Consider the following 72,089-nt stretch of genomic DNA (forward strand, 5'->3'; position numbering starts at 1 on the left):
CAATTTGAACATTTCAAACTGACCCAAAAACTGATTCTCGACTTTATCCAAGCTACCTAGGGGACCTTATGGACTTGTGACTCGAAGCTCCAATAGTATGTGAATAGCTGACTAAACTCTTTAGCCACGAGATCCACCATCCGTTAACTGCCAGGAATTCCACTAAAGACCAACAGCTGAACTCTTCTTACCACAGATATATTTATATGTCTATCGGATATAACCAATCATGAGTACGACCCTTCACAGAGCTTGTAAATACAATTGGGCCAATTTACCGTTTTGCCCCGATAGTTACATCTCACTCCTTAAGTACCACTGATTCCTCTAATGAACAATACAACATAGTCCAACTATGTGTGAACACCTCTCGGGCCAAGAGAAAGTGTGTGGCGCCACATTGTTCAAGCCCTGAAATCAGCCCTTAAGAGAGCTATCTATCTACTTGTCCTTACTTCGGGGAAGGAGTGAATTCCATCTTGTGTAGCTAAATTCCCAGCTCCCAAATCAGACGAAACCTCAAAATGGTAGGTTTGAATCGGTGACCTGGCCACTCGCAGTCATACTAATCAAAGGACTGCCCTCAATGGCAGGAGTTCCCAACTCACTCAGGATTGAGGTCATGTTATATATGGTCATCCTACTGAAGTGAAGTCTCTGACATGATTGGTGTTATATAACGAGACGTTAACACTTCGTGGTCAGGTCATATACAAACTCTTTGTATAGGACACCCTCGCTCGCATGTCCCCTAGACGAATGATCAGGATCATACCATCTGGGACAAGTCACAACACTTATGACCATTCCACAAAGCGGGCCGCATCCGTAGCGTTACCAGGATAAAGTTTCCCTCCTATATCTATATACTACAGACCATTTTGGTTATCACTCAAGACATGGTCCACTTGTATGTCACCACATACATGTTTAAGTTACATATAGATAACCAGGGATTTTATGTTTATTCGTTTGTGGTAAAGCAAATAAAACATACAACTGAGCAAAATCAAGATGTGAAGTAAATATCATATATTATACAACACAAGCGTTCGTACAATCTGTTTACAAACTACAGGACACGAGACTTTAGGGCATCAACTCCAACAATCTCCCACTTGTCCTAAAGCGAAGTGGGGTGCACATGAAACTAGTACAAAACAATAAACTGGGGCATAAAAGCCCAGTACAAGAAAATCTCCCACTTGCCCTAGTCCAGCCGTGGGCGATCCTGTAGATCCATGCTCCATAGATGACTCTCAAACACTATAGCCATGAGAGCCTTCGTAAACGGGTCAGCAACATTGTGCTCTGAAGCGATCTTCGTGACTATCACGTGTCTTCGATGCACTATCTCGCGGATCAGATGATACTTCCGCTCTATGTGTTTGTCGCGCATGTGACTCCTCGGTTCCTTGGAGTTTGCCACTGCCCCACTATTATCACAATAGGGGGTGATGAGCCTAGACATATCGAGAACAACTTCCAGTTCTGTCAAGAACTTCCTGAGCCAGACGGCTTCCTTAGCAGCTTCACAAGTCGTTATGTACTCCACCTCCATGGTGGAATCGGCGATGCACCCCTGCTTAGTGCTTCACCACACTACAGTTCCTCCGTTAAAAGTAAAAACTGACCCTAATGTTGACTTGCGGAAATCCTTATCTGTCTGAAAGTCAAAATCCGTGTATCTAGCAAGGATCAAATCCCTAAATTCATACACGAGCATGTAGTCCCTCGTTCTCTGAAGATACTTGAGGATGTTCTTCACTGCGGTCCAGTGACCCTGGTCTGGGTTAGACTGATATCTACTGTCTATGCCCACAATGTAGAAGATGTCTGACGAGTACAAAGCATCGCATACATCAAACTGCCAACGACAGACGCATATGGGACCCGTCTCATCTCCTCAACCTTTTGAGGCGTCTTAGAACATATGTCCTTAGACAAAGTGACCCATGCCTAAACGGCAGTAGGCCCCTCTTGGAGTCCTGCATCGAATACTTTAGCAACATCTTATCAATGTACAATGCCTGAGACAGTGCTAGCACTTTGTTCTTACGATCCCGAAACATCTGTATACCTAGAACAAACTGAGCCTCTCCCAAATCTTTCATTTGAAATTGGGTCGCTAGCCAGTTCTTAACTGTAGTCAGTAGACCTACATCATTCCCAAGGAGTAGTATATCGTCTACGTACAACATTAAGAAGACTACTAAAGCGTTGATGATCTTCTTGTAGACACAAGGTTCATCAACGTTTTGGTCAAAGCCATATGACTTGATCGCAGTATAAAACCGTATGTTTCAAGATCTAGACGCCTGTTTCAGCCCATAAATGGACCGATTCAGCTTGCAAACCTTTTGCTCTTGACCTTGGGCTATGAATCCCTCGGGTTGCACCATATAAATGGTCTCCTCAAGATTGTCATTCAGAAAGGCCGTCTTGATGTCCATTTGCCAGATCTCATAATTATAATAAGCTGCAATGGACAGGAGGATGCAGATCGACTTTAACATGGCAACAGGCGAGAAAGTATCCTCATAGTCGACTCCCTCTACCTAGGTATAACCCTTTGCCACAAGTCGAGCCTTGAAGGTCTGTACCTTCCTATTAGCACCCCATTTGCGCTTGTAGATCCATTTACAATCTATAGGCCTTACCTCATCAGGCTGATCTACAAGATCCCATACTGAGTTGAGGTACATCGACTCCATCTCGAGATCCACGGCCTTGACCCATTCATTCTGGTTAACATCCTCCATTTCCTTCTGATAAGACAACGGATCCTCAACGTCGCCATCTGCTACCATAGCAAGGATTTTCATGAAACCCAGATAGTGAACGGGTGGGTTCGTAACCCTCCCACTGCGTTGAGGTTCCTTCAACTCTTGAGGTGGAACCAACCTACTAGATGAACTCCCATCAATAACTCTTGCTAATATAATAGGCTCTTCAACAACTCTTGTTGAAGTTTCAGTAGTTTCATTGGAAAGCTCATGCAACACGACTTTACTTTGTGGACTGTACTCCCTTATATGATCCTGTTCTAGGAAAGTAGCGTCCGTGGAAACAAACACCCTATTTTTCGATGGATCATAAAAATAACACCTCGTGTATCTTTGGGTAGCCTACAAAGAGGCATAACCTCGACCGGGGTTCTAACTTCTTGGGATTTTCCTCATGCACGTGTGCACGGTAACCTCAAATGCGGAAGTGACATAAACTAGCTTTACACCCTTTCCACAACTCTAATATAATGTATCTCATACATTTAGTCAATTATATCATATATAATAACCACTTCAATTATATCATATATAATCGAACTTCCTCTTGTCTATTTGAACATTTCAAACTGACCCAAAAATCGATTCTCGACTTTATCTAAGCTACCTAGGGGACCTTATGGACCTATGGCTCGAAGCTTCAATGGTATATGAATAGCTGACTAAACTCTTTAGCCACGAGATCCACCATCCGTTAACTGTCAGGCATTCCACTAAAGACCAACAGCTGAACTCTTCTTACCACAGATATATTTTTGTGTCCATCGGATATAACAATTCATGAGTACGATGACCCTTCACAGATGCTCGTAAGTATAACTGGATCAATTTACCATTTTGCCCCTGTAGTTACATCTCACTTCTTAAGTACCATTGATTCCTCTAATGAATAATACAACATAGTCCAACTATGTGTGAACACCTCTCGGCCCAAGAGAAGGTGTGTGGCGCCATATCATTCAAGCCCTGGAATCAGCCCTTAAGGGAGTTATGTATCTACTTGCCCCTACTTCGGGGAAGGAGTGAATTCCATCTTGTGTAGCTCCCAAATCAGACAAATCCCCAAAATGGTAGGTTTGAATCGGCGACCTGGCCACTCGCACCCATACAAATCAAAGGATCGCTCTCAATGGCAGAGTTCTCAACTCACTCAGGATTGAGGTCATGTTACCTATGGTCATCCTAGTGAAGTGAAGTCTCTGTCATGAACGGTGTTATATAACAAGACATTAACACTTCGTGGTCAGGTCTTATACAAACTCTTTGTATAGGACGCCCCCGCTCGCATGTCCCCTACACGAATGATCAAGATCAGACCATCTGGGATAAGTCACAACACTTGTGGCCATGCCACAAAGCGGATCGCATCCGTAACGTTACCAGGATAATGTTTCCCTCCTATATCCATATACTGCAGACCATTTTGATTATCACTTAAGACATGATTCACTTGTATGTCACCACATACATGCTTAAGTTACATACAGATAACCGGGGATTTTATGTTTATTGGTTTGTGGTAAAGCAAATAAAACATACAATTGAGCAAAATCAAGATGTGAAGTAAATATCATATATTATACAACACAAGCATTCGTACAATCTGTTTATAAACTACAGGATACGAGACTTTAGGGCATCAACCCCAACAAGTACTACGTTGTAATTGCTTAACTCTTTAATATTAATGGATTATCTTTCCGAGGCACACTACCCGCAGATGTAGGTAGTTTATCTTCGAACTGGGTTACCAACTCCTGTATTCATTTACTTGTTTTCTTGTTGTTAGTATTTTGTTGTTACAGTGTTTGTCAGTGTTTTCTATTTAATATCTGAAATTCGAGTGACAAGTCAACCTATCGCTTTTCATACAACAATTGGATGATAGAAGGAGGATGTTACAACCAAATGGGTGGCTTGATTAGGGAGGTAGGGGAAGAGAAAGGGAGAAGTAGAGAAAAGAAACAGAGATCACAAAGAGGAGTAAGAAGGGAGGAGGTGAGAGAAAGCTAGAGAAAAATATAATAAAATTTGTTTGGCCATGTCGGAAAACGGCAGGTTTTAACATGAGACTAACCCCAAACTATAAGGACTAAAATTGAACAATTCTCGAAGTACGGTGACAACGTAGTATTTTAAAAGTTTATTGAGTTTGAATAAAAACTAAAATAAATATATATTATACTCAAATAAAAAAAACATGGGATTTCTTACAATTTTAAATAGTTTGGAAACTTTATTATTCTCATCCTTCCAAACACAATTTTTGTTGATTTATTGATCAATCCTATCACTCAATAATATTATATTAAAGAAAGAAAGAAAGAAATCCTCTCTTTTCTTTTTTAATAAAATGGCATTGACATGTGCTCCAATCCAAGAGGTTGGAGGTTCAGTCCAGCAATTGATGTTTTACAAACGAAAGATACACAGCGGTTGTCATTGTGATCTTGCAGAGTTGGCTAAGAAGAAAAAATCATGTCCTTGGCCCCCCATTGGGGATTGCATTGTTTTTTGAATGGATGCTTTCAATATCACCTCAATCATTTCATCCTCCTTCTTAGAGTTGAAATATGCACTAACAAAATGTTCAATTTCGCTTGATAGCATTTCACTGTCCATAATGCACAGAATATGTTTGATACAATACATTTTCTTAAATTAAATTTTGAATACATAACTTTTAGAATACTAAAGAATGATTTTTGGACTAAATCCACTATCCAACAAATGTTCTTATGAAAATTGAACCAACATTTCATTAATTAACCCGAAAATGAAATAATTGGTCCAAAATGAAAAAAAAAATTCTTAAGAGCATTAAGGAATGGGTTATACTGAAAATCATATTCCAAAAATACTCAAAACTCATTTGAGATGACACATCTCCTCTCTTCATCCATTTTGGATTTTCCCACAAGTAGCTTTGTAGGTTGCTAAAAGTCTATTGTGAACATAGAAAAATACCTTTCAATGGTGGCGGTGTGAACCAACGACGATAGCGATAGCAGTGTGAAGCAGCAGCAGTGGCGTGATTCTCGGCACAGGGGTGTGGGTTTTTCGTGTCTGTAGAAGAAAGAAAGAAAAGATTTTCTTTGGGGTAAAATGAAGTGAAGTAGGATTTTAAATGATCATATCCCGATGGTAGTTTAAAAAACCGTCGGGAGAGACTTAAAAAAAATTACCAATGTATTTTAAAATCTCGACGTCTCTCCTCAATCGTCGGGATAATGACTTTTCTCCTTACGCCTACAACATAACGTCGAGAGAGGCCTAACATTTTTTCTTCCCACCTCTTTTATGCCGACGGTTCTAGGAACAGCGTTGGGAATACCTCTTTTTCCCGATGCTATTTGAACTATCGTCGAGATATCTTATTTTTCCCGACGCCAAAAAGATTGTCGGAAAATATGGATTTTCCCAACGCTTTTTTTGACGAAGTAAAACATTCGTCAAGAAAAACCAAATTTCTTGTAGTGCATTATTGTACTAAAAAAATTCTCACTTATTAGCCATATTGATAAGTATGTGTGATCCCCACACTAAAACATTTACTACATTGAAACTAGAAATTGAACTTCATATGAAAGAAAAAGAAGTAAAAATGATTTTAAACTTAGTTAATTTGACGGACACTATTTGTTATTTTATTTTTGAAAATTATGCTTTTTGATTAATAATAATTTCCAGGAAAATATACATTCAATATTTTTTATATATACAACGTGTGATCAAATCTCGGATATACACAGAAAATCAATTAATAATTATACTATACAGAGTCTAAACTCCAAAAATAATAAAGTAAAAAATATGGCCATAAAACTCTTGCAAAGCAACTATTACTAAAGGGTTACGAAGCACAGATACTTCATGTGAGGTAAAGAATCAATATCAGACACATATCGGATATTGATACTTTCAAATACTTCCCAGACACGTATCTGACGCGATTTGACATATCTATACTTTCATATACTTTTTAGATATGTATCTGACACGTGATTTGACGTATATATTTCTATGCATATTTAAAAAAAAAAAAAAAAAAAAAAAGACAAGTAACTCATCTAATCTTTTCCAATCTAAAATTAAGCAACCTATTTAAAAAGCTCACTATTCGAGTCCAAAACTAAGAGAAAAATAAATAAATAGGGTCAAACCCTAGACTAGAATCATCTAATCTCCATCTTCACATTTGAATCCCCATAAAGTTCACCAAAATATAAATCGTTTGGATATCTTCAACAATAAATTCTTTGTTTATCTTCATACTTCTCTCTCTAATCTTCTTCTTGCAATATGAGTCACTTTTCTATTGCATTTTATTAACTATTGTACTTCAACATCTTAGATGTTTCCTTTTTTGTATTATATTTCAGTATATGTATTCTATTTTATGCTATTGTTATTAACTTGTATGCTAAATTTATCTATGTTTTAGATTTTTTTTTAAATAAAAAAATATATCTTCAACGTACCAGTATCCTCATTTTTTAGAAATATATATATATATATATATATTAAAAAATATATAAAAAAAGACTCATCCTTAAACGTATCTGTATCTTAGTTTTTTAGAAATTGACGAATCGTCATATCCAATCGTATCTGTATCGTATAGTTGTATCTGTGTCTGTGTTTCATAACTAAAGGGCTAAGCAGTTTAACACACGACCCAAAGCTTGTTTATATGTTAAAATGAGCCTAAAAAAATTCTCTAGAAAACACATTCACATAGTATACAAAAAAAATCACCATGTCTATAAATAATAGTTAATGAGGGGCGGGGAAGGGGAAATGGTAGGGAAGAGGAGAGCGAAGGAAAAAATAGATTTCTAGTTATAATTTTTTTTATATATTTTTTAATTTTAATTATTTTTTCCTTTTTCCCTTTTAGCTTGTGAAACCTTGACAAGAAAATTCATGAAGTAAAGGAAAACACACAAACCAAGTTTTTAGGTTTCATTTTCAATGGTACAAATTAAATTGTTAGCTTACCTAATCTGAAATCTTCATCCATAAGCCTCTCTGAAAACTACCTCTAAGTTTCAAGTAAAACGATGTATTAATTTGCCACCCTATTTCAATTCCATTGTATTCCAACTTCTCCTCTCCCTCTATGGGCCTATTTGGGGGTAAGTGGTGGGCCTTCTCAGGTGGGCTTACAAGCCCACCAACCCCTTATTTGAAGGAAAATTTGGCTATAATAAAAATAAATAAATCATGCTAAAGTCTTTGTGATATTTGAAATCACGAATAACATTTATTTAGAGAATGAGAGAATAATTTTCCCATTCATTTATGCTCCGAGTACATGATCAGCCTCCCGTAAGTTGATTTTATATCTATATCTATAATACTATATTAAAAGGACAATGAGGGAAAAATTTCATCTTTTCTTTTTGTCTTTAAATATATAACTTAAAAATACAATATCGTAAGATACGAATTCTCTTAGAACATCACTTCATATAGACACATTCATCTACAAAATTGCATCACTTCATACATATACACATTCGTTCACATTATAACTACAAATTTTCAAGTAATAAATACAAATTTTTCTACTTTTCTTTAGCCTCATCTCTTCATTTTTAGAATTTAATGGAAAATAATTTTGGGTTGTTCTCCATTTCAAGGTGGTCTCCATCCTCCTATTATCGGTTACTTTTTTCAGCAGGTTTCCTATTCACACCAACATCCAAGGCTCTTGTAGTGAAGTCTTTTTTGGATCAAGATGATTTTCTTTCTTTCTTTCTTTTTTTTTTTTTTTGAAAGAACGAGAATAAGGGAAGAAGTTAGTAAAAAAGAATAAAAAATGGAGAGATATAAATTGTTATGGTGGCCAATTATTAACCATCAAAAATGAAATTGCACGATCCAGTCAAAGGATAGAAAATAAGAAGAAAAATAACAGAAAGTTGTTATGGTGCCTTGAAATTTTATTGGCTATTTGAATCATGGATACGATTGTTTATATATATAAATTGTTAGAATAAATATATTTTACTAAATATATGGGTTGTGTTTATATGAAATATATGTTATTTAGTTAGGTAGTTTTCCAAGTATTCCCTAATTTTTTTCTTATTTCTTTGTCCTCAATATTTTTTTTTCTCTTCGTTTTCTGGTTTAGCCATATCAAGAGCAGCATTTGTCTTTTAGCACCACCACACCTTTCTTTCATGGTCGTATCGTCGTCAATCTAGTCCAATTACCACAGCGATATAAAATTAATTAATGTGAAGGAAAGGGAGATATCATTTCAAACTTTTGGTAAATATTATATATATAAATTTTATTTAACATTTTTCATTCTTTCGTTTAATTTTACATTCATTTTTATCTGAAAATTTTTAATGATTTCAATTTTTTTTCTTATATCCCTCCATTTTGAAAATTTGGAAAAATACTACCTCTTTATAACAACACACATTTCCAATAAATTAAACATCTCTTCTGCAATAATCAATTTCTATATATATACATTTTTCTCTTTTTATAGAAATTTTGATGTTTGTGGTGCAAACCACAAATGTTTATGATGGTTGCTCCTTAAATTTGTTCTCTTTACGACTCATGATAAGTAAATCGAATCATAGTGAATGCATGAAAAAAATAGAGAAAATAAGAAAGAGAGATATAATCTTATGTTTTTTTTTAAAAAAAAAAAAAAAAAAAAAAAAAAAAAAAAAAAAATCTCAGTGATGATTCAACTACTATATTCATTCCTTATCATTTTTCATTCTATACTTTAAATTTTCTTCTATAGATTAAATTTATCGTTATACGGTCAACTAATAAAGATATATTTGTGAACTTTTTTATATTTTTTTAAATTAATGAAATAGAACATTCTAAAAATTTTATTTCTAGGTATTGCCTTAAGATCTATGATTAATATTTTAAAATATATATATATATATTATTGACATTTTAAATCAAATAGAAAGAAAAAATTTTACGTGCAGTTTATAAAAAGTTTAAAGTACCAAAGAAACTCATTTTAGGAATAAGAAGGAAATTCATTTTAATAAATAATGAGAAAAAATCAAGTTCATCCAGACAAAAAAATATATATATATATATAAATGTTAAAATTAAAATTACAAGATTTTTTAGAGCAAAAAAGTTCATTTAGTGTTTTAATTGAAAATTCGTAAATGCAGTACGTATTTCGATACAATATAATATCAAACCTGTGATAAAAAGAAATATTTAATAATGAAAGATTGTGTTCTTTTAAAAAAATTATCACAGTGAATTATGAATTTTCTTCTCTTTAGAGAAGACAAATAAAATTATAATTGGATCTATATATTTAATTGTGAAAATTAAATATTAAATTTACATAATGGTAAAAGTTAAACCCTTACTGATAAATTGTTAAAATCGGTTATTTGTCAAATTTATTACTTCATAATTATAAAGGTTAAACTCTTGTTAAAGATAAATTGTTAGAATGGATTGTCTGTCAAATGTGTTAATTCATTAGTTAGTTATTATGCATTTCTGTTTTAAAAAAGGTTTTCAAAATTTTTTTTTCAAAAGTATTAAAATATAAAAAAAAACAATTAGACAAGTTTGGGTGTAAGGATTTTAATCATTCATATAATATGAAAATTACATTCAAAAATCTAAAGTTAAATATTATATTAATTCAAGTTTAAAGTCTAAGATAAATGTATTTTTATCCTATATATTTCTAACTTTTTATTTTGATTTATTCTTAAATTTACTCTAATAATAAGATTTGTGTTATTTTTTTAAGAGGAAAATAAATCTTTTTGAATCACACAATCATGCTTGCAAAATCAATTATCATCCAAATTTATGTTTCAAGTGTTCCAAATATCCTAAAAAACGTGTAATTTATTTTATATTGTTGTGAATTGAAATAAGATATATAGTTTTGGCCATTAATTATTTTATTATTTTTAATTCTTAAGTTAGATATTTACTATTTAAAATTAATAAAATCTATATTTGTTTATTATTGAAAATTCATCAATAGAAGTGATGTTCTAAAGATTTTTAGTCATGTGCATCACACATGTTTTATAGAGTTAATATATTTATATAAGCAATCACATCAAATTTGGTTTACCCTCTCTGGATTAAAATAATTTTAAAAAATAAAGATATAAAATCAAATTGACAAGAATAATTTAAATATAGGTATAAAATTAACAAATGACAGAGATTGTGAATATAATCATCATATTGTTGTGAAATTGAAGAGTACAACGGAAACATAGATTTGAGAAAAATATAATATAATAATAATAAAATATAATTTAAAATAAAAAAGAAAACAAAATCATAAAATAACTTAAAATATAAAATTGGATAATGGAAAATTTAATAGAATTTGAAATGGAATTCTCACCAATGTATGTGTCTTTTTAAGATCCACCAAATGCCACTATTTATAGGCAAAGTGGCAAGTATGATGTGGACTTACATGGACACCAAGCCTGAATAATTACAAGGCACGTGAACAATATGAAAGGTAATACATGGCTTTTAGGACACTAAGTAATAGGCATCTATTTATTATTATAATATTCATAAGACTCCCCCTTAGATGCCTATATATATATATATATATATAATATGTCTCGTTAAAACCTATTAGGAAAAACCCTAGTGAAGAAAAAATAGTACATATTTCATATAATACATACTCCTAAAAGAATATAATATATTTACTTCCCTCATGAAAACATCACTTAAGATCTCTAAGTCGCCGCATTCCAATATTGTGCACCAATTTTTCAAAAGTTATGGTTGGTAATACCTTTGTAAATAAGTCTGTCAAGCTATTTTTCGAACAAATTTGTTATAAAGTAATGTCGCTATTTTCTTCAAGATCATGAGTATAGAAAAGTTTCAATGAAATATTCTTTGTTCTATCTCCTTTAATATATCCTCCTTTGGTTTGGACTATGCAAACTGTGTTGTCTTCGTATAATATTGTTGAAAGATTTTTACTAGAAGACAAGTCACATGTTTCACGAATGTACTGAGTCATTAACCTTAGCTATACACATTCTCGACTAGCCTCGTGAATTGCAAGAATTTCAGCATGATTTGAGGAAGTGGTGGTTATAGTCTGTTTCACCAAATGCCATGATATAGCAGTTCTTCCACATGTGAACAGATAACCTGTTTGAGATCTAGCTTTGTGTGGATCATCAGATAAATATCCAGAATCTGCATAACCAACTAGATCAAAATTTGATTTATTTGAATAAAATAAACACATATCAATTGTTCCTTGGAGATAACGGAGTATATGCTTAATTTCATTCCAATGACTTTTTGTAGGAGAATAAGTAGCTAATAAATTTATTGAAAATGCAATATATGGTCTTGTATTATTAGCAAGATCCATAAATGCACAAATTGGACTAAGATATAGTATTTCAGAACCAAGAAGTTCTTCATTATCTTCTCGAGGTCAAAATATATCTTTTTTTATATCCAATAATGGACTTTCATTGGAATATTTAATGGATGTGCTTTGTCTATATAAAATCTTTTCAAAATTTTTCCTATATAAGTTGACTAATGAATAAATATTCCATTTGCTAAATGCTCAATTTATAAATCAAGGCAAAATTTTGTTTTTCCGAGATCTTTCATTTCAAATCTTTCTTAAGATATTCTATTGCCTTTGAAAGCTCTTCAGGAGTTCCAATTATATTCAAGTAATCAACAGTTATAATAGCAAATCCTGATTGTGATTCTTTATAAAACACACGGACATATTGGATTATTTTGATATCTTTCTTTCAATAAATATCCACCCAGGCGATTGTACCCCATCCTTCCTGATTGTTTCAATCCATATAATGATCTTTGTAATTTTATTGAATACTATTTCCGGGAATTTGATGTATATGTTTCACGTACCTTAAATCCTTTTGGGATTATCATATAGATATCATTATCAAAAGATCCATATAAATATATTGTGACTGCATCCATAAGATGCATATCCAGACTTTTATACACAGTCAAGTCAATTAAATATCTTAATGTAATTGCATCCAGCACCGGAAAATACATCTCCTCAAAATCAATACCAAGTCTTTGTGAAAAATCTTGTGTAACTAGTCTTGCTTTATATCTTGTGACCTCATTATTTTCATTTCTTTTCCTCACAAATACCCATTTGTATCCCACGGTTTAACACCTTCTGGTGTTCGAACTACTGGTCAAAAAATTTGAGGATTTGAAAGTGAGTTTAATTCTGCCTCAATTGCTTCTTTCCACTGAAGCCAATATTTTCTATGTCGACATTCTTCAATAGATTTTGATCAATATCATCATTTTTAAATAAAATATCAAGAGCAACATTATACACAAAAATGTTATCAATAATTACGTTACTTCAATTCTATCTTTTTTCTGTCATAACATAGTTTATTGAAATCTCATTATTATCTTTAGGTATTTCACCTTCCTCACTAGTCATGTCAAGGATTTCTTTATGGGTATTTACATTCTCAGCCAAGTCTTCTTGACTATTAATTATTTTTCTTTTCCGAGGATTTTTATCTTTGGAACCCACTGGTCTACCACGCTTCTGGCGTGTTCTAGACTCATTAATGACAACTTGTTGCGGTGGGATATCAATTTTTATGGAACATTTGCAGCTGGTATATGTGATATAGTTACTTTTTTTGCATCTATAAATGCATCTAGTAATTGATTTGCTATATTTTGCAAATGACTTATTTTCTGAACTTCAAGTTCACATTGATTGATCTGTACGGGGATCTAAATGAGACAATAACGATGCATTCCATGTAATTTCTTTTTCTAACTTCTTAATTCATTCCCCTAATGTTGGAAAATTTGTCTCATTAAAATGACAATCAACAAATCATGCAGTAAATACATCACCCATCAGGGCCTCAAGATATTTAATAATTGATAGGGAATCATATCCAACATATATTCCTAACCTCTTTTGAGGACCCATCTTAGTGTGTTGTGGTAGAGCAACTGAACATATACTGCACATCAAAAAATTCTCATATGAAAAGTATTTGGCCCATGACCATAAGCTAATTGTAATAACGAGTACTTTTGATAAGCTACTGGTCTAATGCGTACAAGTGACGCTACATGCAAAATAGCATGTCCCCATATAGATGAAGCTTAGCTCTCATAAGTAATGGTCTTGCAATTAATTGCAAACATTTTATAAATGATTCTGTTAAACCATTTTGTGTATGAACATGAGCTACAGGATATTCAACACTTATCTCAATTGACATACAATAATTATCAAAAGCTTGAGATGTAAATTCACCAGCATTATCAAGACGAATGGTTTTAATTGTATAATCAGGAAATTGTGCTTTTAACTTAATTATTTGAGCAAATAATCTTGCAAATGCAAGATTTCGATTTGATAATAAGCATACGTGTGACCATCTGCTTGATGCATCTATTAATACCATAAAATATCTAAATGGTCCACTTTGTGGGTTAATGGGTCCACATATATTACCATAAATTCGTTCTAAAAATGTAGATGATTCAGTCCCCACTTTAGCTGGTGATGGTCTAATTATCAATTTTCCTTGAGAGCAAGCATCACATGATAATTCATTAGACTGAAGAATCTTCTAGTTCTTCAATGGGTTTCCATTTGAATTCTCAATAATTCTCCTCATCATTATAGATCCTAAATGACTCAACGGTCATGCCAAATTGTAAATATGTCTAGATTCATGAACTTCAGGTTCATTGTTGCATATGTTTCAATTACTCGTATATGAGACAGTGGATAAAGCAAGCAACTCTTCTGATATACGTTTTTCATTTGAGACAGTGGATAAGATATATAGATATTCCACATTATTTCTACAATTAGTCTCAATATGATAACCATTGCAATGTATATCTTTAAAACTTAGAAGATTTCTCTTTGATTGACTAGAGAACAATGCATAGTCAATTGTAAATTTTATTTCTCTAGGTAAAATAATATTTGTTTTTCCAAAACCTTCGATCAGGTTTGCAGAACTTGATATTGTATTTACTTTTGTTTTCAGAATTGTCAATTTAGAAAAGTATTTTTTTTATTTGTAAGTATTGTATGTGTAGTTGTACTGTCCACTAAACATAGATTTTCTTTACTCATTTTTGAATCACCCAACATATGAAAATGATCCATGTTACTTCATTAAAAGAAAATAATTACAATAAGAAAACAACACTTAAAATATAAAAAAGTTACTAAAAAAAGACATGAAGATAGGTAAAAGAAAATAGCAACACTAAGTCTAGATATTCTCAAAATCAAAAGAAACACTTGATGTTCCAGCAACTGCGCCAATCTTCTCTTCATGAGATAAGAAGTTCGCCACATCCAAATTTGTCATATAGGATGAGTCAATATATCATTATCCTGGTATGAAAAATTTGCTTCTTCATTTTTTTTCTTTTTCCTTCAAGGAGGCTTGATAGAGGTCAACTAAGTGTTTTGACGTACGACAGATACGTGACCAATGCCCAGTCATTCCGCATTTGAAGCATTTATTTTCTTCACTTTTTGAACTCTTATCTTGTGGAGCTTTTCCTTTGTGATCATCATTTTATATAGTTCTTTTGAAACTTGAATGATTAAAATGACCACCATGAAAATAATAAATATTTCTTCCTTTGCCACGGTCATGACCTCGACCGTGGCCATGATTATTATTAAAATTCGCAGCATTCACTTCAGGGAATGGTGTCGTTTCGGTTGGTCGAGATTCATGATTTTTCATCAATAACTCGTTATTTTGTTCAGTCACGAGAAGACATGAAATTAATTCAGAATACTTTTTAAAACCTTTCTCTCGATATTACTGCTGTAGGAGCATATTTGAGACATGAAATGTAGAAAATGTCTTCTTTAACATATCGGCATCAGTAATTTTTTCTCCACATAACAACAATTTTGAACTGATTTTAAATAATGTGGAGCTATAATCACTTACTGATTTGAAATCTTGTAGCCTTAAGTACATCCACTCATAACGAGCTTTAGGAAGAATAACTGTTTTTTTATGATCATACCTCTCTTTTAAATTTTTCCACAAGATATGAGGATCTTTTATTGTAAGATACTCCATTTTCAATCCCTCGTGGAGATGATGACGAAGGAAAAGCATAACTTTTACTTTGTCCTAACTGGATATCGTATTTTCCTCTTTAATAGTCTCCCCAAGATTCATAGCATCCAGTGGATTTCGACATTAAATATCCATGACAAACAATTATTGTTGTTAATATCAAGGATGACAAATTCTAATTTTGTGAGATTTGTCATGGCAACACTATCATAAAATATTGTACTTATGTTAGAAATTTAATAGATATTGAATATACAAAATAACATTAAATTTATTAATTATAACGAAAAGGGAAAATCGGCATACCTTTAGGACCTACCTTTAATGGAAAAAACGACAAGAACACGGATATGGAAAAAATATAATAGAATAATAATAGAATATAATTTAAAATAAAAAATCATAAAATAACTAAAAACATAAAATTGGATAATAGAAAATTTAGTAGAATTTGAAATGGATTTCTCACCAATGTATGTGTATTTTTAAGATCCACCAAATGTCATTATTTATAGGCAAAGTGGAAGTAAGATGTGGACTCCAAGCCTGAATAATTTACAAGGCATATGGATAACATAAAGGGTGACACATGACTTTTGGGACACTAAGCAATGACATCTATTTATTATTATAATATCCATAATAAATGCAACATTTTTGGCACTATACTTGGTTGGACTGTAATGATAGAACTTTCGGTGGTACCTCAAAAACTTAGGGGTGTTCAAAAAATCTATTACTCGAAAAAGCCGATCAACCCAACCTAACTTTTGCGGTTTGGATTGGGTTATCAACTCATTTGGGTTGGGTTGGGTTTAAATAAATAAAAATTTTATGAGTTGGATTGGTTCATGGGTTTATCTAATATAATCCAAACCAACCCGAATTTATTATTAACTTTAAAATATTTTTTTTTGTTACTTATAACACAATTATTTATAGCAAAAGATTGGGCCGAGTTTAGTTTAATTGTGAAAATCAATTAAATTAAAAGAACAAAGAGTAATTACTAGATTACAAAGTATCCATTTCCTCAAATTCAAATTTGATCTCCTTCCATACTTCACAATCAGTAGCTAGTTCAGGACTCCATTTACTAGCTTCACAGATAATTTCATTACCCTCACGAGTAAGATCACGTCCTCATTACGAGCTTGTACACATGCTTCTAGAGCTACTCGGTTAGCTACGGCTTAGTTCAAACTTGTTTATTGTTGAATTGGGACCGAGACAAAAAAATCTCTTCTATAGAAGAAGCACACGCTTCCTTTGTTGAAGTAACTACAAATGGTCTGGTTCGAAATTTCCTACGAATAGACTTAGTGAAATCCGATACTTCGTATATCAGAAAAAGGAAATATCCATCAGGTTCAGGATTGATCTTTAATAATAAGTCAGATCGCACCAATATCAATCCATTTTTTTCTATTTATTCCAAGACAAGGGTTCCACGATCTCCTAGTCAAAATCAAGGAACTATTCTTACGTCGTTGAATAGAAATAAAGAACGCCAATCTTTGATAATTTTGTCAGCATCGAATTGTTTGTAAATGGATATATCAACTATGTAAAAGATTATAATGTCATAAAAGAATCAAGTAAAAAGGATCTTCTAATTGAAATTAGGAATTCGTTAGGACCTTTAAGGGCGGCCCCTCAAATTGTGAATTTTTATTCATTTTATGACTTATAACTCATAATCCGATCTCTCTAACTAAATATTTGCAACTTGACAATTTAAAACAAACTTTTCAAGTACTTAAATATTATTTAATGGATGAAAACGGGGGATTTCAAATTTCGATCCATGCAGTAACATCGTTTTCAATACATTTAATTTGAATTAGTATTTTCTGCATCATAATTATCACCATAATTATTGTGAAGAAACACCTACAAGAATTAGCCTTGGACAATTTTTTTTTTTTTTTTTTTGAAAATGTATGTATAGCCAAAAATAGACCTTGTATTAATCTTAGTCTTGATCTGAAAGAGTAGAGTAGATTGAAACTATATATTTCGAAGATGTTGAAGTTGCATAGATTATTTGAATTATACCTACTATGATCAACCAGGGTGAAAAGATAGAATGGGCGTGGGGTAATAATTCCATATTGATCCGAACCAATCCATATGCTCCCATTTTTAATAAGATTCCAGCTAGAAGCATACAAGTACTGTAATGTGCCTCTCCGTGGGTATCTGGTAACCATGTATGTAAGGATATAATCGGTGATTTGATAGCAAAAGAAATAAGAAATCCGATATAGAATAGTATTTCCAGTGCTATAGGATACAATTGATTAGAACAAAAAAATGGAACCTCCCGCAGTATACAAAATAAACTTTGTAGTTGAATACAAGTTTCAGTACAATAAACAGTATTGTTTATCATTCAAATTTCACAAGGGGGATTACTTGCGCAAGGATGTTCGTTTGTACGTGTATCATATAGAATACATATCACAAGCCTTGTGATAAGAAATCAAATTTCCGCTCAAATACGCTTGTGAAAGAGTCGAATGAATGAGAAACATAACGAATTGTAAATTGCTAATGAAAGGATAAATAACGAATTGTGAATTGCTAATGAAAGGATAAATAATTAAATTAAAGAGGCCAACGGGCCTTTTTAGGGTTTTGGGGATAGAGGGACTTGAACCCTCACGATTTTTAAAGTCGACAGATTTTCCTCTTACTATAAATTTCATTTTTGTTGGTATTGACATGTAGAATGGGACTCTATCTTTATTCTATTCGCATCTAATTAATCAGTTCTTCAAAAGATCTATCAGACTATGTATGATGGAGTAAATGATTTGATCAATGAATATTCGATTCTTTTTTCAACTTGGAGATATTGGAATTGATTCATAACAATTCGTTCATTTTGATATATCATTTTTTATATTGATCTGGAACCTTAGCTATTGTTCTCAAGAAATGACCCGGTCTGGCCCATTCCTCGAAAGAAGTTTTTATGGGATCCCTATCTACCAAAATTTTGACCCTATCCATTAGACAATGGACGCTTTTCATTCCAATGATCCAAGAGGGTTCAAGTGCCTGAATAGCATATCTACCGAAGCAAATAAGATTGCCTCGATAAGATATTCCTTTCATTCTTCCTCTATGGTGTTTACGAAATTTGGTTCTTTTGGGTTATTGTTGATGGTTATTTCTTCCTATCAATAATAAAGAAAACAAGAGTAAAGTCACATTACATACAAATCAAAGGAAAAAAATAGGTAAATAGAAAATTCAAGAGGGACTCTTTACCTTCATATGACTTATCTTAATTTGTATGCTCCTCACATACGTTAATAAAGTATCTCAAAAAATGTTAGAATATAATAATTTGGATTATGAGGAATAGTTTTGTTAATATATCTAAAAAAGTTAATTATAAATTTTATCGATTTATCTTTAATTATAGAATGAATGCTTGAAGGTTGATTTTTTTTTTTAATTTTAATTATATGAAGTTTCTACAACTACATTAACAACTCTCTTAAGCTTATTCATGTTATGTTACAAAAGCTTGCGTCTCCTCTTAGTATTTTTTTTTTTTTTCAATTTCTCAATTATCTTCACCTAAAGAAAAATAATCAAGCACATGTATGAATTGTACATGTATGAATTGTATAATAGTGTTGTTTGAAAAAAAATCACGTCACTTTTTAAATAAATTATTCGCTATAAGTATGAATTATCATAAAAAATCTATTATAATTTTTAATAAAAAATTTCTAAGATCTAGGTCACCTTAACTTGGTTTTTTTCAAATCAAACATAATTAATTTTGAAATTATTATGATTAGACAATCTAAAAGGAAGAAGCACATCTAAAATGGAGAATAAGTTTGTGTCAAATTTAAGTTTCAAATTTTTATGTGAGTATCCCATAATTTGATACGTTTAAAATACGTTGGATTTATTATTTTGAAATATTTTTTTTGGTGACGAGGAGAGTTAAAAGATATTTAGAAATAAAGATAAAATCTTGAATTGATGATTAAGGGCAAAATGGAAAATTTTCATAATTGCAAGGATATAAAATGGTCTTTTCATCCTTTAATGAAAATGATTTTGGTAAATTAAATGAAAATGATGGAAACAATTGAATAAGAATATATATGTATATTAAAAATAATAAATGAATAAAAGGGAATTATGGGAAGTTGAAGAAAAAGATATGATATAATAATAGTAAGAAGAAGAAGAAGAAGAAGTTGTTCTATTAATAATAATAACACAAATAATAGAGAATGAAGAAGGGAGTAAGGGAACTTGTGGGATAAGATTTTGAGGTCGGTGAGGCCAACTAAATCTCTTGGACTTCTTCTGACATCTTGATCAAGTCAGCCGAAGGTAATCAGTGACCTTATTAACGTAGTTTTGGGATGATTTTAGGTCCTATTGTGTAGTTAGATTAGATTAAGTTAATGCATACTAGTTCTTATGAGTGCTTTTAGATGCAATTGAAACATCTTTTAGCAACAGTATTCTGTCTTGACAAATTAATCAATACCTTTGATTTACATATGATATTTGATGAATTGGGTTCGAGAGTATGAAGTAAGATGTGTACAATACATGGGATTAGAGGCACATTATAATTTTGTGAATCATAAGATCAGCTTGCTATGAAAGAGAGAGCAAGAGATTGGGTGTCTCCCTTTCGAACCCTGTCCCAAGAGGATTGTTGTTGAGAATGCGACCAAAGTCCCACATTGATCAGATAAGAGGAGGTTCATGGGTATATAAGAGTAAAGCCATGAGGGTTTATACTCAAAGTGGACAATATCATATCATTGTGGAGATAGTTTGAGGGTCGTTGACCCTATCAATTGTAATTAAAATACATCCCCAATTAATTTGGTTAAAAATGGAAGTTACAGCAACCTTTATGAAAAGCTGTTCTAGGGGAAGATAGAATGTAGAAGAAGGAGACGTGTTAAGAGGTGAAGGAGAGAGAATGTAGAAACTTTTGTTTTCGGAAACAAAAAAAAAAATGTAAAAGGAAATAAATTATGAGATGAGGGAGAAATCATACAGAATTTGGTGAAAAAAATTAAAAAATAATAAAAAGGGTACAAAGTTAATAACAGAAACTTTTAGATTGATTATTGAATAGTCAAGGTTGAATTTCAGGTTTGACCAAAGTTTGGGTATAAAAAATAATCTAAATTGTAAGTGTGAACGATAGTATTTCTGTGTGTGTGGCTATTGTACTAAATATTTTTATTAATTAAATATTATGGAGTTCCTTGAAATTTATTAGTATGATTGATTTAGAAAACTATTACGAGATTTAGGTGTGAGTGGATATTTTCAATATTCATATTGATTTGATTGAGAAATGTATATGTATAAGTATGATTTGACGAATATTTGGATGTTCTTAAGAAATGTTTTGTCTTGAAAGACATGAGAATTATGTTATGAACTGATTTGCAAAGGACGAGATTTAATTTATGGTACTTTAAAGCAAATAAAAATCATGATGTTTTATGATAAAGTGAGATTTATGGTAATTTGAAATGAAAAGTGGTTTTCAAACCATTGGATCTAGTATTAATAGTGACTTCACTATACGCTTTGTGAATGTGTTTTCATAGTGCCACCTAGATTTTCAGGAGATTTTTGACCAAAACTAAATCCAGAATCTTGAGTTTGCATGAGGTATATGATTTAGGTCTTTAGAACCCATCGTAGTATACATATAGGCTTTGGTCATGTGTTGGGTCTTTAGCCCCTTGGGGACATGTCTACGTGCACATGTGACAAGGTTTATATATGTTGAGTGTATCGAGTTGATCTACAACAGAAAGACTCGGGTACAGGTTTGGTGAAGTTTTATACAAGTCCATGGTTACAAGTGCAAGAGAATGTTTTCTAATTTTATTTATGTAATAGTTTTCAAGTTTCTAAATTACTCATGATTCACATCTGTTTACAAAACTCAAATTTCTATTCAGTATGATTATATAGTTTTCCCAAGTTATTTTCCTGTGAACTCTCACTACTAACTGGACATTTTTAGCTCAACCTTTTCAAAATGTTTTCCCCCACCAGGTTGCTCTTGAGTTTCAACAAGGATTAGCGGATTAGAAGTTGTCACCCGACTTATCAGTTTGTTGTTACAAGACGTGTAGCCAAGCATGGAGTTTTAATAAGATCATGGTTGTGTAAGTGTGTAAGTAATATTTAATTCAAGTAAGTTCTAAGTTCAAGGAAAGTGTGACAGTAGGCTCCATTCTTCGTTTGGGGTCTACTATCTCGTCTTGGGTTCAAGTTGAGTAATCTGGGAAGGGTGTGACAAAAAAAATAGGTGAATTCTAGACGTTAACCTGGACAATCAAATATAGTAGGTCCAAATTGTCACATTACAATAATTTCGAGGCTTGATCAAATTGGCGATTCATGGATAAAAAAAAATATATACAATACATGGAGCTCAAATTCAAATCTGCAATTTGATCATGAACTGAAATTCTTTTGACAGAGAAAATTAGACATATATATTGGACTGCGTATATATATATATATATCCATGTAAAATAAATCCTCAGGTGTTGTGTAATACAATATATACATATAAAATATATCTAAGCCATTTTGTTACATAATCTAAATCCAAGGAGAAGGTGGAGTATCATGAAGCAAAGAGTGTTCAAGGAAGAGGTGGTCTGGCCAAGCGGAAGTTGATGATCGCACAAAGCTTGAATTACTACATGCATCTCCACAATTAGTGTTGGAAGAAGGCAGTTGCCATGGAGAATCATTAGGATCAGGAACTTCACACATTTCTTTGACAATGAACGGCGTCGTTTCATAAATACTTGTATTATTTGGAACTATTTCCAAGCATGGGAAATCGGAAAATTGGAGGTTGAGATCCACTGAGTCGGTACCGAGTGGACGACGTTGGATAGGATTATCATTTTGAGCCATCATTTGGTTTTCGAAATTCATGATTTCAGTTTCAGTGGGATTATTATGATTAATGTTGGTTAAGGAAGATGGTCGTCGAAGGCGATATTGAAGGTATTGAAGGGTTTCTGCATGCAATCTTAAAGCGTGTTCTTCCAATGAGGGATTATCCATGAGTTGTTTAAAACTAGCCAAACCAATGATGTGTGCCAAATTGGAAGATATGTCAGTTCGAGGACGGTGGGTCATTGGATCAAAACCCATTTGAATTAGCTTTTTCTTCAACTGGGTATTCCAAAAATTCTTTACCTCATTGTCAGTTCGTCCAGGTAGCTGCCTTGCAATTGCCGACCACCTTCATTTATACAACAACACGAACTAAACATATGCATGATAAAAGGTATCAAATTATCCATCAAGAAAATATTTATAACATATTCAAGAAACATGTAATTTATCTCAAAACCAATTGACCAACAACGAGATAATGATGTGAGATTCTCAACGATTAGTTAGTCAAAAAAATAACACTTACTTGTTTCCAAGAACGGAATGGAGATTGAGAATGATTTCTTCTTCTTCTCGAGTGAATTTGCCTCTCTTTATATCTGGCCTAAGGTAGTTTATCCACCTTAATCTGCAGCTCTTTCCACATCGATTTATTCCTACAAATCACAACCCCGCCCATGTCCAAATTAAACTCAAAAGAGGAAAAAAGTTATTTAATTAAAAGACTAGAATTAACAATACCTCATTGGTTGTATTGTTATTTGGGGTTTGAAATATATATCATATAGACACATACCGGCGAGTTTTGATAGGGCTCTCCAGTTGCCTTGGCCATGGTTTTGGATGTGTGTGATGAGCTTTTGGTCTTCCTCGGGGGACCAAGGGCCCCTTTTGAGGCCAATCCCATCACAGCAAGGCCTCCTTCCCATTCCTTGATGCTTCACTTCTCTTCTTCTTCTTAACAAAGTTGTGGCTCACACAGCTGCCTCCATTCCAACTTATTAACCATCATTCTTCTATTTATACACACAACCAATGCATCCCCTCCTCTTTGTTACCATTAAAAACTATTCAAATATATATTAATCTGGAGGCCATTTTTGGGTTTAACAAGTTCAATGCAAGTTCGAGTCCTTTTATCTCTCTAATCTATCATGATTATTCCTTCACATTTATCGTAAAAATAGAATTCGAATCTTAAACTTTTTTTTTTTGGTTCATTAATAGATATCTCAACGAGTTTAAGTTAAATGAATAACTCAAATAACTCAAACCAACTCAATGTACATATTTAATAGTTAGATTAGGTTAAGTTCATTATTTGATAAGGTTTATTTGAGTTTTAAAAAAATTACAATTGAATTAAGTTGAAAAGTGCTTTAATTCAATCTAGCCCAACTCACGAATACCCTTAAATTTAACTATAGATCATATGGACCCGAATTTAAATGCATAACTAACTATTCAAAAGGTTTCATAAAAAATTATACATACAAAGTCTCACACTAATGATTTAGATAATGGTTAGTGTTGGTCGTGGTTTATATTAATTACAAACCACTATTTTTTTTAAACCACCTTCCTATATTATCTAGAGTTGTTTGCAATTTTCTGGTCTCTAACCTTTAAGTATAATTCCATTTGTTCTCAATTTTTTTGCTTTTTTACTTCTAAGTTTTGAGTTTGAATTTCATTTGGTCTTTAAGTTTAAAATTTTACAATTTTACTCTCAAGTTTTGAACAGATTTCTATGTTTAAACTTTTGCCACCAAGTTTTCATGAATACTCCCATTTGATTTTTGACGTCATTTTTTGAATAAATAATTAGAAAAAATAAATAATTATGGTATGAAATTTTTAATAATTTAATTATAATCCTTTCTTTTAAATTAATTAATAAATATTAACACCAAGAATCGAAAAGATTTTAGTAGATAAAAATTGAAGGGTTAAATGCAAATCTTGAAATTTAATATTTTGAAACTTCAAGATCAAAACTCCATGGTAAAAATGTAATATGTTGAAACTTCAAGATCAAATAGAAATAAATTAAAAAACTTAATAACAAAAGCGTCATATTTTAAAACATAAAGACGAAATAGAAATTAAATCGAGAAAATAAAAGAATATTTTTTTATCTTCTAGGTTTTTTCTTTTTTCCCTTTTTTTGGGGGAAAGGCTATCTTCAGGTTCTATGTTAAATTTATATATATATATATAAACATATTTCGTAAAATGTGTACTTAAATCCAAGTCGACGATAGTCACTTCAAAACCTACCTTCTTATACAATATACACGGATTAATCCACAACTTTTTACGTTAAGTAAAATAGAGAAGAATTGAGAGGAAATGGTTATTTGATTAAGCACGTGTTTCCTCTAGTGGAAAGATAATAAATCGATGGTAATGTAAAAGGCGAGTCTCATTTGATTAGCTTTGGTATTGTTTACTTCTGCATTGAGTTCACTTCCAAATATGTAATAAAAAATGCAAATTGATTGACGAGTGGAGCATGCTCAATCCAATTGCGTCTGAAAATTACGTTGTATCATTACCGTTACCGTTACGGTTACCAATATTGTTATCGCTCAAAGAAAAATTATGAATTTTGACACTACTATTACTGTTATCGTTTGACCCTTAGAGGTAACATCAATGGTAACTGTAGATGTGACAAAATTTATAATTTCAAGTAAACACGATAAAAAAAAAAAAACAATCCAATTACATTTGCAATTCAGGCTCATTACAATTGATTCATCAATAGGATTCGATTATGATTAATCCAATTTTTATTACAATTTGGTTATACGGTTAAATGTAACAACTATATATAGTTAATATATCTAACACTAAACAGTTTTCTTTTTCTTTTTCCTTTTTTTTTAACAAAAGCAATATGAAAAAAACTAAAGTGGATCTCACATAGAATACAAATGTCAAGCATGTGACATGATAACTGATAAACAAAATAATTTAATATCAAACAATAACAACAAAGATAAAGAGACACGGAGATTGATAATCCAGTTCAATGCAATATCACTTACATATGACAGTTGTATGTTTAGTGGAAAGAAATTTCACCATATAAAGAGTTAAACAATTACAATGAAGTAATTATCTAATAGACTTCATTTTCAGTTACTCACGTACAACTTATTCTGCTATTTCAACTTAGACTCTTCCAAATTTGATATTCTCTCATTTCCATATTAATGTTTCTCCAAGCTTTGTATGAAATCTAATCGATAGAGCGTATATAGGCTTTTTAAGTGAGGTCCCCTCACCTTCAACATCCTTAGGCTCTTCTAATTATATTATATACACTTTTAATTAATCATTTATAAAAGTCAATTGAAATGTAGACGTCATCGTTTATAGGCTATTGATAAAAAGCAAGTGTCAAAGATGCACATGTATTAGTACTTCACGCCTACCAAAACCATAATTCTATACAAAACCAACAAACCAAAATAATTTCAACTTTTGCATAAATATATATTATTGTTTTAGTCCAACAAACCCAAAAATTATTATTCTTATATCTTATGATAATAAAAAGAAAACCCTACTCGGAGTCCCCTCGTAATAATAATACACTTTATGACCAGCTGTGTTTTAAATTTAAAATAAATGAGTGCTAATTTTAATTTTGTTCCAAATTGTCCGACGTACAATGTTAGTCTAAAAATAAAAGTTGAAGAGAAATGTTGAATTATATATTTTCCTGAAAATTTTCGTCTGTTAATGAAGCTTGACCAACTTTATCTTTAAGGATATAAGTAATGCTTGACTTATTGAACTATTGAACTAGGTTGGTGTTGGTTATTTCATATTAATAGGGTTTAATCCCTTAACTTTTATAATTTTAACGTAAGATATTTGGGGTAAATTCTATAATTTACTTGGCATGGCTGCTTTCACTATAGAAAATTTTTCGCATGGACTCTTCCGAGCCTCTCCCTCTCTATGCGTTACATGTTTCACCATTTTACATTTTTATTTATATAAATTTTTACATGAGCTCCGCTAATAGTTTTAAACAATAGTTGCTCTTTTTTTTTTTTTTAACCAACAACTTTCTCTCTCCATCTTTAATTTATATTATTTTTTATATGCTTAATTATAAATTATTCTATTTTATCTTCTTTATATTTGATTTCCAACTCTTCACATTTCACTCCTACGGATGTTACATCTTTTTGCAAAGATCTCAATTTGATGAATCCTTCTATCCAAAAGAATACCATATTATCTTCAACTCATCGATTGTTATTTGTTGGTCTCTTTTAACTTGAAAGGAATAACCGCACTTTCAAGAACAATACAAATGGCAACATTCAAATTTGCGAATATGCTCGAAATCTAGTTAGACTTTGGTCTCATCGGTCAAAAGCTCTTTACAAGCTATAGCCCCTCCATTATAACCCTTAATTAGTTGCTCTCATGTAATACATATCATCTTAGGTTTCTTTTGCTTCTTACTTTTGTCTCAGTGGCTTTCCTCTAGCTTAGAGAGTTCTTCTCCAGCTCCTCCTTGTATTATTATTTTGTAGAATGAAATCACTTTGATGTTGGGTGTGTCAACCTAGTTGAGATGTTTGGGTACATCTATCGATGTTGTATTTCTTTAATATCTTTCTTCTCTAAAAAAAACATAAAAATCTATATTTTAATAAATGGATGTTGAAAATATGTTAAACTCACTCCAATCTAATTAGCGATATTTTAGATTTAGCGGTGATTTAACCGTAATAATATTGTTATACTCATTTAGAATGAAACGTAAAGGTATTACCAAAATCTAAAAATAATTCCCAAGGAAAGATAAAAAGAACTCTTTTTTACACCTGACAGAGTGAAGTTTTTCTCAACTGTTATGCCCAACACAATGAGATTAGAAATAGAGATCACCATTGAATTGAATTGAAGGAGAAGCAATGTTCCACAAATGAAAAATAATTACTATTTTTAATTATAGTGATAAAAGGAAAATTCATATTTTGTTGATTTTTATTTTTTTATTTTTTACATTCAATTGTCTCTTTAAGCCAACAACTACCATCGAAAATGACCAATTAAACTTGTAATACAATGACATAACGAAATAGAGTGAATTTGACCTTTTGTTTGTCAATTATATATATCATTACTTTTCTTTTAAGTTCTTTATTTTAGTTGATGACATATATATATATATATATATATATATATATATATATATAATATATATATATATATAAGAAATTATAATTTTAGTTGACGTAGTTTCAACGTTATATGTTTGTTTTGTTTATAAATTTTAATAGATTTCATTTGTATTTTAATTAGTATACTTTTGAAGTGACGTCTTCATTAATCTATATGTTGTTCAATCACATTAGCTCAACAAATTTAGTTGAACCCTAAACCCTAAACTTAAATCTATTAGAGTAAATATATATATCTTCATGAAGATGGTTAGAGTAAAAATTAATATTATCCAATTTATAGAATAAATTTTTACTGTTGAAATTTGATAAGAAAAATAAATATTATATTAAAAGAAAAAAGCATAAAATTCTTTATACATATATGTATGTAATTGAAAATTAAAAAAATGTTCAAATATTAGTTGAGTGAGTATAACAAACATAAAGATAGCTTTCCTATTGATTTTGCTATTATATGTGAACTTAGCAACTCTTCCTCTTCCATAAATGCGTGCTGTTATGGAGATACCGTTGAGGCCCAATGGGCCAGACCCCAATTAGGCCAGCCCGATCTAGCTCACGAACCCAATGAGAAAAGATCTCTTGGGTCGGTCCTCGGAGAAAATAAGGAATTGTCAACGCTTCATTTTTCGACATCTTTAAAAAACCGTCGTACAAAGTGTTTATTGCAATGTGTAAACATTGTTTACTAAATGATGCTGCTAAGATTGTAACATTGGCAAAGGTGTGATCTACTGTGTGGCTCCTACTTAGCAAAAGTAGCTTTTGCCAACGTTAAGCTTCTTTGCATCAAGAAAGGCTGTTGGGTGAAATTTTAACTTTTAAAAATAAGAGGGAACCAACCTTTGGTTGGAAAATCCCACATTAGAAAATTTTGATTTGGAAGTCTCCCTTATGTACTCTAATCTTGAATTTTGGATTTGGACCCCAAGGGGTATCCATGTGTTTGGAGGGAGTGAGAAGATAGTCCCACACGCACGCCGCCGTACTTAGTGACTACACTATGATTCATTCTGATGTATGTGAATTTGATGGCATCTTGACTCAGACAGTTTTAATGAGTTCTTTAACTCACATAGAATAATACACGAAAAAACCGCACCCGCACCTTATTCTCCTGAAATGAAAGGAAAAGCCAAAAGGAAAAATAGAAACCAAACTTGTCCTACTTTAGAACATGGAGTTGTCTAGCCTTTGTAAGGATTCCAGACCCAAAAAGGAGAAAGTTGGCTAGTAGAGCTTATAAGTGTGTCTTCTTTATAGAAACCAAACTTCATGTCCTCAGTAGATGCAGTGCAAATGGATCTTAAGGAGGAAACTTAGACCTGATGGGACTGTCGATAAATTTATAGCTAGGTTAGTAGCAAAGGGCTTTAGACAAAGAGAAAACGTAAATTTCTTTGACACCTTATCCCCTGTCACTAGAATTACCACAATTTGTGTCCTGTTCTCTCTCGCTGCTCTTTATAACCTCGTAATACATCAGATGGATGTAAAGACTACTTTCCTAAACGGCGAACTTGAAGAAGAGATTTACATGGAACAACCGAAAAATTTGACGACCTTATCCTATCTAAAGGTTTCGAGGTTAATGAAAGTGACAAATGCATCTACTATAATATTGATAATAAACTTTGCACTATCTCGTGTCTATATGTGGATGATTTATTAATCTTTGGATCAAACTTGCACGTCATAAATGATGTGAAATCAATATTAAGTGCAAACTTCGACATGAAAGACTTAGAAGAAGCTAGTGTAATCTTAGGCATAAAAGTAAATAGGTCTGAAAAGAGAATTTCTTTGGATCAATCTCACTATATAGAAAAAATTCTAAGTAAATGTAATTATTTTGATTGTAAACCAGCCTGTACTCCTTATGATCCTAGTGTCAAGTTGTTCAAGAACACTGGTGAAAGTGTTAATCAATCTGAGTATGCGAGCATCATAGGCGGTCTTAGATACACTGCTAACTACACTAGGCCTGACATAGCTTATGCTGTAGGATTACTTTATAAGTTTATAAGCAGACCTAGTAAAGAGCATTGGAATGCTATAGAAAGGGTAATGAGATACTTGAAGAAAACCCAAAACCTAGGATTACATTATCAAAAGTTTCCCGTTGTCCTGGAAGTCTTAGAAGGGTTTAGCGATGCTGACTGGAACTCTCTTTCAAATGATTCAAATGCTACAAGTGGCTATATCTTTAATATAACAGGCAGAGTTATCTCTTGGAAGTCCAAGAAACAGACTATTTTAGCCAAATCTATGATGGAGTCAAAAATGATAACACTAGCGATAACTAGTGAAGAAGCAGGCTGGCTTAGAAGTCTGCTATCAGAGATTCCTTTATGGGAAAAGTCAGTACCAGTCATATTGATCCATTGCGATAGTACTGCAGTAATCGCAAAAGTTAAGAACCATTACTACAATAGAAAAATACGACAAATACGTCGTAAGCATAGTACCATTAGAGAGTTTCTCATTAACTGGTGCAGTTAGAGTGGATCACATACAGACTGATGAAAATTTGGCAGATTCTTTGACGAAAGGACTGGCCAGAGAAAAGGTTTTCAGAACCTCAGAAAGAATGGGACTCATGCCTATAGAAAGATGAATCAAAATGAGGAAAACCCAACCTGTAGACTGGAGATCCTAAGAAACAGGTTCAACGGGTAATAATTGATCACGAGTGATATATAGTGAATCATGTTAAACCAAACACAGACTTCCATTCTTATGACTTATAGTCTGAGCATGATATCTTGAAGCGTAAAAAAGGTTGAACTCAATTCTTAATGAGATCTATACTTGATGACAAGTGGGAGCCTAGCTACAGGAGTACTCTTGATACACTCACCTATATGAATGTGGAAGTGAAGGCCGCTTCCTATGGAGTTTTTAGACAAACTCTCTAGAACGTTCACTAAACCGGGATACACGTGCTAGGCCTTAAAGCACGGGCTTTCGTACTACACCCCAATGACACTCTGTGTGAGATGTGTTAGAGATAAATTCAAAATCAAGGGTTACTCTAGTATATTCTGAATCATTTACACTATGTAAAGGTTCAAGTCGTAAGACACCTTTGCTTATGCACAGTGTTGTATAAACTAAAACTGCTAGATGAATTTTTTTTTTCTCTCTCTTTTTGTTTAAATTTCCAAGTGGGAGATTGTTGGGTGAAAATTTAACTTTAAAAAATAAGAGGGAACCAACCTTTGGTTGGAGAATCCCACATTAGAAAATTTTAATTTGGAAGCCTCCCTTATGTACTTCAAGAGTTTTGGGTTTAGGCCCCAGGGTACCCATATTTTGGAGGGAGTGAGGAGATAGACCAACGTGAGTTCAAAAAAAAGAAAAAAAAAAAAAAAGATAAAGTCCTCCCTGTTCACGCAAGTGCAATTCGTCTGTGCACATTCTAAGGCTCACCGCTTATTTCGCTCCCAACTATTCCACACTGAAGGCGCAGTTCGAAAACACAATTCTTTTCATTCACTCCATTCCAATGTTCTCTTTTCCTCTTCTAACTCTTCTATTTTAGTTTTCCGAGTAGTGGATTAGAAAGGGTGTGTATTTCAGTCGGTAACGGTGCATTTCCAATCGGATTTCTTTGGTTATTTTATCCTAGAAACGACGTGACATTTTTCAGACCTACTTGCACACTTGGTCAGAGCCACGAAACGTCTTAAAGAGAACGAGCTCCGCAACTCAACCTATAACATGTTTCTGTTTTGTAGATTTTTGCTTTTTGTTTGACCGCCGTGTCTTGACCGTTTGCTATTCGTCATTCTAAGGGTCCTGCCATTTCCAACAAAGGCTCTCCCGACAATCATTGTTTGTTTAGAAAACTTTAGTCAATTCTATTTTTACGCTTTTTGTTGGAAATTTTTTTAATTTTCGTAGCATGTGAAAAAGGAAAAGTATAAATAGAAAAGACTTATCCCACTAATGAAGGACGCAAAACAACCCTAAGTACTAATTGTTGCCAATCTTCGTTTGTAACTCACTTAAAAAATCTATGCATTGTAAACTAGTATAATGCACTGGATGTCACCTAGATTATATGGGAAGTATATATATCATCCCCCCAATAAGTTCTTTGACAACAAAATGTTCTAAAAGCACAACGGACAGTTCTATTATACCGTTGTCTTCCACGTGAGGATTTTCTATATTTGCGAGAGTTAGCAGGGTGACAGTTTTTGCACTGTTTTCCTTTTTATATTTTTTTTTCCTGGTTGAGATACTTTTAACTGAAATCAGTGAGTATGTGCAATGCAAAAATGTTACGATCCCACAGACCATACGTTGTCAACTGTTTTCCTTTTATTGACATTCTAGTTAACATTATATCACTCGCTTCGAACTTGAAGCTCTTTACGTGGGCACTGCATTGAAAAATATCACCAATGCCTCAGTCGCCCGAAACTGAAAAGGAAGAAAAAGAAACAAATTAAAATGCTATTATGATGGCCATAGGAACTTCGCTTAGAAACACAGCCAAGGCCACTGAAATGATCTTTAGCTCTTCCTGAACCTTGGCCTGAAAGCTACAGAAATCATCGGCAACATTGAACTTCACACGCAGGCTTCAAATCTTCACGATGATTCTACTTTCAGGACTATCTTCATGAATTCATACACAAGATAGCTTATTGCAGCCGATGGTAAAACCTAAATTATGCAAAACGTTAGATTATGAGAAGCTTAAAGACAGATAGATGTGATAAATGCACATCAATGGACAAACAATGTACTTATGGCAAACTGAACCGGCAGATGAGAACCAACAGAATATGATAGAAGCGTTATCATTCTTGTTTTGTTATTAATATGCATGTGTGTTGATGCCAACTTACATGCACATCAAATATTTGCTTGATCCTATTGCATATGGTTGTTAAAGAAACTCGTAAGACATTAAATCTTAGGCAAATAGCCACTATTGCTTAAAATCATTACCTTACCATGGCTTTAAACCCATTCCTTCTAATGCCACCGAAAGTTGACGCAAGTATTCACTTCACAAGTTGTATTTAATAACTTTGTAAAGGATGTTCTTGAGACACTGTATTCATATATAATCTACCAGGGCTATCATTACATCTAATGTCATAGAAATCTAATTGCACAAAAACATATAAATGAACAAAAAAGTTGTTTGTGAGAGATCAGTGGTGCACCTGTAATAAGCTGGGAATTAAGCCCGCATAAAGAGCCGGGACACCCCCTTGATTAACAATCTTGGCACAAGTTGCAACTGCACTCAGCTTTGTTTCCCTAACTTGCATTTGGAGCTGCCTCCTCACAACTTCAAATGGATATGTAGCAGCTTCAGCAAATGCCCCTGCTATGGCGCCATACAGTAACGTCCTTATAGTACCTAATTCTAATTGTTCCAAAGCATTCAAATCCTGACCACCTTCTTTCATATTTTGGATTCTTTTCCTTCCTTCTGGTGAATGTAGGTAAGCTGATTTTAGTATATCATAAACTCCATAAAACACAGCACCTGATGGTGCCATGCTAATAATTGAGGGTACCAAACCCTTATAAAGGGAAAGGAAGCCTTCAGTTTGGATCATGTGGCGAAAGGTGCCAATGACACCACCCAAGGCTTCCCCGCCTGGTGCCACCATCTTAGTCCGAATCTGCAAAAACAAAGGCCATGCAGGTGTGAGGCCTCTAATGGTTAAAGTATGAGTACACACTGGAAATGGTAAATCGGAAATTCTACCCCCCACGGGTTGGTTAAGTAGGGGGTCACTGTGGTTGTATCCATTGTAAATAGAAAGTAACAGGTTTGTTCAGGTGTCTTGTGATTAGTGTGAGTGTAATGAAAAGGAGAATGGTCACCCCTTCGAAATTTGCAAACAATCTATACTGTGTTGTTTGAATTATTATAACTGTTCTTTGGGGTTAATATCAATAAACATACCGAACAATTTGATAGCAGAGCATGAATCTATCAGAAAAATAGGTATGCATTGCACAAGTACAACTTACAAAACTCTGTTATGAAGATACAAAAACTTCAATCTGACATATAGCAATCTGCAGATTGGAGAACTACTTAGTCACCTTAGAACTCTAGAACAGATCTTGTTCAACTAAGGTCATAAAACTACTTAGCCACCTATAAAAGCAATTGCTACTTACAGTGTCCATAGGAATGCAAAGCACGGTTGCAGTAATCCCAGCAGCAGCACCAGCGAGAAACCGCTCAAAATTAGTGGTTTCCTCATTTCCAGACCATCTCATCAACTGATTTCTGTATGTATCATAAGCATAGAAATTGATAGCCTTAAAAGGAGCAGTGCGAAGAATGTTGACAAAATTTCCTTTCCAAAAACCGTTCAGACCTTGAGAAGATGCTATGGTCTTGATCAGTTCAATAAGGTTTTTCTGCTCACCACGAACTATGTACTCTAGCTTCAATCTCTCGAGAGGAGCAACGAAAGTTCTATCACACAGCAAAAACATCATGAATAAACATGCCGTGCGACTAAATCAAATGATGTTATATTCATAAATCATAGATACACCGCAAAGTGTCTTGCATTCATATTCATAAATCATAGATATGTAATTTGGGGAATTTTCCTATGGATGAAGCCTTTTCCCATACGAATACTGAATCGAAAGACGATCTAATCAAGGTTTTTTGGTTTCCAGCAACTGGTATTTTGTCTAATTAGTTTCCATAGAAAATAGTGGTTCCTCCCTATTAAAACATTGAATTTGATTGTTGAAAATAACTATAGAATGGGAAACTGGAAGGCAAACCTTGAAACCATAGCAGCAACAGCTCCGGCCCACAGATGCTTGGTCATATTCATAGCACCAGATCCTCGCAATACAGCTTTCTTTTCCCTCTCTTCTTCTTCCTCCTCATGCTGAATAGCCTTCTCCATCGAACCTTTATTCCCATTTTGTCCCAAATAATCTTCCGAATCCTGAATGTAATCTCCATTCTCTCCACTCCCATTTGCAGACAAGCTCACAGATAAAAATCCGCACCCACCTCCATCGGAAACTGCCCTTCCTCGCCGATGCAAAATTTGAAAGTTAAGAGTCTTGTGAAGACTGTGAGGAGGAGAAAATGAAGCCGACCCAGAAGAGGTTTTAGAAGAGATTAACGAAACGAAAGAGGGAGGAAGATTGTCCTCAAGAAACAACCCTCCAAGGAAGATCGAATCAGATGGGTCGGATTTGATCAAGTGGGTGAACCAAGATGGGTGGTTTCCGTGCATTGCAAAAGGGTTAGGTGAGATCGAAACGGGGGTTATTGAGATTGATCAACAGGAACAAGAACCAGAGCCTCATGGGTTGAAGAACATGAGGAAAAAGAGTTGGGATTTTAAGAAGAGAGATGAAGGAAGTGAGGCGGAATAAGAGAAGCTTGAACAAGACGAGGGAATGGAATAGAAAACAAAGAAATTGAGAGGAAGATGGCAACATTAGGAATATATAGCTGCTGATGCCATTTCTTGTGCTGTGGAAAGTCTCACTTAGCTTTCATCGAATCGTAGGTGGTTTCTGTGTTGTTGTCCGCTTTATTGTTTAAAGTTATGACCATATGGGTGAATGCTCCACATATACCATTGTGGAAGCAGAGGGATATTATTTTTTCTTTTAAATTTTCTTTGCAAGAATGGTAGTTTGAAGGGTGGTTTCAAATCTCTTCATTCATTCTTTGCTCCAATTAATCAAAAAATTGACCTTATGAGATGAAAGCTCTCGATTTTATAGAACAATAAATGATGTACTAGTGATTATTTGTCAATTGAACTATGTTTAATTGATGTATCAAATGATGATATAATTGTATCATTTCTCCAATCAAAACTATTACAATAAAGAAATAGGGCACTGGTAAGCAATTTTTTTAAAAAAAATTAAAAGATTTGTGAGTTAATATACAATCAAGCTGTTTAAAATCTACTCATGCTTAGATTATTATTATTATTTTTTTTTTTTTTTTGCTTTCTTCAAGGATGATTGGATGATTTGTCTTTATTGGTGAAAATGCAGTCTATTAACAATGAAGAAATGTTATTTGGACCAACCTTGAATAACATAGGTATTTATCTCAATCCAACATCTGTAGTTTAATACTGCTAAACCTTGATTTCTTAATCACATCTATTTCGAAGTAAAGGATATTCCCTAAAGGATGGAGACTATTTAATAATTAATAACTATGAGTCTCGAGTGAGTTTGATAAGGTCGATAATCAAGATGAGATGGGTACTTTTCAAAATTGGGGTACTAAATTCAATCTGTAAAATCACTCATTTCAAACACAAAATTACGATCTTGTATGAATCCAGTTGTAGCCTCCTACCAACATCTTTGTTGTCCATAACTTAGTGACTTGGAAGCATCCCGTGAACAAGATTGGTCATGACAGCAACATTTTTGCTATGCTCATAACTTCAACCTTTGCAACAAACTACTATTCTCCAATCAAACATGATAATGACCAATTTCATACAAGAGTTCCCTCAAGTTAGATAATTATGCCGTGACCATTGAAAAAGAAATACATATGTCTTCATTTTATGATTGAAATAGTTTGAAAACGATGTGACAATGACTCAAATATCATTAAAATGTTGACAAAAATTTAAAATTCGATGTATGATAATAAAAGTATAGGCAAAAGTATTCCGAAATGAATGTAGAAAATATAATAATAAAAGTAGAAATAAAATGAATCAAATCTTTATTTATTAGTTCCAAAAAATTATTGATTTATATATGTTTTTCCAAAATATATATATATATATATTCGTCGAGTGACCATTGAAATTGACATACATGTTTATGGAATAAGATCCCAACTTTCTACAAGCCTCCGGATATCATCCATACTTGCATCGTTTCTTTGATCCCTTTTTTCCACTTTAAGCATTTACCACTCTATCATTATAGAATTTGTTTGGAATGAAAAAAGTACATAAATTCCATATGGAGTACAGTTGAGGGTGGTTCAATGGATTGTTTTCACAAGAGCTGACCATTTCTAACGTGAACAGCATAGCCAAGGAGAGAATTTTCTATGAAAGAACACTGAACATTGATATATAATTATAAACAATGGAACAGTTTCAATTACTCCGCAATTAGATATAGTTGGTCAACTCTTAGAAAGGCATCACAAATCCAAAATGAAAATCTCAACATGTGAGAAGACAGAATGATGATTTGTTCATTGGTGGAAACCCAAAAAGAATCTAATGGCATACAATATTACAAACATCATACCGTTAGAAAATTTTGAATGTCAATTTGTTGAACTAACTCACCGTGAATGATTGCGTATACTATTTCAATTTTGCAGAACTTTTTTTAATGTATCGAACTTACATATCTCCTCTAGCATGCACAACCTCCTCCTTGCTGTTCCGTCTGGGATGAATTCACTGCGGGTTTCAAATTTACGTCAACCATGTCCTCTTGTCTTGTTGAAGACAGAGTTTCCATCCCTGGCAGTGCTGCAGCAATCTTACGAAAGAGAGGCTGCAAGATTTGTATCAATATAAATGTAAGTCAAACCTACATCTACAGACCGACAAAAGAGGAGAGACTATTGCAAATTTAGCAAGGATGCGTAACTTTGTGCTTTGAGAACATAAAGGTACAGCCTACAGGTGGACTTTGGATATTTTATGTACTGTAATTTTACTGTTCAGAAATCATAGGACATGGATACGTTACCTTGATGTTGAACCCAGCTTTGGCACTAGTTTCTATAAACATGACTCCAAACTCGCGAGATTTGGCATCACCTTCTTCGATTGAAACTTGCCTGATGTTGTCACCAAGCAAACAGTATTTAGACTTTAGAGAACTTACTGAAAGATGGAATTATTTTGGGTTTCAATAGATATTGGCAAAATCTATTCATACGTTACAAATATGAAATAGCAACTAAGGTCAAAATTGCTGACAATTTAATAAGTTTGAAGAATTGTCAGTGTAGATCAAGCAATCAAAGGACATTAACAACTACGCTCAGCTCTAATCCCTTCTCATCATTGCATACAAAGTATGCACAGAACTCGTGCCCCTAATGCAGCCTCCAACCTTCTCAAAGAAAGTTTAAACTCAATCACCCTACAATTTACTAATATCAAGTACAATACTGATCCTAATGTATATTGGAAAATAACGGGAATATTTTTCTCAAAGATATCAATATTGTTCATAATAAAAATTCATTGCTAACCTTTTCTCAACAAGATCAGTTTTGTTCCCAACAAGAACAATTATCACATCACTACCCCGTTCTGTTCGTACCTCCTCAATCCACTTGGTGGTGTTCAAGAATGATTGTCTATCTGCATAATAATGTTTTCACACCGATGTTATTAGCACGTCAACTACAACCAACCAGGATGCATCACACAACAAAAGGACAGATAATACAGAGAGAGTACTAACTAGATACATCATAGACTACAACTGCTACAGAGGAATCTCTTATGTAACTTGGAATGAGACTCCTAAATCTTTCTTGTCCAGCAGTATCCCTGTGAAATGGTAGGTATTAGGAGTACAGAAAAAACTGTATGCATATCAACTAACATATAAATGTCATATTCTATGATGAAACAAACGTCATATTCTACTGTTACAGTAAGCTTGCTCCAAGCCAGCGCATTAAAAGAAGAAAAGGAAAGCTTAGGGTATCCCATCTGTATTTCTCACAATTCTGTAGGATCTATGTCAATGAATGCATATATCGGACTGAAAAGAATCAGATATCTACCAACAAATTGAAAAAAACCAGAATTGTAACTTAAGAGTCTGGATGTCGAAACAAAGACTGATACATAAAACAATCTTCATTAAATGACTGGAAAGAGATAAAAACACATCATACCAAAGCTGCAACCGAATTGTTCGATCTTCAAGGTACATAGTTTTGGACAAAAAGTCAATTCCAATTGTAGCCTGCAATAAAGTTCATGTCAGCATGAAGAAAGGAGGTCAACAAGCAAAGTAAGGGTGAATTCCACTGCTGACGCCTAATTAAGTTATGAGAGATTTTAGGCATTTCAAAGTACACAGCCCTGAAATACATTTTGTTTGTAAGGCACGAACCATCTGCTCCGCTCCCTCTCTTGGATCTAGTAAACGCTAGATAATCTGATAGTGATGTATTCAACCCTATTAGGAGCAATTTCCCCTCATTTTCCTCTGTTCTACGTAGTTTTTTTATACAGAAAACAAAAAAACTTATCCGTTGACGAAGAAAGAATGTCCGGAGCCACCGGATGAGGCTGAATAAAAAAAGTAATCTAAATCATTCGATAAATCCGATCGATTGCAAAAAGATTAATCACCGTTACAAAACACGAGTCGACAAAGGCGTTGATGAAATTCATAAACATAACCGACTACGTTTTCCATTTGACCACCTAAACAAACACGATTAGAACCAACGCCACATAACTCGGATCCACATGAATCCCCAGAAATTTGTATCCAGATTCGGATACATGTGGAAACAGAGATGCGACTAAGTAAATCATTTGCAGAAGCAAATGGCTATCATATCAGACTTCCAAATCAAATTAGAAAAGAAAGCAAGATATAAGGCAAATAGAAAGAGGACCTGATAGGTGGTATCAAACTTGTCGTACATGAAGCGGGTGATAATGCTGGTTTTACCAACGGATTGATCGCCGAGGAAGACGAGCTTGTATTTGGCGAGAGGAGAAACCGTCGCCATGAAGGGAATATAGGTGTAGCGATGAAAATTCAAAGGAAGGTAGCGCAAGAAGATGGATCCAAAAAGCAAACCGGGGAAAAGGAAATTCTGGAGGAAAGAAAAAATCAGGATGGAATACGGATTAAAGGTTTTTAAAAGTTCGTTTCTCTCCGGGTGCCGCAGCAGCACGCGCACCTGCACGCAGGAGAAACCGCCAACAATGACGAAGACGCGAAAAGTCAAATGTTTAAAACTTCAACTAACTTACACCTTTATCCTCCTTCCTTTCCACTGCGTGGACGCGCCAAACTTAAGCCTCGCCCTTTCCTTTCGCCCTCGCTTTCTTTGCCATGCAATTTCCCTAACCAATCACAATTCTTACTCTAACGCATTTCTTCTTCTTCTCTATTTTTTATACTTTTTTTCTTTAATTCCATTTATTACCTATAATTTAATTTATTCTTGGATGCTCTTTGAATGCTATATTATTGTTATTATCCGTTTTAAGTTCACTAATTTGTAGGATGAAAAAATTGTCACCTTTGTTTGTGCCTTCACGTATGATTTATAATAATGAGTTAAATTGTAGATTTAGTCCCTGTAATTTGAAAAACTTTAGAATTTAGTCTCAATAGTTTACAATTAGTGTTAAGTCTCTACGCTTTGATAAAACTATCATAAATGTTCCTACAATATAGATTATTTATGAAGATTTTATCAAATAATAAGGACTATTTATGAGATTTATCAAATTATATAAACTAACTTCTAATTTGAAGAGATTAAATTTTAATTTTCTCTATAAACCGTAAGGACCATATTTATAATTTAACCTCCATAAATAGCGTGATTAATTTTTATGTGGCAAATACTTCATAATTTTTAAAAAAGAAAAGAAAAAAAGAAATGTGATTAGAGTTGCAAGTATGGCCCCCTAAGTAAATGCAATAACCCTTGGCCTAAAAAAATAATAAAATCCTAAAGCCCCACGTTGCATTAGGTCAAATGGCGTTGCCCACAATGTTTGCTCCTCTCACGCCCATTTTGAGAGTTTCAAAGGCCTTTGAGTATAACCGTACAAAATGCGACTTCACCTGTAACGTTTCTGTATTACATACGTTTCATAAGCATAACATCCATAATTTTTTCGTTTCTTTATTATATCCAAGAGAAAAAAAAAAAAAAACATCTAAGTTTCCAAATTATCAAAAATATGAAGAAAATATAATCCTCATAATAAACCGTATGATGAATGCTAAAAGAATATTAAAATGACATCGTTTCTTTCAATTCATTTTCAAACTGTGGTGAATAATTTGGAAACTAATAAAAGAAATAACTTTAAAATACTATTTGTATATTTTTAAAGGCTAAAAGGCAATCTTCACTTCTCCAATGCTCATCAGGACTGACGAATGAAATGATCATATACATCAACGATTACAGTTCGTCGCAAGTTCAAATACAAAAATCTATGAATTAATTGAAATCAAGTATTTTGTACTCTTGGCAACTAAAATTATCGATCAGATGACTAAAGTATGAAGATATAGCTATTTGTGTAGCTTTGATTATGTGATACATCTACAAATTCCATCCATGTGATGAACTAAAAATCTCATGCTCGGGTAAATAACAGTCGGAGGCTATAATTCCTTCTTTTTAACTCTGTAGGGATACTTTTGATATATAGAAATACTACTGACCACCAGGGGAAGAGCCACAATGCAATACACTGAAGGTGGCTTCCCTTCGAATATGAACTGCAGCAATGCTGTCACAAGAAGTGCTGACACAATGACAAATCCCTGCAACCGTGACGAAATTTCCAAAGATAAGTGGACATTAAAATGCAACCAATGAAGAAGCTTATTTTAAACTAGAAGGAAATGAAAAAAAAAGTTAGCAGCATAAATTTAGATCATGCTCATGGTGAGTACGAAACTCTGTTAGCGAGGTTCATATCCTTGGAGGTTATATTCAAGAACAATCCAAGGGGTTAAAAGACCAATTCGAAAACTTGCCTTACGAACACCACCGGCCCTACTTGTGACTAGTCCAACAAGAATTCCACCAAGAGCATTGAATAAGACTGGAATCTGAAACAAAACGACAGAAAAGAAGAATACATTTACAAAAAAAAGAAAATGGATCTCTTCAGCTACTACAAATAATTTGTGTCCTCTCATCCAAAATAAAAAGGCATGGAAGAAAGCTATCAACTTCTTGCTGAAAATGCTTAATCAGGAAACTGTAAACTATAAGAAGTAGATCAAAGCAATTCATGAACTCGTGTATGACAATGACATTTAATTACCATGGTGAGAAGAGTCCAGCCGTAGAAAAAACCATGCTGTCTGATAGCTTCTCCATCAGGTGATTTATATGTACTAGCGAATAGGAACAGACTTCCAACTATAGACATTTCTACAGTCATCAAGTATGATGAATGTTTCTTAACCTGTTAGAAGGAAAACTCTTCATCAGAAAGGACCAAACACATTACTCGATTGGTTCTTGGAGATTGGTATCTAAATAAACTAAAAAAGACCTCCACACACACCTGTGAAGACCATTGACACAATGCAGAAGCCAGACCAGAGAGTACAGAAGCAACCAAGACAGGTATAATCCCATTAAACAAAATTTGATCAGGACTGCCGTCACCGGAACCCTTACTAGATCCTTCACCTATACTTAGAAGAACAGCAGCAACAATCAACAAGAATAAAGCCCCAATTTGCTGAATGGACTGCTTCTGCCTACACATAAAACCAGATACTACGCCAAGTAAGTTGTAAGAAATTATTTTAGATCTTGTGCTCTAATCAGAAATGAGTACAGTACATCACCAGATGCACTCTTCCTAGTCACAGATTGAGATTAAAAAAATAAGGGTCATGCATTGCCTTCTAAATCATTGGCCACTGTGATCCCAAATCTATGGAACAGATTGTTGTTCTGAAATTGCTTTTTCACTGAAGTTCTAGATTTCCATGCAGCACAGAACACCACCACCCCCGCCCCCCGAAGGGGGAAAGGAAATATGGTTAGAGTTTGGTGTCAGTTAGAGAAACTGAAATACAGATCTGGGTCCTCTCTACAGCAAAATTGATAGAGACTTGAGACTATTATGAAAATAAAGTTGGAATTTATACAAGCATTCACATATTGCAATTGCAAAACAAGAAAATTACTCGGACATCGAGGAAGTATTTCACAGTACATCATAACAATTCATCAGTCCATTGACCAATTACACAAGTTTCCAACTAGGATAACGAAAGCCTATAGAAACATGATATTCCATTATAATTTTGGAAAGACAGAAGAAACGTTGGAACATACCTGAGTAACAAATAGGTACATACAGCAGTGAAAAGTATTTTTGTTTGATTCAGCATTGAGAATGTCAGAGAATCAAGGTTCTTGTAAGCTATCTGCAGCAGGCTATTTTGTAATGCATAAATAATAGCAGGAAGTCCTGAAGCAGTCAATGCACCAGCAACAGTCCACTCAGTAAAAGTTTTCTTTAAACTACCTTCTTTTGCCATGATAATCAGGGCACATACGACCTGCAAAGCATACAAAAAATTATTTGTGATATTAGTGCGAAAAGTAGACCTTTTACCCAAAAAATTGTCAATAATTAAATCCAAGAATGAAAAAATATGCTATACAACAATACCTTCACAATCTCACAAGTCAAGACAGATGAAGTCACAATAACTTCTCGTCTGCAGGGAGAATCATATGAGTTAATATCGTGCACAACACCTGAAATCAGTTACTATTGTGCGCAAAAGAAATCCCAATATCAATTCAATCCATAAAAAAATGAATGTTGCATACAACAGCGACAACAAAAAAAACTATGATTTCATGAAAACAACTCAAGATTTGAAATGTCAGGATACTGAGCATCAGAAAGGAGAAAGAAACTAATAATTTGAATCCCCCAACTTAAATCCTTAAAACCAACTTACACACGTCACAAAGTCCCAATTCGTTTACCAACATTCTGATTATAGATTAATTTGTCTGTATACCTCGACAACATATTTCATAAAGAAAAATGCCGCCAACAAAAAACTGTAAAAAAGTATCATCAAAATAGTGAATCTCCAATTCAACACGTGATCCTTGGCCAAGGAGCGATAAAACATAAATTACATAAACACGTGAATTTCAAATCCTAAGAACCGTTAGGGACTCATAAATACATAGCTATACTTGAAATTCAGATAGAAGGTGCATACCCCAGATAATTTTCTGCCATCCATCCTTCGCGACGACAATATTAATCCAAAAAAGCACAAAGATTGAAAGAACAGAAAATGAGAAAGTACCTCGTAAATCGCTTGGAGATTAGGGGTTGGGCTCCGTACTGAAGAGCAAGTAAAATGGAGTAAAGCAAAATTCCCCTGTTCATTTGATCGGCCCTAGTGGCCGCATCTTTGGGCCTTTTCTTTGGAGCTACCGACGGCATCACCGCAACCTCTCGGAGTTCTCTTCCAAGTTGAAAACTCCGATTCGGATGCGTCGATGGGTTGCGAGCACGTACAGTTCCTGCCTTTCAATCTGGGAATCGGGTGGAGGTCTTGTAGTCGATACGACGTCGTGTAGCCCAAGACGCTCAAAAAAGAGGATGTTGGTTTCTTGTGTTCGAGGTTTTTGACTTGTCAAAGTACAATTTAGGCTCACAACTCACAATAAAAATTGTCCTAAAAAGAAAAAAAAAACATGAACTGTAATTAGTGATACGATACCATATAAAAATTTACATGCCCTTTGAGTTGTAAACTTAATCTTATTGGTTGTAATTATTTAGTATCATCCTAAAATTGGTTATAAATATTCAATTCGATCACAAAATTCGATTCTTTCAAAACAACCAAAATAAATTATAAGTGGATTCTGTAGCATGATGTTCATTGATTTGATTTGTTGATTTTTTTTTTGTCTAAATTAAAACATCAAAATGGTCTCATTGAATTGGTTATAAATAAAACCATAAACACGTGGGCGGGGGGGGAAGCATTCGGAAGAACATGTTTGACTTTATATACACACTTCAATTACGATATAAATTGGTAATTCTATTTACATGTCTATATATTAAATAGGATGGACTTCGCAAGATTGCAAAGTGGAGTTAGAGATGCCTTCTCCATCTTTTGACTCAATGAAAAATATTTATCACTCCAATTTTATATTTTGCTAATTCAATATGTTAAATTTTTTTATAAAAGAAAATTGTATGCCTACTTAGACATCTTAACATAATTTTCTTTTTATCGGGCATGTTACAAATATACCATATGTATCTTATCACATTCATATCATTTTTATTGTATATCATTGATATACTTTTTTTATGTTTTATTGGTAACATGTGTTTACCACTAGTAAATTTATAGGCACTGTAACAACCCGACTATCTAAGACACCTGATAAGGTTGTTACTTCATGCATGCATAAACTTGTACATAAATATTTACATTTAAAATAAGACAATTGAACTATTTTATTTAATAAAGAATTCAAACAAAATTCCGGCTCAAAATTTCATAACGTTTGGATTCGAGGTACCCCTAAAACATAAATTCTAAAATAAGAAAAATTAACTGAAAATGAAAATCTCTAACACCTAAATTCTATCAATATCAAGTTCATAAAAGGAAGACCATAAGATATGAAAATGACCCAAAAACTCTTATGCGTAAGCGTTTGTCTGATCCCTTTAGCACTACCATGGATTCCTCTTATTAGTCGCTTGTGTATCTTTGCCCTTACCTGAAAAGCATGTAAACATAAAGGATGAGTATAAAATACTCAGCAAGTGACCCCGGCTAAGCAATCACATGCAGGGAATGCTTGGGGCTAGTGGGTCATACATACTGTAATCGTTCTTGGATGGTCATCTAAGGGGACAACCTATCTTGCCCTAACTCGCGAATATAATGACCTGATGGCACATCATCAAATAAAACATGAAAACAAACTTGTCGATTCATGGAGTTGTAACATGTATAAGCAACAAGTATAAGTTTGAAAGCATGATTTGAGCAAAGAAAGATTGTAGTAGGCAATAAAGTAATAAGCAACAACAACAGCTTTATAGCATACCACACCAGGTATGAGGATATGATTATTAGTCTTACCCCCATATAGTGTATTCTAAACAAAAGGACATCTGCCACTCTTGCATATGGAAATGAGCGAGTGGACATATACTAAGAAGAGTACATAGAAAGTAAACTAACTAGTAAAATGAAATACATAGGGTGAAATCATGGTAAAAAGAGGTGGAGGTGGACATGTAGCCATGAACAACACGCCCTGGACAAGTATGACCATGACATTCTCCCCTACTCAATTGATTGACGTCCTCGTCAATTGACTCTGCTCGAACTCAGTAAATTGTTGAGCAGTTGTCTTGAGGTCTTCTGCGTGCTCCCGACGAACTTCTCTGTCTTTGAGGCTTTTCCACCTCTCCAAGAACTCTTCTAAACCTTGTCCTAGTCTTCAAACTTTGTTGCTTCTTTCAGCAAGTCTCTCATTGACTTCTTCCTCTGGCGTTCTCTTCGTCGTGGCAGGTGGACATGTCACCACACTACATCACTCATCGGCATGGTTGGGGTGATAAGGTTTCAAACTACTTACGTGGATGACAGGATGAATCTTCATCCATGACCATAATTGCACCCGATAAAAGGCTTTCCCAATCTTTTCAATGACTTCCACCGGTCCTCTATAGCTACTCACGAGGCAACATTCTCTTTGGCCTTGCAATCAAAACTGTTTTGGGCGCAATCTTACCCGAACTTTGTCCCCTGGTAGGAACTTTCGACTTCTGGCTTTCTTTTCCTCCTCTTTAGAGGCAGGGACTTGTGTAAATTGTTCGACTCGACAATACAGCACTTTTCCAAGACACACAAAATGTCTTGAGGGACTTTCTCTTTCATGATCTTAATTGACTCGTGTGTAAGGTCCTTCTCCAACTGGAGAGCCCAGATTATCTTTGTCCCATTTAGCTGTTTGATCCCGGCATACACAACGGTGGGCATAGACCCTATGATCACTAAGTATTTGGCGAGGGATATCAGTATTACCTTGTGCTCAAGCAAGAATTCCATCCCCAATACCACGTCAAATTCGTCCATTTTAACGATCATGAAATTAGCAAGGTCACTCCAATCTCTCAACTTTACGACTGTTCTCTTTACCATTCTTGTAATAGGCAAGGCCGCAAAGTTCACTGCTTTCATTTTCCCTGCGCCTACTTTCAATGGAGATTTAACCGTCTGGCTTCTGTTTCGGACATAAAATTATGGGTGGCTCTGGAGTCGACCATGGTACTCTTAGCCGACCTATGGTTGACCCAAGCATTTACATACATCAATCTGCCCTTTCGGGGTTCCTTTGTTTCTCACATATTCCTTTGGATGGTCGTTAAGAATCTTAAGGCCCCAACTCGTGGGGTTTCATCTTCCTCTACTTGTATGTTCTCGTCCTTTATAAGAACAACCTTGCCTTTCAAGTCTGAGGCTTGAAAGACATTAAAGGCTGCTCGTTTCGAACACTTACTTGCCTTGTGCTGCCCCTTGCATATATAACAGAATGGGGGCCGATAAAAGTTATGTTGATTTGACCCTTTCCATGTATTTTCAGAGGCTTAGAAGGCATTAAAGGCTGCTCGTTTCGAACACTTACTTGCCTTGTGCTGCCCCTTGCATATATAACAGAATGGGGGCCAATAAAAGTTACATTGATTTGACCCTCGCCATGTATTTCCAGTCTTCTATTGAAATGGGTCATCCCTACTAGTGCCTCTTCCCCCTCCCCCCCCCCCCCCCCCCCCCCATCATTTCTCGATGGGCTTGAACAGTTGCTCTTACTCCCTCTAGTTGGAGATCTCGAGTATTACCTCATCCCTTGAGATTCGTTAGTTAAGTCGAATAATCATTCAGCCATTGTGTATGCGGCTGAGAGATCTTGTATTCTCTGTTGATATAATTTTGTTTTTGCCCACGGTTTCAGACCTTCGACAAAACATAAAACTTTTTCTTTTTCAAACATATCTTGTATATCCAACATCAACCGAAAAATTATTTCATACAGTCCCAAATAGTGTTAGTATGTTTCAATTCTCGTAGCTTACGTCTTGCCAAGATTTCAACATTTTCAGGGAAGAACTGAGAACGCAACTCCTGTTTTAGTCTGTCCCACGTGTCGATGATGCACCGACCCTCTTGGATATCTAGGAAACGAGACCTCCACCATAACTTGGCATCCTCTACTAGATGCATCATCGCCAAAGTGATCTTTGACTCTTCAGTAGCTATGTTTGCAACTCTGAAATACTGCTTCATATCAAAGATAAAATTCTTCAGCGCTTTTGCATCACGAGCCCCACAGAAGGGCTTAGGTTTGAGTACTTTTACCCTATTGAATTGGACTGCACCCCTAGTTAAGATCTGGTTTCCCACCGCTCTCATGGTAAGGTTAACTCTTACATTGATGTCCATGATCTCAGCCCAAACGACATCAAGAGTGGCTTAAAAGTCTTTAGATAACTCAATGACCATCTAAATTATTGCCTTCTGTGAACTATCTAGTTTTTAGACATGCTCTTTCATAGGGGCAACGGAGCCCGATGGGCCATCCCCAGGCTTGAAATTACTAGTTTGTTGGTGTTGATGCCCTAGATCTTGTAGGGTCCTATAGTTTGTAAACATTGTATGAACAAACTCTTTATGTGATTAAGAAAATATATGATATTTTATTCACTTTTTCTATAAAATGCATTAACCACAAACCAATAAATTAACATCCGAGATTATCTTTGTAACTTAAACATGTATGTGGAGACATACAGGTGGATCATGTTTAAGTGATAACCTAAATGGTCTATAGTAGATGGATAAGGTTGGGTACCTTATCCTTGTGACACTACGAGTACGACCCGCTTTGTAGGTGTTACAATTGTTGTAAAGTGCTACAAATGATCTGATCCTAATCATTCATGTATTAGACATACGAGTGAGGATATTCTATATAAAGAAGTTTGTATGAGACCGGACCACAAAATGTTTAATCTCATTATATAACATCGTTCATAATAGAGACTTACATTTCACCAAGATGACCATAGGTAACATGACCTTAATCTTGAGTGAGTTGTGAACTCCTGCCTATGAGGGCGGTTCTTTGATTTGTATGGGTGAGAGTGGCCAGATCGCTGACTCAAGAAGTCTACCATTTTAGGGATTCGTCTAATTGGGGAGCTGGAAACACAACTACATAAGATGGAATTCACTTCTTCTCCAAAGTAGGGGTAAGTAGATAAATTGCTCCCTTAAAGGCTGATTTTGGGTTTTGAACAATGTGAAGCCACACCCTCTCTGAAGAAAATCTAAACAGAGATCTCTATGAGTGGAAGCAAGATCTTTCCAAGCCCATTGTGAAAGAATTAAATGCATTCACAAACATACAAGAACAGTTATGCATCTTAAATAAAATTACAGCATGTTTTCTTAATCAAATACAAGAATGAGAGACATACCTTTGAAGATTTTCTTCTGTAAATCTCTCGCTCTCGTGAACAATTGGACAACAACCTCTCACTGTCGCTACAATCACCTAGCCAACACGAATAATCTAATCCACGAACAAGCACCCTTCGACACTACCACTCGGCAACCTTGGTAATCTCGGAGTGAGAATCCATGAGGTGTGGGCTTTATGTGAATTTGGTAGAGGGGAAGAGGAAGAAATGATCGAACTAAACGTTCAAGTAAGTGGGAGAAGGATTATGTCTATCGCATAGACTGAGAGTACTTGATCGTTTAGTAAATCTCGCTCTCGTGAGAATCGTCTACACGATCACTTAGTCTTTCGCTCAATCACTTACACGATTGCTTAGTAAATCTCGCTCTACACGATCATTTAGTCTCTCGCTTTACACGATTGTTTAGTAAATCTCGCACTACACGATCGTTTAGTTTCTCGCTTGAAGGCTATCGTGTAGTCTCTCATTAGAAGGCTATCATGTAGTCTCGCATGAGCAAAATGATTAGTAATTTACTAATTAAGCGATCTATTTACAAAATGAAAACACTTTTAATTTATCCTTCAGTTATTCAAAACTGAAAATAATCTCCCACTTCATGCACGGTTAAAGGAGAAACCAAATAACCACCCATAATTATCATATAATTATTTTATTATTATAAATAAATATAATAACCAACTTATCATATTATATTTATAACCTATAGTTTTAATATCACATTATATGTAATATTTAAACCATAGTTCTTTTCTTCTTTATTTAATATAAATCATATTTATATCAAATTCCTCCAATTAATGTATCTCATACATCATATCAATTATATCACATATAATTGAACCAATTTAATTATATCATATATAATCAAATTCCCTCTTGTTAATTTGAACACTTCAAACAACCAAAAAACTAATTCTCAACTTGAATCCATTGAGCTACCAAGGGGAACTTATAGACCTGTAGCTTGAAGCTTCAATGGTACGTGAACAACTAATTAAATTCTTTAATCACGAAATCCACCATCCATTAACTATCAGACACTCCACTAAAAACCGACAGTTGCACTCTTCTCATTACAAATATATTTATGTGTCTATTAGATATAACCAATCAATAGTACGATAACCCTTCACAGATCGTTTGTAAGTATAGTTGGGCCAATTTATCATTTTACCCCTGTAGTTACATCTAACTCCTTAAGTACCACTTATTCTTCTAATGAACAATACATCATAGTCCTACTATGATTGAACACCTCTTAGACCATGAGAAAGTGTGTGGCGTTATATCGTTCAAGCCCTGGAATCAGCTCTTAAGGGAGCAATCTATCTACTTACCCTTGCTTTGGGGAAGAAGTGAATTCCATCTTGTGTAGCTGAGTTTCCAGCTCCCCAATCAGACGAATCCCCAAAGTGGTAGGTTTGAGTTGACAATCTGGCCACTCGCACCCATGCAAATCAAAGAACTGCTCTCATAGGCAGGAGTTCCCAACTCATTCAAGATTAAGGTCATGTTACCTATGGTCATCCTAGTGAAATGAAAGTCTCTGTCATGAACGACGTTATATAACGAGACTAAACATTTCGTGGTCCTATCTTATACAAACTCCTTTGTGTAGGACACCTTTGCTCGCATGTCTCCACATGAATGATCAGGATCAGACCATCTGTAGCACTTTACAATACTTGTAACATCTACAAAGCGGGCCGTATCCGTAGTGTCACAAGGATAAGGGTTCCCTCCTTTATCTATATACTACAGACCATTTAGGTTATCACTTAAGGATCTTAGTTTATTGGTTTGTGTTAAATGCAATTAAAATATCCCATATTTCATAGACAACAATAAAAAAATATCTAATATTATTACATCACAAGCGCTTGTTCATATAGGTGTTTATAAAACTACAGGACCCTACGAGATTTAGGGCATTAACCCCAATACTCTCCTAGCCGGAGAAGGGTTTAGTCATAGTAGGACTATGATTTATTGTTCATTAGAGGAATCAGTGATACTTAAAGAGTTAGATGTAACTATAGAGACAAAACGGTAATTTGGCCTAGCTGTACTTACGAGCAATTTGTGAAGGGTCATCGTACTGTTGATTGGTTATATCCAATGGAAACAGAAATATATCTGTAGTACGAAGAGTGCAGCTGTCGGTCTTTAATGAAGTGTCCAATAGTTAATGAATGGTGAATAATGTAATTAAAGAGTTTAATTAATTATTCATGTATCATTAGAGCTTCAAGCTACAAATCCATGAGCATTGGATTTTGGATTAATTTAAAGTATTCAAATTAATAGAGAGATTTAATTATATATAATATAATTAAATTATTTCAATTATATGTGATATAATTGTCATAATGTAATTGATAAATTATAGCTTAAATGTGAGGAAATAAATATTTGAATCAGATTCAAATATATTTTTTATGAATGTGATTCATAGTTTTTAAATTTAATATAAATGTGATTTATATTAAATGCCAAAAAATAGAGAAAAAAACTATAGTTTATATTGTATGTGATACAATATTAAAACTATAGGTTATATGTTATATTTGATATAACATATAATTTAATATAAATATAATATTGTAAGTTAGTTATCATATTTATTTATATTATATTATTATTATTTGAATAATAAGGAAGGGAGTTACAACTCCCTTCCCCATCCTTTTCTTTCCACCCACATTAGTGGGTGGTGGTTATATTTTATGGCAAGTAGATTAAAAGAAAAAAAATAGTTTTTCTTTCTCAACTACTGGACGATTTGCATTTGAACGATTGAGAGGAGAAAACAGAAGTGTTCTGTCTTTCGAGTTTAGTGTGAAATCTCTCAATTTCCTTCCTCCTCCACCCTAAGTTTTTTCCCTCAAACCAAAATAGTTAGAGCCCACCACTCTTGGGTTCTCACCCTGAGAGTACCAAGAACTCCTTTGTGGTTGTGTCTGGATTTCTGTTCGAGGTTACTTTGAAGAAGGTCTTCAAAAGGGTTCGTGACTATTTGAGGGAGGATTCGTGAAGAAAAGTGTTCTACAAAGGTGATATTTCTTGAACTTTTTTTGTGATACCCTCACCTAGGGATAGTTAAGTAGGGTGGTAAAATTGGCTAAGTACAAAATTAGACATGCATAGGTGTTAGGTAACCTAAACGCATGGGGCCTTATGTAGGAGTGGCCAAGATTTCCAAAAAGTGTGCAAGGTTGTATGGAACCTAAGAATAAGCTAGGCGTTGAAGTGGAGACTTGGACGCATAGGATAAACCTTTGTAAGCGTGGATGTGAGGCCAAGCCATGGACATAAGGTACCATGAGTAACTGTGAGTAGCTTTAAGTTGAGGCTTAATAGGTAGAAATTTGATTAAGTGTTGAAGCCTAAGACAACCATGCGTTAAGGCTTGTGAAGCATGGGCACATGGTTATGCATTGGTCTTCATGTTGAAGGGTGTCATGCTAACTAAGAGGGGGACGCATAAAAAACTATGCATTGGTATAAGATGTGCGGCTAAAACACCAAACATTGAGTCAAACTGTGGTGGATGTATGTTGATCAAGCGTGGGCGTGAGGTCGGTGTTTGCATGACAAAAGGCTGCTCATGCGTTGGAATAATAAGGTGTTGCATGAGCAAGCAGTAAGGAAGGATCGTCTAGTGACAAGAATGGGCTAGACGCAGGCAAGGATGTGTGCTGACTAGTATGCGCAAGTGTGAGCACTGGGCATTGGAGCGTGCACGTGGACGATTGAATAGCTGCTTGCGGCACTAAACGATGAGCTAAGCGATGCACTAGGCGAAGCACTACACAAAAGACACAAGCACTAAACGATAGGCGCAAGTGCTACACGATAGGCTCAAGTGCTACATGATAGGCACAAGCACTAAACGATAGGCGCAAGTACTACACGATATGCACAAGTGCTAAATGATAGGCATAAGCACTACACGATAGGTGCAAGCGCTAAACAATGGGCGTGGGCGCTAGACGATAGGTGTTGTGCTAGGCGATAGATGCAAGTGCTAGATGATGGCAGTACACGATAGGCATAAGCGTTAGACAATGGGCGTGATGTATTAGACGATGGGCGTAAGCACTACACGATGAGTGACAGCGAGATCGCTAGATGATGAGCGACAGCGAGAGATCCCTAGACGATGAGCTATACGATGGGTGCAAAGCTAGATGATTGAGGCTGGGCGTGCATTGAGGCAACTGGGCGATGAACTATACGATAAGCGCAAGAGCTATATGATGAGTTAGACGATGGGCCAAGCCATAATGGGCACTTAGTGAAGTATCTATGTGTTAATGAGGCTTGTTGCACACAAGGCTTGTGAGGTTATATGCGTTGGTCTTAAGCACTCAGCTGTGGATGTTGGCAGGCAGCAAGAGCATGCTTTCGTTAGTCATGAAGTATGTGTTAGTTATAAAGCTAGGCATGAGAATGTGGTCTTGTGGAATAAGTATTTGCCTTGAAGAAGATAGTAGAAACATGTGGCTAGGTGGACACAAAAAGCATGTTGAGTGCATAGGAGCTATTGGCTAAGAGTTATGGCCAAGAATAGAGGTTGTGCTAGATTTAACCATGCGTTGACAAGGCTTAGCTATGCGTTGAAGATGTACGATGCGCTAAGGATAAACAATGCATCAAAGACATCTGAGAGCATGTGGGTGCATATGAAAAGGTTATTGCGAGTGACACATACGGTGACATTATTGAATGCATGCACTAGGGGTCTGTGACTTGCGACAATGAAAGGCAAGCAGAGATGAGAGGGTTGTGGGCTAAAGAACTTAATCGAACATATGGAAATTAAAGGGATCAATTTGAGTTGGGCGAAGGAGAAGGCATGCAAACCGAATAGGTTGAGCTAGATGAAGAAGAGGCAGACACTTCAAGCTAGTGGTGGAAAAGGAGGGCATTGGCAGCCTGAGTAGGGGATGCCTGGGCATGCAACAAGCTGGAGGTGTCAACACCAGATGAAGTGGGAACGCTTATAAATAGGGCCACGGACTTTACTTCAGCTCACAAAAACATTTCCACTTTGAGAATCACTTAAAAGAAGAGGTTGCGAGTAATTCGGAGGGAACTTTGCGTCGAACAGAGGAAGGGTTGTGTTGATCCGTGCGTTGATCAAAGCAAGGGACACACGGGCTGTGTAGGCTATGCAAACAGACAACAACACTAAGTTCAAACGAAGAGTTCTTCCAAACTACCCGTGCAAATCAGGTGATTCTTAAACCAAAAGCTTTTAAATTGAATGTAATTTCTATATGAGGGCTGCTATAAGAAAACTCTAAATGTAAGGCTGTCAATATTAAAGGGAATCAAGAGGTGTTTACTAGAAAGGAGACAGTCGGGCCAAGTGGAGAAAACTTGAGACTCCAAAGTCTTGAGAGGGAATCTCAAGGCCAAACTTTAAGGTAAGCTATAAGGAAGTGTCTTAAGATATGATCCGGAATGATGAGAAATCTAAGCTCTAAAGTGAATCTGAAATAGGGTTCAACAAGAGGCCAGGGGAAACCGGGTGAACTGGGAAGGAAGAGCAATCGCAACAGATCACTGTAAGTGGTTTCTTATTTTAGTCTTTTAGCATATTCTGAATTATTTGCCATTGTTATGAATGAATGCTTGTCACCATAAGGAGAGCATGGGATTGGGATAGTCAGGGGGTCAACGAACCTAGCTTCTAAGCCCGAGATAGAATCTCATAGGATGGTCAGGGGACCAAGAAGTCTAGTTCCTGAGCCTGTGGGAGAAACCTTGCATGGGATGGTTAGAGGACTGACGGGCCTAGCTTTTGAGCCCATAAGAGGGAGAATTATATGCACATAAGGTTGTGAATGGTTTAAATGTGAGATGTTAACTATCTACCGTGTGTGTAGGTAGGGTTATGAAAGGCTTCATTCAGGATGGAGGTTTGTGTAGTAACCTTATATTATGATATGTTGAGATGTTTATAAGTTGAAATAGACTTATAGAACTATGATTCCAATCACTGGGCTTCAAAGCTCACATTTTATTTTCATGTCTTCCTCGTAAGTAGCTGAAGAGTCCGGGTTGTGGGAGGTGGTCAATGTCTGCCACGAGATAGATAGTTACTAGAATAAAGTTTGTAGTCGGGGTGGGACTACTGTTGTAAAACTTATTTAAAATGAGTAAACTGGTTTCCTAAACAAAGTTGCAATTTTAGTTATTTTCATTAAGTTTTCCACTGTTTAATTAATTGAATTAAAGGAAACTAGCAAGGGTGGGCAATGGATGTCATGAAAGAGTGTCTTCACGCCTTCTTCTGGGTAAGAGGTAAACCCGAGAAGGGATGCGACATTTTTCTTGTAAAAGGATGTTGTAGTTTAATTTAAATGCATATCTATATTTATATTTACTGTAAACTTTGTGTTCAATAATTAATGGAGTTTGATCGATCTGCTTCCACTCAAGGTTCTCCTCACAAGAGTTCCTTCATAGTTCTCATAGCCTTTGCTTCTAGGGTTCAACCCTTGTTAACAATTCCTTGACGGGCATCCTATCCAAGCGGTCAGCCACCGCGTCGATTTCATTGGCCTTGTTAGAGACTTCTTGTAACTGGGTTTCTAAGAACCGAACCTGATGAGGACTTCTATTAGATAGAGCATTTTCTCTTCTATCTCGACCAATCGGTCAACATAGGACTTACCCAACTGTTTCGTAGTGGACATGATCACAGCTTCTAAACTTCACGAGCCGACTTGGCTCTGATACCAATTGTCACAATCGCACCCTCGTAAGGGTCTCAAGGCGATCGGGCGACACTTGTTCTCACCCTCAATCAAATCAGCCAATCCAAATTCGAATAGTTGATGGCACAATGGGCGTTTCTCACAACCTCCACCCCCATTCTTGAGAAAAGGTTTTAGAAAATGAGTTTTAGAGAAAAAGGTTTCCACAAACGTTTGAAAGCATGATTTGAGAAAAGAAAGATACAGTAGGCTAGAACGTAATAAGCAACAACAACGATTTTATAACATACCACACCGGGTATGAGGATATGACGATTAGTCTTACCTCCATATAGTGCATTCTGAACAAAAAGACATTTGGCGCCCTTGCATATAGAAATGGGTGAGCAGACATACATTAAGAAAAGTACATAGAAAGTAAACTAACTAGCAAAATGAAATTCATAGGATGAAAGCATGGTAAAAAGAGGTGAAGACGTACATGTGGCTATGGACAACATACCCTGGGCAAGCATGACTGTGACACCTAGTACGAAGGCACCAGTAACAGTATCATTTACCTCAAATTAATTAAAAAATAATTAAGCCAAGCAAAATAACATCTTACCAGATTCTTGAATTGGAAACATAAACCAAAATTTAAACTCAATCTTTAAGTCAAATTTCAAACACCAACTAAGTAACTCCAACTTGAAATACTTTAAAAAAAAAAAAACTTGGTTGAACCCATCTAAGGTCAATCTCCAAAACTTTGGACAACACGTTTTCAACCTTAAAATTTCTTCAAAGCTTGAATCTAAGGTCAAAAAAATTTGATAAAACAAGTTTTGTCCAAAAACTTAATTAGTAATCAACCACAACCGAAAACTTCATAGAAACCTAAAAAACTCACTAATCCTTGGCCAAACAAAACATAATTCTACTGGACAGTGCACTTTCATCCCCTAAAAACTCCAAATCACCCTTCAAATGCCATGAGAACAATGAAATTAGACCCAACACATAATGGGTGTTCAAGAACATACCCAAAAACATACCCAAACCTTAAGATTCTGGTGAGCGATGACGTCATGGTGGATTGGGCGGGGAGGCGTAGCTGACAAGCGAACGACGCAACTTGATGGCAGTGATCAAACAAAGACCTAGCAAAACATCGTTGTGAGGTGAGGAAATTTCGTGCTTCGATCAGCTAGGAGAAGGCCCCGACAACTGAACTCACGCATGAAGAAGATGAAAATGGAGTTTGAGAGAATTTGGAGCTAAGTATTTTGAGAGAGAAATTCTAGCTTCAAAAGTCAGTCATTCAACACTAATCTCAACAATTCTTTCTTCTATTTTAAAAAGAAATCATGAAAAATCAGAATCATCTAAAAGATACCAAATTGATCACTAATTAATGGGAATTGAGGTGTTTTAAAGATTCATGTGGGAAAAACCCACTATCTCTAAAATTCATATAATTCTGAATTTCTAAAATTCAATTTTTAAATGATTTTTCTTAAAATTAATTCTAAAACCAATTTTAAATAAAATTAATTCTAATGACTAATTTTAAATAATTAATTAAACAATTTAATCAATAATATTAATTTAATATCGAATATTAAATTAATAATTAACACCAATCCCGATTATGAATCCTTATTGATGTGTACAATATTTAAGTCATATTTTAATATTTCAAATTCTTCATATTTTTAGTTTATAATTAAACGACGTTAAGTATATCGAATATAATTAACGCGTTTCAAATTTTTTGATTACACTGTTCTAAGGTTTAGTTTGATATGAGCTAGCAAAGGGACCTAATGGACCTACTGATCATGAGCTCCAATAATCTGAGATTAACCGGCTAAACTCTTTAACTTAGTTAACCAACATTCATTAACTATCGAGACAATTCATCATAGCCCAGTAGTTGCACTCTCCCTACTATAAATATATTTTTGTCCCTCGATATAACCATAATTAGTAAGTTGACCCTTCATTGGTTGTTTGTAATTACAACTGGGCCAAAATTATTGGATTTACCCCTGCAATTACATCTGGTTCCTTAAGTCCCACCGATCCTCTAATGAACATTTGGTATGTGGTCCAACCACCAAACCAAGTCCCTCTCAGCCAATAAGAGTGTGGAGCCCGTTATTCAAGACTCAGAGTTAGCACTTAAGAGAACAACCTATTTACTATCCTTAGAATAGGGTAGGAGCAAATTCCATCTTGCAAGAATATGTACCCAGCTATCTACCCAGTCTTATCCCTAAAATGGTAGGCTTGTTGACTCACGAACTCAGGCCACAGTCACAGATGTAAATTAAAGGATAATCCCAAATAAATAAGAGTTCATAGTTAGCTCAGGATTAAGATTGAGTTACCTGGGTCATCATATTAATATAGTCAGACTTAATAATAAACGATATTATAAAGTAAAAATGATTGTTTCGCGGTTCGGTTTTATGCAAACTCATTGCGTAGGATGCCTCCACTTGCATGTCTTCACATGAACGATTCAGGATCACATCGTTTGCAAAGTGGTTCGTATCCATAGTGTTTTCAAGATAAGGTACCCAGCCTTATCCCTATACTATAGACCGTTTTGGCTATTACTCGAACTTGATCCACTTTTATGTCTCCACATATAGTTCAAATATTCATGCTATAGCCAAGGGTTCTTAGTTTATTGGATTTAGAATTTTTAAATGCAATTCACATATACAATAACATCTTTACTAAATAAACCTCAATAATAACTTTATTGTAAAATAGGATCCATTTATTGTTTACAAACCATGAAGTTTAAGACATAAAACCCAATAATTATTTGTTTTCCTTTTCCCTCTTCAAAAAAATTCCTCAAATTCCAAACTAACTTAATTTTTTTTCCGAATCCCAATTAATTCCTTCCAAAATTCCAAAATTCCAAAATAAAATTCTAAACTTAAAACTCAAAATAACAACCAAATACTTTTAGATAATTAAATTATAAATTATCTCAAAATTGGGTGGGTTGTTATATTCTTCCCTCCTTAAGAAACTTTTGTCCTCAAAAGTTATAATCCTGAAAAAGCTTTGGGTATTGAGTTCTCATATCGTCTTCTCCCAAGTTGTTTCCTCGAATTGATGATTCTGCACAAAGAACTTTGACTAGAGCTATCTTCTTGTTGCGCAACGTCTTCACCTCTCGAGCCGAAATGTGCTCAGGTTGCTCCTCATAACTCAAGTTCTCATTCAAATGCAAGGCTTGTAATCTATCACATGGGACGAGCCTACTACTTTTGGGATTGGTGTCATAATTTTCCCGGTGATCTCGTAGTTTGTCAAATTTCTGTACACATTGTTATTAATAAAATAAATGTTATTTTATATGCATTTACTCAAATCCAATAAACTAAGATCCGTGGTTATTTCATGTAACTTAATCATGTATGTGAGAGATATAAGTGGATCATGCCTTAAGTAATCACCTAAATGGTCTGTAATAAATGGATAAAGGAAGGATATCTTATCCTGATGACACTACGAATGCGACCTGCATTGTAGATATTACAAGTCTTGTAAAAATGGTCTGATCCTGATCATTCATGTGGAGACATGTGAGCGAGGGTATCCTATACAAAGAGTTTGTATAAGACCAGACCACGAGATGATTAGTCTCTTTAGATAACTATTGATAATTAAGACATTTCACTAAAATGACCATAGGTGACATGACCTTAATCCTGAGTCAGTTGGGAACTTCTGTCTATGAGGGTGGTCCTTTGATTTGTATGGGTGAGAGTGGCTAGATTGCCAACTCAACAAGCCTACCATTTTGGGGATTTGTCTAATTGGGGAGCTTGGAACTCAGCTACACAAGACAGAATTCACTCCTTCCTCGAAGCAGGGGTAAATAGATAAGTTGCTCCCTTAAGGGCTGATTTCAGGTCTTAATATAGTGGTCACACCCTCTCTTTGGAAGAGAGGACTCATTCATAGTAGGACTATGGATTATTGTTCATTAGAGGAATCAACGGTACTTAAGGAGTTGGATGTAACTACAGAGGCAAAATAGTAAATTGGCCCAGCTGTACTTACGAGCGATTTGTGAAAGGTCATCGCATTGTTGATTAGTCATATGGATACAGGAATATATCTGTAGTGCAAAGAGTGCAGTTGTCAGTCTTTAGTGGAGTGACCAACAGTTAACGGATGGCGGATCTTGTGATTAAAGAGTTTAATAAGTTATTCACGTATCATTGGAGCTTCAAGCTACAGGTCTGTAAGATCCTCTTGGTAAATCAATGGATTCAAGTTGAGAATAAGTTTTTGGGTTATTTAAAGTGTTCAAATTAACAAGAGAGAATTTGATTATATATGATATAATTAAATTGGTTCAATTATACGTGATATAACTTATTTGATGTATTAGATACATTAATTGGAGGAATTGATATAAATATGATTTGTACTAAATAAAGGAGAAAAGAATTATGGTTTAAATATTACATATGATGTGATATTAAAACTATAGGTTATAAATATAATATGATAAGTTAGTTATTATATTTATTTATGACAAAAAAAATTATGGGATAATTGTTTAGTTGGTTATTTATTTTCTCCATTAATCGTACAAGTGGGAGGTTAATTTTAGTTTGAATAACTGAAGAATAAAATAAAAAGAGTTTTCATTTTTATGGACAATCACTTCATTATTGAGATTACTAATTGATCGCTCACGAGAGACTATACGATAGCCCTTTCAAGAGATTGCTAGATGATTGAGTACCCACTGTCTATACGATAGACTAAACCTTTCTCCTACTTACTCAATCATGTAGCTCGATCGTATACTTCCTCCTTCTCTCTACCAAATTCACATAGAGTCCACACCTCTTGGATTCTCACTTCGAGAATACCAAGATTGTCGAGCGGTAGTGTCGTGGGGTTGTTGTTTGAGGATCAGATAGTTTGTGATTATGACTAGAGCGAGAGGTTGCTAGACGGTTGCGCACGAGAGCGAGAGATTTCCAGAAGAAGAGTTCTTCAAAGGTATGTCTCTCAATTCCTTTTGTTTTAGTAAGAAAGCATGCTGTAATTTTCTCTATAATGCATAACTCTTCTTGTATGTTTGTGTATGCGTTTATTCTTTCACAATGGGCTTGGAAAGATCTTGCTTTCGCTCACTAGTTCTCTTGAATAAGAGTTCCTTCAGCTACATACTTCCTCAACATTTAGACAAAAAACATTATGAACTTCAGAGAGAGACGGTGGCAATACTAACCAATATGCCACAAAGCCAATTTGCTCAAAGACCTCAAAAGGTCCAATGAAATGAGGACTTAGCTTCCCTTTTCTACCAAACCTCAGAACACCCTTTATATGTGCTACTTTAAAAAAACACCTTAAAATACACTTATCACCTACCTCGAATTCCAAGTTTTTATGCTTGACATCAACATAACTTTTCTGCATGCTCTGAGTTGTTTGCATATGTGCTCTGATCTTTTGCATCATTTCATTTATAGTCTACACAAACTTAGGTTCTAATAATTTTCGTTCACCAATCTCATCCCAAAATACAAGAAATCTGTAATGCTTCCCATACAGGACTTCAAATTGTGACATGCCATTAGTAGCCTTGTAATTGTTATTATAAGAAAACTCTATTAGATGCAAGTGAGAGTCCCAACTCCTTAAAAACTCTAGTGCACAAACATGTAACATATCCTCTAGTGTTTGGTTCAAATGCTCCATTTGCCCATCTATCTATAGGTGGAAAGTTATGCTGAAATCCAACCAAGTACTCGATGTTTCCTGAAGACTCTTCCACAAACTAAATGTAAAATGAGAATCTCTGCCAGACACGATAAATACAAGTGCTCCATGTAATCTCATCACCTCTTTCATGTATATCTGAGTCCCTGTTCATTGAATATGTAGACTTCCCCAGAATGAAATGCGCTAACTTAGTGAGTCTGTCCACTATAACCCATATCATCATATATCCTTTCATTGTCCTTGGCAAGTCCATAATGAAATCCATAGACACATTATCCCGCTTCCATTCTAGTACGCTTAGGGGATGCAACAAGCCCATTGGCTTCTGTCTCGGGGCTTTCACCTACTGGCACACTAAACATATGAAACCCGAATCCTATTTTCCCTACTTAGGTCAGTAATTAGGGAAATAAAAGGGTATAAGTTAATTTTATGTTGTAGGAAGAAGGTTAGTGAAAAAGGAAGAAGAAATTCTAAAGTGTGGAAATAAGACTCTCGGGTGGCTTTATGTTGGCTTAAGTAAGTGAAAAATTGGCTAAGTATAGAAGCCAAGAGTAGGCATGCGTTGGTGTTAGGAAGCATTGACGCATGAGGTTATGTGAAACCAAGTGTTGAACCCAAGGACAAATTATGCGTTGAAGTTAAGGCCCATGTTGGACGCATGAAGACCCATGCATTGGTATGAGGCGTGGCTAAGCTAGGCATCATGCGTTGGAATGTGATACTTGACAAGGAAAAGTATGAGTGCTAGGTAGCCGTGCGATGGCATGAGGTGTTGGCCAAGCATTGGCATGAGTGGGTTGCTCATACGGGAATGTCGTTAGGCATTGACAAGGCATGCAACAACTAAGGGGCTTGCGAAGTTAGTGACCATACGCACAAGGTATGTTAGGCGTTGGTGTAAGGCTAAGCGTTGAGCCTACCGCACGCATGCAAGTGATGCGCTGATGTTTGGGCGCATGGTATGGGTGAGGAACATATTAAACGGTCACAAGAGTCTTGCATGATCGTGCAATGAGGAAGGGCCATCGTGCAACGAGGAAGAGCTTGATTGCGCGCAAGCGTGGACGCTGGGCGTTGGGGCATTACACAAGGATGATCGCATATTTTCTTGCGGGGCTGCACGATAAATGTTAGACGATGAGGTATACGACATGCGCTAGAGTTGCACGATAAGCGCAAGGCTGAGCATTGAGGTTGGGCGTGCGTGCTGACCAGTGTGCGATGATGAGTGCAAGGTGCTGGGTACTCGATGTACGCTAGAGCTATGCGATGAAGCTAGGCAATATGCGATGATGAGCATGTGTTGTACGCTGGGACTACACAATGAAGCAAGACGATGTGCACTAAAGCAATGTGATAAACGTGACAAGGCTGTGCGATGCTCATGCGATGCCAAGGCTTGGAAGAACATGCGATGAAGGTATTTTGTGATGGTCTATGAAGTATGTGTCAATCATTAGGCATAGGAAGGAGATGCATTGATAAGTTTTGCCATACGTTGATAGTGTGTTATGCGTTGATGTTGAAGGGTAAAGGGATGTAACAAAGCTTGTCCATGTGCCTAGGAAGTTGACGTTAGTTGATTGCATTAGAAGGGCAAGCCAAGACCTATGCGTTGGTACTATGTGATGGCTAGGGAATTTGAGGTTAGAAAAGGCTTCATGGGCACTTGTGGCAAGAGTAGCCTGGACATGGAGTTGGTGTTGTGGTGGCATGCGATGGAAAGGATGCGATGGTCATAGTCCTAGTTGAACGCACGCGCCAAGGGTGAGTCATGCGAGAAGAAAAGTATGTGGCCAAGTAAAGGCTTGCGATGAATTAAGGTTAGTGTGGCACAAGGGAGGGTGATGCGATGGCCAAGTCATGCGATCAAGTAAGCATGCGGCCATGGAGTTGGAAGGATGTGATGACAAGGAAAACTTAAAGGACAAGATTGAGTTGCTAACTCATCCGGACAAGTGCCTAAACTGAGAGGAGTTTGAGCTTAAGTTAGGAGGAGGTGGATGAATATTGAAGCATGCAACAAGAACTTGTGCATGAGGAGGACAGCGTAAACTTCATGCAAGCAGGAAGTGGCATGGAAGTAGGTGGCGGCAAAGCAAGGTGAAGACACTCCAAAAGTTCCTTAGTAGAAGGTGTCATGCGTTGGAGCATTCTAAGGGCCTATAAATACCTCAACAACGTTTCCATTCAGTTCACAACACAATTCTCTTCAAAGAAAGTTAGGAAGAGTGGTTGAAGGAAAGTTTGGAGTAGGCCTTGCATTGATCATGAAGAGCATGCATTGATAGCAAGAACCATGCGTTGATCAAAAGGTAGAAGGTGCAGGTGTTGTTCAGGCATTGGGGGCAGACTGTAGCACTAAGTTCAAATGAAGAGTTCTCCCAAACTACTCATGCAAATCAGGTGATTCTTGAGCCAAAATCTTAGAAATTGAGTGTAGTTTTCGGGAGAGGGTTGCCACAAGGGAAATCTAAGAAAATGGCTATCAAAATAAAAGGAAACCGAGAGGTGTTCACAGAAGTTTTGACAGCCAAGCAAAGTGGAGAAATCTTGAGATTCTGAGCTCTTGAGGTGGAGTTTGAAGCTCAAATTTTAAGGGTTCAAAAGGAAGCCAGAGGAAACTAGGGAACTTAGAGAGATAAAGGTTCCAACAAAATAAGGTGAGTGGTATTCTTTTAAGGTATTAAGCATATCTTTTATGATATATGTTTATGTTATGAATGAGTAGCCAGAATGAGAATGAGAATATATGATCGGGATGGTCAGGGGGTTAACAGACCTAGTTCTTGAGCCCAGAGTAGAATCTCACGTGATGGTCAGAAGGCCATAAAGCTTAGTTCCTGAACCTGAAAAAGAAACCTCATATGGGATGGTCAGAAGGCCGACAGGCCTAGCTTCTGTGCCCATAAGCGGGGATCTATGTGCACATAGGGAACATAGGAGATTAAGCATTTATGATAAGTATTAGTTTTAATTATCTACCGTGTGTGTAGGTAGGGTTGAGAATAGACTCATTCGAGACTGAGGTTTGGATGTTGACCTCGTAATGTGATATGCTTTTATAAGTTGAAATAGACATGTTATACTGTTACCACTCACTGAGTTTCTTGAAGCTCATTCTTCTCTTTCATGTTTTCCTTCCCAGGTAATGAAGAATGAGGAGTTCCAGGGTACTGCTAAGGTCAAGGTCTGCCACGTCACAACCACACTTCCATATGTAAGTTATTGTTGTAAACATTTATATTTAAGTTTGAAAGTTGTATAAACATTATACTATTTGTAATCAAATAATTTTAGCCAAACAGTTGTTGCTTATTTCCTTGGCTTTAAGTTCAATGAGTGATAAAGGTTAAGATGGGCAATAAGTATCACAAAAGGGTAGTATCTGTCGTCCTTACGCCTCCTTTCGGGTTCAAGAGGTGAATTCAGGAGAGGTTGTGACAAAACACTTACTGAAAAACTATGCTATCTCTATTTTCATGTCATACCTATTGGGTTGTATGTCCTAAAACTCGCAGTTTTTTATGTTAAATATTTTTTTATTATCAATAAAGATGTTATTGATATTTATGCAATAAAACTATTATTGAATAGGTAAATTGTACTTGTATAGTCTAAATCCAATAAACTAAGATTTATGGCAATTACATGAATACTTGAACTTTATGTAAAGACATAAAGATGGATCACGTTCGGGTAAATAACCAAAATGGTCTATAGTATATGAATAAGGTTTGGTACCTTATTCTGGTAACACTATCAGATGCGGCCCACTTTGTAGATAGTACAAACGATATGATCCTGAATCGTTTATGTAGAGACATGCGAGTGAGGGAATCTTATGCAATGAGTTTATATACGATCAGGACCAAGAAATAAGTCACTCTTACTTTATAATGTTTTTTACTATTTAAGACCGACTGTTTCAAATCAATGACCTAGGTAACTCGATCTGAATCCTGAGCTAACTATGAACTCCTGTTTATTCGAGATTATCTTTAGATTTGCATAGGTGAGGTTGGCTCAACAACGTCGACTCAATAAGCCTCCCATTTTAGGGGTAAGACTGAGTAGATAGTTAGGGACATAGGGTACAAGATGGAATTCACTCCTACTCGATTTAGAGATAGTAGAGAGGTTGTTCTCTAAAGTACTGATTCCAGGTTTTGAACAAGGGGCCCCATCCTCTCATTGGCTTGAGAGAGACTCGGTTTAGTAATTGGATCACAAACCAATTGTTCATTAGAGGATTAATGGGACGTAAGAACCAAAATGTAATTTCAGGGTAAAACAGTTTTAGACCCAGCCGTTATTACGAACAACCTGTGAAGGGTCAATTTACTGATTATAGTTAAATTAAGTGGACATAAATATATCTACAGTGAGGAGAGTGCAACCATCGAGCTATAGTGGTGTGTCTCAGTGGTTAACAAATATTGATTGATTCGGGTTAACGAATTTAATCGATTAATCTCAGATCGTTGGAGCTCATGATCTGTAGATACATAAGGTCTCTTCACTAGCTCGTAAAAGATTAAACCTTGGATTAGAATATTGAGTGAATTTGGAGTGTTCAAATTCAGTTTACGGTTTCAATTTGAAATGTTTAAATTTCATTTTAGGATTTTAATTTCAAGTGTTCAATTTCAATTTAGGGTTTGGATAATTGTATTTGATATAATTGACGTTTAATTTTGTTAAAATTAAACATAATTGGAGAGTTCAAATATTTAAATAGTGATTTAAATATTTAGGTGTTTTATTAATTTAATATTTCGATATTAAATTATTATTTTAATTAATTATTTAAAATTAAATCAATTTTCAATTTTCAATTTGATTTTCAGAAATTGAATTTTCATTTGATGAATTTAGAATTAAATCTATTTGAAAATTGGAAAATAAATTTGGTCAGTGGAATAATCCAACTTTTGGAAAATTGAAATGGATTAATCCACATTTGAAAACTTAGCTCACTTACTAATGCTATTTGATGTGTCTTTTGGCTGAATGTGGAAGTGCATGCATAATCTTTTGGATAAAACCTTCAATTTCTGAGAATTGAGGGTAGAGAATTCAGAAGTTTGGGTGAAAATTTTGCAATTTTTGATACTCTTTCAAACCCTCTCCTTCCCACTCCAAATCCATCTCAATTCGGAGTTCCACCACTCAAATCCAAGGCTGAGAATAATAGAGAAGATTCTCTTGGTGGTCTATTATAAATTTGAAGGTCAAATTCGTGGAGAGCAGAAGGATTAAAATGGAATTCTTCAAAGGTAATGAGTTGAAACCCTTATATCTAAAAAATGTTTTTTAAGCATGCTTGTAACTCAAATTAAGTGTAATTAGAGTGCTTAATGATTAGTTTGTTTCCGCTTTATGCATGTTTATTCCATCAATACCACCAATGATATCATTTTAAGTCCTGGTATTGAAGGGATCGAATCTCGCAGTGGAAGCGTCTCGTGTGAGAATACCTTGCATCCCACGATTCGAATTTTACAAAAAACAAAATTGTTGTACTAGACGTAGATAAACACATAAACTAGCATGCTATTGAGGAAATGGTTAGAACGATTCTTACCTTTGTAGATTCTCCAAGTGCCACGAACAATCATCTCCAAGGTTCCAACGAACGGATCTCCAAATGGTCTTGATCACGAACAACTCCTTGAGCGATCTCGAACAGTACCGCGAGAGTTACCTTGTTATTATCTAGGATTCCAATAGAGGGATAGATGGTATCCAACTATTGGGAGAAGGAAAGGAGAATAAAGTTTTAGAGAGTAGAGAGGCTCAGAGAAAATTTTGCTATAACACTGGGGAATTGTGTATTGTCAAAGTTTCTCTGCAATGAGAATAGTATACTCGGTGCATTCCCAAATGGTCATGGGGAGGTCTTTATATAGAGAAGGGTCAAACCTTTTCCCAATATATTTTCCTTTTCTATAGTTAATTAAATCATATTTATTTAATTAATTAACTTATTTAATTAAATAACGCTTATTTAATCAATTAGCCCAATAAAATAACACTTATTTAATTTGTAAAATTAAATAACATTTATTTAATTTTAATTTGCACAATAATTAAATAACTACTTATACATTAAACCTAATTTAATGTATACATTTAATTATCATATATATCTCATGTAGATGTGCAAAACCTCTCTATTAATTAATTTTTTGTGAATCTAATTCACTTGAATTAATTAATTTGAATCTTATTCAAATATTACTTTCCAATTTGATTATAGATCATATCCACAATTAATTATATATTAATCACATTAATATATAGTTTTCTCAAATTAATTTGAACAATTCAAATTTTCCCTCTTAAGTATCCTCTAGTGAGCTAACGAGGTGACCTGATAGACCTGTAGATCAGAAGCTCTGATGATATGAGATTAATTGTTTAAACTCATTAACTAAGTTAATCAATATTCGTTAACTATGGATACACTCCACTAAAGACCCACAACTGCACTCTTCTCACTACATATATATTTCTGTGTCCATGGATATAGACCAATACCAACAAATTAGTCCTTCACGAGTGTTCATAACTCCAACTGGGTTAAATTACTGTTTTAGCCTTGGGTTACCTCTAGCTCCTTAAGTACCAGTGTTCCTCTAATAAACAACCTGTTTATGATCCAACCAATAAACTGAAACCCTTCTCGGGCTAATGAGAGGGTAGGGTCCTTTGTTCAAGTCTTGGAGGCACCACTTAAGGGAACACTCATCGACTCACCCTCGAGGAGGGAATGAATGAATTTCATCTTGTATTATTATGTACCCAGCTCCCCACTCGGTCTTGCCCCCTGGTAGGCATATTGGGTCGACGAACTAGACACCCTCACTCATACAAATCAAAGGAAGATCCCTCGTGAACATGAGTTCATAATATTCTCAGAATTAATATTAGGTCGCCTAGGTCATCCTATTGAAATAGAAACCTAACTAGTCAACAGTGTTTCATCTAGTGGTTACTATTTTGCGGTCCAGTCTCATGCAAACTAATTGCATAGGATACCCTCATTCACGTATCACCTACTCAAATGCATTGGATCGTTACATTTTTATCAAAGACAAAGTAGTCGTATCCATAGTGGTACCAGGATAAGGTACCCAACATTATCCCTATACTATAGACCCTTTATGTTGTATCTTGATCATTGATCCCTCTATGTCTCTACATTCAAGACTCATAAGACAACTTTGGATGTTAGTTTATTGGATTTAGGATTATTAAGACAAAATAGACAACAATACAAACAATAACATTTATTGATTTAACATCTATAACTCTTTATTGATAACAATCAATTAATAACATTTATTATCTACGAGTTTTAGGGCATAAAACCTAACGAACTCCCACTTTGACTAAAACTCAAGTCAGTGGGTTGTATACAATACAAAAGGGGGGATAATGCTAAAACAATAAACTAGGGCATCCATATATCCATTACACATTTTCCACTTGGCTTAGATTATACAATGTACATGTCTCGTAGACCTAGATTATCTAGATGACCCTTGAACACTTTAACTAAGAGAGCCTTTGTAAATGGATTAAAAATGTTGTGCTTTGAAGCAATCTTTGTGACAATCACATCTCCCCTTTACACAGTCTCCCGTATCAGATGATACTTCCTCTCAGTATGCTTTTCTCGTTTGTGACTGGAGGTTCTTTAGAGTTTGCTAATGCTCCACTGTTGTCACAGTATAAGGTGATGGGCAAGTTCATATTTGGAACCACTTCTAAATCACTTAGGAATTTCCTTAGTCAAACTGCTTCCTTTGTTGCTTCACAAGTAGCTACATACTCAGTTTCTATAGTGGAATCTGCAATGCATCCTTGCTTGATACTATGCCATACTACAGCTCCCTCTTTTAGCGTAAACACTGATCCTGACATGGATTTCCTAGAATCTTTGTCAGTTTGGAAATCAGAGTTTGTGTATCTTGTACTTAGCTCCATACACCAGCTTGTAGTTCCTCGTCCTCTTAAGATACTTGAGGATGTTCTTAATCGCTATCCAATGGTCTAACCCTGGATTGGACTGATACCTACTGACAATTCTCACTGCATAACAAATGTCTGACATAGTGTAGAGTATATCATACATTAAGCTACCCAAAGTTGACGAAATACATCTCATATTCTCAACGTCTTAAGGTGTTTTAGGACACTATTCCTTAGACAAGTGAACCCTGCGCCTAAAATGTAACAAACCTTTCTTAGATTTCTGCATCAAATATTGAGTCAACATTTTGTCAATATAAGTTTCTTGTGACAGAGCTAGCATTCTGTTCTTGCGATCCCTAATGATTTGAAACCCAAGTACATACTGTGCCTCTTCCAAATCTTTCATTTGGAATTGGGCTGCCAACCATTCCTTAATGTTAGTAAGGTATCCTACATCATTCCCAATAAGTAGAATATCGGCCATATAAAGTATTAGAAAAGCTACTTTGGCTTTGATGATTTTCTTGTATATACAAGGTTCATCTACATTTTGATCAAAACCAAAAGATTTGATCGTTGTATCAAATCTAATGTTCCAAGACCGAGATGCCTGTTTCAACCCATAAATGGATTGATTCAGCTTGCAAACTTTTTGCTTCTGACTTTAGGCTATGAATCCCTCAGGCTGAGACATAAGATATTCTCCTCAAGATTGTCATTCAGAAAATTAGTCTTGACATCCATTTGTCATATCTCATAGTCATAATATATGGCTATAGATAAGAGAATTCTTATAGACTTAAGCATAGCACCAGGGGAAAAGGTTTCCTCATAGTCAACCCCTTCCCTTTGAGTACAGCCCTTTGCTACAACTCTAGCTTGAAGGTCTGTACCTTTCCTACTATATCTCTCTTTATTTTGTAGATCCATTTACACCCTATAGGTTTGACCCATTCAGGTAAATCTACAAGCTTCTATACTAAATTGGAGTATATGGACTCCATTTCAAGATCCATAGATTTGACCCATTGGTCCTTGTCTACGTCATTAATTGTCTGTTTATAGGACAATGGATCCTCAATTGGAGAAACCGATGAAGGTCCTTGAGCGAAAACGGGGATCGGACCCCAATCTCAATTTTTACAGAATGCTCAATTTTACAGATTCAATATACATAATATTATGCATTTAAAACAAAAATACAGCATGCATAAAACAAAATTAAGAGAAAGAAAGAAATTAGGGCTTCTTTCTTTTGAAGAACTTTCTTCATGTAAGGTTTTTCCTCTGCAAAATGGCCACAAACAATTGTGAACAAAAAATCCAAAGGAACATCACCATGAATGAGTCCTCTGTATTATCTGGGATGAGAATCCAAAGAATTTGTGGGCTCTTGGTTTTTGGAAGAAGAAAAAAATCGAGAGAGGAAAAGAAAGATTGGGAGATTGTATATATATATATATATATATTAAAACTATTTTTCTTTTAGTTATTTTATTTTTTGAAAAAATTTTCTCTCTAATACATGAAAGTGGGGGAAGAGGATAACAATATCTTCTTCCTCGTTTTGGGTTTTTACAGAAAGACTCTCTCTGTAAATTTTCCCCTAAGAAAAACTATATATTATATTAAATATAACATATAACCTATAATTTAATATTGTATTCAATATAATATAACCTATAGTTTAATTCTCTCATTAATGCATGATATTTAATATAAATTTATTTATATTAAATTTAATTATATGAATTCAATTCACATAATTAATATTTGAATCATATTCAAATATTTATTTCCTCTAAAATAAACTTTATATTATAATGTGTCAAATACATTATCGTAATTATATCTTATATAATTAAATTAAATTAATTATATCACATATAATTAATCCCTTAAATTAATCCAAAATTGATTCTCATTTAATCCCTATTGAGCTACAGAGAGGACCTCATAGACCTGTAGCTTAAAGCTCTAATGAAACTTGAATAATTAATTAAACTCATTTAATTATATTATTCTAATTATTCAACATCCATCAACTGTCGGGCACTCCACTAAAGATCGACAAATTGCACTCTTCGCATTATAGATATATTTCTGTGTTCATTGGATAAAACCAGTCAACAGTACAATAACCTTCATAAATTACTTAGGCCAAAATTACTATTTTGCCCTTATAGTTACATCTAACTCCTTATGTACCACTGATCCC

At 34.8% G+C, this 72,089-nt stretch overlaps 3 protein-coding genes and 1 pseudogene across 3 annotated transcripts; all 4 read right to left on the bottom strand.

The window, feature by feature from the left end:
- Positions 1–22,564: 22,564 nt before the first annotated feature.
- On the bottom strand, positions 22,565–23,805 carry LOC120073496 (transcription factor MYB93 pseudogene; annotated as a pseudogene).
- An 8,597-nt stretch (positions 23,806–32,402) lies between these two features.
- On the bottom strand, positions 32,403–35,774 carry LOC120073760 (Mitochondrial substrate carrier family protein). The gene is made up of 4 exons (XM_039026587.2): positions 34,885–35,774; positions 34,258–34,561; positions 33,282–33,749; positions 32,403–32,772 (listed from the first exon to the last, which is right to left on the bottom strand). The coding sequence occupies exons 1-4, from the start codon at positions 35,349–35,351 to the stop codon at positions 32,698–32,700; spliced, it is 1,314 nt and encodes a 437-aa protein (XP_038882515.1). The 5' UTR covers positions 35,352–35,774; the 3' UTR covers positions 32,403–32,697.
- A 1,382-nt stretch (positions 35,775–37,156) lies between these two features.
- LOC120073762 (ras-related protein RABH1e) lies at positions 37,157–40,205 on the bottom strand. The gene is made up of 6 exons (XM_039026588.2): positions 39,725–40,205; positions 38,990–39,060; positions 38,548–38,636; positions 38,333–38,444; positions 37,822–37,912; positions 37,157–37,623 (listed from the first exon to the last, which is right to left on the bottom strand). Exons 1-6 carry the CDS (start codon positions 39,839–39,841, stop codon positions 37,480–37,482), a joined length of 624 nt encoding a protein of 207 aa, XP_038882516.1. The 5' UTR covers positions 39,842–40,205; the 3' UTR covers positions 37,157–37,479.
- Positions 40,206–41,229: 1,024 nt separating this feature from the next.
- Positions 41,230–44,795, bottom strand: LOC120072655 (Nucleotide-sugar transporter family protein). The gene is made up of 7 exons (XM_039025088.2): positions 44,170–44,795; positions 43,509–43,557; positions 43,169–43,395; positions 42,384–42,582; positions 42,138–42,281; positions 41,845–41,919; positions 41,230–41,628 (listed from the first exon to the last, which is right to left on the bottom strand). Exons 1-7 carry the CDS (start codon positions 44,307–44,309, stop codon positions 41,467–41,469), a joined length of 996 nt encoding a protein of 331 aa, XP_038881016.1. The 5' UTR covers positions 44,310–44,795; the 3' UTR covers positions 41,230–41,466.
- Positions 44,796–72,089: the final 27,294 nt, after the last annotated feature.

This window comes from Benincasa hispida, chromosome 3 (assembly GCF_027475165.1).
Source record: "Benincasa hispida cultivar pf3 chromosome 3, pf3_genome.v1.1, whole genome shotgun sequence".
NCBI lineage: Eukaryota > Viridiplantae > Streptophyta > Magnoliopsida > Cucurbitales > Cucurbitaceae > Benincasa > Benincasa hispida.

Excerpts from the sequence above, each read along its gene's own strand:
- LOC120073760 (XM_039026587.2), bottom strand. The coding sequence starts at position 35,351 with ATGCACGGAAACCACCCATCTTGGTTCACCCACTTGATCAAATCCGAC. Across the intron at positions 33,750-34,257 it reads TTTGCATTCCTATGGACACT|ATTCGGACTAAGATGGTGGC; the intron begins GTAAGTAGCAAT and ends TTGTTTTTGCAG. Across the intron at positions 32,773-33,281 it reads TAATTCCCAGCTTATTACAG|GTTTTACCATCGGCTGCAAT; the intron begins GTGCACCACTGA and ends TGCATAATTTAG.
- LOC120073762 (XM_039026588.2), bottom strand. The coding sequence starts at position 39,841 with ATGGCGACGGTTTCTCCTCTCGCCAAATACAAGCTCGTCTTCCTCGGC. Across the intron at positions 38,445-38,547 it reads TGTAGTCTATGATGTATCTA|ATAGACAATCATTCTTGAAC; the intron begins GTTAGTACTCTC and ends ATTATTATGCAG. Across the intron at positions 37,624-37,821 it reads AAGCTGGGTTCAACATCAAG|CCTCTCTTTCGTAAGATTGC; the intron begins GTAACGTATCCA and ends CAAATCTTGCAG.
- LOC120072655 (XM_039025088.2), bottom strand. The coding sequence starts at position 44,309 with ATGCCGTCGGTAGCTCCAAAGAAAAGGCCCAAAGATGCGGCCACTAGG. Across the intron at positions 43,558-44,169 it reads ATCTCCAAGCGATTTACGAG|ACGAGAAGTTATTGTGACTT; the intron begins GTACTTTCTCAT and ends TTCTCCCTGCAG. Across the intron at positions 41,920-42,137 it reads GCTGGACTCTTCTCACCATG|ATTCCAGTCTTATTCAATGC; the intron begins GTAATTAAATGT and ends GTTTTGTTTCAG.